The sequence below is a fragment of the Capsicum annuum genome, chromosome 6 (genome assembly GCF_002878395.1).
Source record: "Capsicum annuum cultivar UCD-10X-F1 chromosome 6, UCD10Xv1.1, whole genome shotgun sequence".
Taxonomy (NCBI): domain Eukaryota; kingdom Viridiplantae; phylum Streptophyta; class Magnoliopsida; order Solanales; family Solanaceae; genus Capsicum; species Capsicum annuum.
Genome location: NC_061116.1, coordinates 227,097,046 through 227,159,865, shown reverse-complemented (window position 1 = coordinate 227,159,865; position 62,820 = coordinate 227,097,046). Strand labels below are relative to the sequence as shown.

Genomic DNA, 62,820 nt, shown 5'->3' with positions numbered 1-62,820 from the left:
TCATCAAAAGAAATCAAGCCCATGATGCATGGTCATTTTTGTGAGGGTCGAACATGATGAAGTATAATTTATTTTGGTTTCTCACTCGGTGTCCCGCCCTCAGCAGGATTTTCTCCCTACCAAGGGTTCCAATATGAGACATTTAATTAAGGATTGAGTAGTCTCATCACTACATCACAACCCATGTTGATATATTAAAGTATAAATTAATTACATTAATAAAATTATAATCTTTATTAACGATTTTAACTTTTAAATGAGCTGATCAGTACATCTCTCAGCAAAATAATTAGAAAAGGGGGCAAGAAATAGAAAGAGTGATCTTAACTTTCTCTCATATCTTTACAACGTGCCATAGCCACAAGGTCAACAAGGAAGTGCTTGAAGATATTGCTTTCAAGTTGAAGGATGATGCTTTTCCCCAAAAAGCAAGACGTTGAAAGCCATTTGGGGGAGTAAAACTTTACTCCTTCTGTTACTTTTTAGTTATCATAATTTTATTTTTTTAAATCAAACAATACAAATTTCGAATAATATTTTAAAATGTAAATTTATATGATGTTAATATGATAAAAATTGTAATTTATACTTATCGTATAATTTTTATATATTTAAATTTTAATTTTTAAATATTAAATTAATCTAACTTTAAAAATTAGTTAAATTAACTCTGAAAACGGGTTAAAGAGGAGCATGCTAAAAAGAGAGAGTGGAAAAAGGGGAAACCAAATGCAGACTATCTGGACAATTGAGACCACATTAATATTGGCTTTTCCTCAAGTGATCTAATATTTATTCTTCATTAACATTATTTGAGACAAAAGAGTGGAAAATGATGTCAATAATATATACTTACTATTCAATTATTTACTAGGACCTTCCAAGACGACTTTAAAAATAAAAACTGAATCTCTTTACAAAACCCAAAAGGAAGAACGGCTAGAAATTTTGAAGTAATTAACTTAAATAGTTAGTTATTTAACAGATTTAATTAAATTAAAAATAGTTGATGGGTGTATATATACATATAATCTCTGTATATGATTGTAATCAATATACTGTATATCAACAAGAAAAAGCAATCAATAAATATGTAATGCTAATGAGGATCCTTGACCAAGCAAATTATGACGATGGCATTAATTAGAAGAGAGCATCCCCAGATATACCAAATTTGGGATGCATATTGAATAGGCCCAAATGGTGGGCTCACCCACATTTCTTTCTAAGAATAAGAAAGAACATTCATTCATTCTCTGTGTCAATTTGATCTCTTTAACTACTAATGGAGGTTGTTACTTGATGGCATCTTCTTAACCAACTTTCAGCCACGTAATGTGCCTTAATTGGACCACCATTTTTTCTGATCCACAAACTTTCTTCATCTTTCCCAGGAAATGCGATCTCTTCACCTTTTATAAAATAAATAGAAGAAATTATCTTTTGTGTAACAATAAAGATTTCTTAGGTATAAAATAAGAATCTCTCATGTAAAAGAAATATAAAACTTAAAAAAAATAAATTATACTCCCTCCCTCTCATTTTATATGTCATAGTTTGATTAGGTACCAAGTTTAATAAATAAGGAAAGACTTGATAATGTTTATCAAATTGTCTTTTATTTAAAAAAAAATGTACTACTATCATCTTTAATTAAGTTGGACCTTATAAATGAGACTAACAAGGGACAAAAGTGAAATTATGTCTTTAAATAATTATCAAATAAAGAAAGTTATAATTTTTTAAAAATAAAAAATAAAAAAAGAAATGACGACAAATAAAATGGGAGGAAAAAAACAAGTGGCTTAAGATGCTAATTTTCTCCGTCGTTTGTACTATAATATAGTGAATTCAAATAGACTCGATAGGTAATATGGATGAAGCTCATGAGTGGAGCTTGAAAATGAAGGCTTTGGTGTGAAATTGTGGTGAAAAGGACAAGAGATAGGAGATGTATATATATATATATATAGTGGAATATGACGATAGAGATATCCACTTTTCCCATTTTGTTCTCTCCCAATTATTCTTTTTGTCCTTTAGACCTCCCTCACCTCAAGTCTCATCCGGCTGCTCTTTTACATCTCCTAGCTAAGAGAAGGTACCCACGTGTTTGGGTGTGATTGGGTCAGTTTAATGTTAGTTAACTTTTTATTTTTTCACGTGACATATTAAAAAAAAAAAAAACTTTTTTGATACATTTAATAGTTACTTTTGTTTAAGTTTTAAGACTATAAAATTTCAAAATCTCTTTTAATTTCTTAAATTTTGTATCAAAGCAAATATTAAACAAATAAATTGAAATGAAGAAAGTATCTAGTAGCATACTCAAATTTTTTGCAAGTTATGTATCAGTCATTGTTACGGTTAGGCTTAAAAGTGGTTTTGGATTCTAAAATATGGGAGTAATTTATTGTTGGCTCTTCTTTTAATTTCAAGAAGAAAGCTTTGTTACTGTTAAGACTATTTCTTTCTTTTGTTTTCTTCTTAAAATTCTTTGTCATAACTTTCTCTAGCCACAATTTTTGCCTGTTGGAATAATATTTCTAGGAACAGCATAGGAAGAATCTCCCCAATTTTTTCTAAACCGGTCATTAACCACTATAAAGTTAACACACGATTAGAGTCATCCTCTTCATTGTATTCTCAGACTGGCCCGAGTTGGCATTTTGGGAAGCTCGTTAATTACCACCACACTCATGGCTTGACTGAAATGTCGTTAGTGGTGGTGGGAATTCTCTCTGTCCTATGGTCAGTGACTTGGTCGGACGCGAGATCTACTACTCCAAGAAAATCAGTACAAACATATAGTTAACATCATCATGATCTCTCTTTTTGTGTGTGGCTAGGAATGTGCTGTAGAAATCGAAATTTTATAGACTCTAAAGAATCTAAATTCTGAAACTACTTTACTCTAAATCTAACTTGGAGGCTACTCTATAAAGCGGCAAATATTCGATTAAGGAGGCATCTCCAAAAGTCCCAATAAATTCATTGGATATTCATAAAGAAATCTCCAATTTATAAAGAGATAAAAACTCTTTCTTCTTGATAATCAAATACGTCACCTTTCATGGAGATCAAATCCAAATATTCCACAACCCTCGAATTACGGAGAAAATTCGTATACAAATCAAGGAGGAACAGATTTATACCCATATCGTTTATCGATGAAAAATTCATGTTTCTTCATATTTATATTTTTATTTGTGATTGTAATTTATTTGTAAAAATTTATTGAAAATATGTTGAGACGCCAACACGCCAACTAGCGTTACCTGCGGTTTAAGCCTTTACTTCCCATTCCTAAACTGATATTTAATTTGTATAATATCAAATTCCTATTCATTCATTGTAAATATATATTATATACATATATATTGTGTATTTAAATATAAGATGAGAACTTTAATTTTGGGAAAACAGTAACCAGTGTGGACATTCCTCTTTCGTCATTGCATCCCATGCATGACACTCGTTACAAATGAATATTCTTCTCCACGTCTTAATATATGGGTCCTACTCCTACCTATATGTATTATGTATATTATTGCTAACTCCATTATACATCTAACAGTAGTAGTAAAGTCCTAACAACAGTAGTGTTTCGATCTCTCTACAATAATATGACTAAACAAACAACGAAGCGACAATATTTTCTTGTATATATATATATATATATATATTATTAGTACTGAGTTTCTGTAGCCATTCATAATATAATTGTCGTTTGAGAGAATTGGAGAGCTCATCACTAATTTTTCTCTTAAGAGTCTTATCAAAGTCAACCAAATAATTGAAGCAAAAGGAATCATTAGGTCAAAGAATATTCATGCCTTGTTGATTTGTAGGCTTATGTGGGGGTGGATGCAACTCCTTGTTGCTTTGTAACGATTTCATATGAATTCAGTAAGTTCTCACAAATTAAAAATTTATTCGTATATATTAACTAAAATTGTAGAGTAATAAAGAGTAGATATGAACTGATAACTTTATAAAGAATAGACTAGTTGTATTTAATGCAAATTAATTAAAGAATTTTAAAGTTAGAACGTATAGAGTTTAAATTCTAGATCTGGCTAATTAATGAGGATAATATTTGGTTGAAATGGAAAAAAAAAAAAAAAACACCAAAGTGGAAGTAGTTGAAAATGTATGATTGAGTAACATTATTTGAGTTGAAATGATTCTCAGGTAAGAATTTTGATACGTCAAATACTAAAGTTCAGCATGCATGTGGGGAAGTGGTATCAGCAAATACTGAATTATATAACGCTAGTTGATCATGTATAATTCTAAGTGATTTTATTTTAGTGTTTATCTATTTTAAAAAGAATAGTATCATTCTATATTTGAAAATAGTTAAGTAAATCAAACTTCTAGGAGTAATATTAACTTTCATGACACTGATGATTGATCAAGAATTTTATTTTGATGAGTTCAAACTTCAACCTTCACAATTATGGTTTCAAAATTTAATATTTACTGAAAATTTATTGTTTTTCCACGTGTATATATATATATATATCGATGTCTCTTATGCGTAAAAAAATATTGGATTTAGATTGTTCAATTAAACCCGTTACTCTAATTCTACATGTGTCTCTTGCATAATATATTTAAGATCACAAGTTAAAAGATTCCTTCTTCTCCGTAAATATAATTTCATTTGTTAGATATGGTCACGTAGCAATGATTTAATCGTCCATAAACTTACGAAAACTGTGTTTTCTCGCCGAGTAACATAAAAGTATATGGTAGGAGTATATATGAACTTTTTGATAATGTTCTTATGATTGATTGACATATAATTATTGTGTCATAAAAAACTACAGTGGGTTTTACTGCATGAAAAGATAGGCACTAAGGCACTTGAACTGTGAAATAGTAAAAAAGTTAGCATCACATGATTCCACTATGTGTGAAAGAAGATTTTGATAGATCTATAAATGGCTGTGAACTTATCTATTACTAGTAGATAAAATGATTAAAGATTTTGTGTTGGAATTTGGAAATCACCTTTCCAACATATTTCCAATAAGGATAATTACTTACTAGTGCCTGTAAACTTTGCCCAAGTTATATATAACTATAAGAAAAATTGGAAGTCATGAACTTTGTAGCTAATATAAATATTGTTTATGTTAGTTCATAGCTAATTTTTTTGTACTACTTTGTGTTAAACTGTTGCTAAATAACATTATTGATGAATGTTACTACTATTTAGCTATAAAATTTATTCAACGTTAATTCATATTTCTTAAAGTTGATACGTTGTATGTCTTGCCCTAGCAAAATCTTGCTTAATCCAACATGCATGATATATATATTATACAATATGCTTTACTAGATTGTATAGATATTGGAAAAGAAGAAAGATAATGTTTTTGTAATAACAAAAGACATTAAGTAGTCAATTTAACCAATAGTTCAAAGTATTCGTGATTCTCTTAATTCGATTATTTAAAAGTATAACCCATAAATAATTTAATCACTCACTCTTCCTCTTCCCCTTTAATTAAAACGCACTCTGCAGTTTAAGTGGAAATGAAGCAATTAAAGGAAAAACAATGACTAATATGAAGGGTAATTAATCGGATAATGGGATAGTCGATCACATTTGATAATATCTTTTTTTGTTTCTACTAATAAATTAAAATGTGATTTGTTGAAAAGTAAACATGTAAAGTTAAACCATATAGTGGCTTTATATACTCGTGCATAATGCAAATAAGCTTAGTGACTTTCATAAACAAGATTAATTTCTGCAATTTGTGGACGATTTTATTCTGGTAAAAGTGACCTTTGAGAATATTCAAAGGACATACAGTAGATTTTAAGTTCGGAAAAGATGAAGGAAAAAAGGATTTATTTTGTGCCTCATTAATTTACTATTATTAACATTTAAGTATCTAAAATTAAAAGAATATTTGGTTTATTGATAATTTCTCTATAAATTCGGACATTGATAGTTAAAACTAACTATTTATATCTTCACATATAATATAATACAAATTAAACCTGTTTGTTTGATGAAACACACTGTAGGATTTTTGGCGCAATGACAAAGGGCATTAGTGTTTTTACTTGCCTGACAATACATTGCCTAGTCGTTGTGGGGCGGCAAGCATGGTGTGGAGTTGGTCATTATTGGTATTTGCTGGTAGAGGGGTTCATCTGGTCAGTAGCGGAGACAAGATTTTTATTTAAGGGATTCAGAAGTGCACATATGAACTAGCTGAAGGAGATTTAATATTTACTATATATACATAAAAAATAATTTTAATTATGTATAAATAAAATAATTTTTCATCCAAGAAGATTCAGATGAACCCATTGAGTATATACTGGCTCCGCCCCAGCATGTGGCTGTGCCTTGTACGTACTATTATATAGATGGTAATAATTGTGGTGATTGTGCCATAGAAGAAGTACTACAAGGATGATGATGGTGATTGCAGATAGTGATTGGATTGGAGAATAATATTGGCATGGCAATGGTAATCCCACACCAAAGGTAGATAGTGTTGATTAATGTTTCATGTTATACTAATGAATTTAATTTATCTCATTTATTTGACACCTATAAACTTAAGTATATAAATACTACTTACTACATATGTTCATAAAATCCCATCCACATTCAGACTCGTTAACATTTAATCACATTTTCACTTCAAAAGTTAACTTTTCTAAATCAAATAATTATATTTTAATATTTAATTACTGTGGATTAATTTAAATTTCGAAACAAGAGCTGTATAGCGTTAAGAATTCATACAAAACATATTATTAAATGTAAAAGATATACTGAATTCCACTAGCCTTATGTCTAGTTGTCTAGTTGGATGTATCTCTTTTATGATTTAGCTACATTTCGAGAGAAAAAGGTTAAATATTCTGTTAACTGCTGCCAATTAGTGCCAAGTTAGCTACTTCAATTATTAATTAATCACGCACCAAGTTCCAAATTAAACAGAAGAATCGTTATCAGGAATATAGAGAAGATATTAAAAGAATATATGTCGGTTTTGTCATAATTTCTCACATAAATCCCAAAGTCAAAGTCTTTGATTCGTTTTCCTTTTGTATTTTAATTTTCTGAATCACGAGATGGAATGTATATGTAATTATATATCCTATTAATTGTAATTATTCACGCAGCATTTGCCATGTAATTAGCTAGCCCATTTTCTAAAAATTGTTCTAGGGATTGATACTTAGTTGAAAATAAGGTCCCGATAAGCATCTTCTCAGGACTTTTGCCTTACTAGGTTAATATTGAAGCGTTTGATGTGTGAGCTCGATTTTTGTAATAGGTCGGTGAAAATTCTTTTAATGATGGGCGGTGATTAAATTCGTTTTCAATACCATGTTAAAGTGTGTGATCATCCTATTTAAAAGCTTAATATATTAAAGTGAGCACACTTTTATATACTTAATTATATCATCAACAATTCCTTCACAATAATCCGCTCTTTATTGTTGTTTTATTAATTGAAGCACTTTGCTTGCAGCTTCCTCTGTGGATTATTGAATTTATCTTCTGATCTTCTATTCTTAATGAAATTTTCTGTCGTATGTATTGTTTTGGTTAGTAAACCAAACGTGATTTTTTTTTTTTCTTTTTCAGTAATTGCTTTAAGAAGGGTTAGACCAGATGGAAATATTTTTCAAGAAGTTATTAATTATCCAAAGCATGCATCCAAATGCCAACTTCATTATGTTATTTAATTTAATTCCAGTTGCCAAAAGCAAACACGCAACTTAATGGCTATATATATGTGTGTTTAGGTCACGGATCCCTCTTGAGTTAAGCATATATAAGACAATGAAAAAATACATGTGGTTTGCAGTAGGATTATTCGTCTTATTCTACTGATGAAAAATATAATTTTGTAATATTCGAGTATATATATATATCGACTCCTCAATTAGTAGAATATTTGATCTTGTTGAAATAATAATTAATTCATAGCTATTGTCTTAATATAGGAGCTTCCTTTCACGCCATTGTGATCGATTGATAGATGGTCAGATGAAGAAATCTAAACGTTAATTTTATGGAGGGTCACTTAACTTTTATACTATTACACCAAAATTACTAAATTAGCTTCTCTAATAATAATTAGAAAAAAAAGTCACTCATATAATAAATATTCCAAAAATTTAGTGGACAACTTTTTATAATAAAAATAACCATTCAATTTTGCCTAAGTATGATAAAAATAATATTATGTTTCCTCCAAGTGATATTTTTAGGCTAAACTAAATGAGTTTCCATTCAAAAAACAATTTATTGACTTTGATTCAATAAAGTGAACATTCATAAAACGAACTCCAAATCCCAATTACATCTATCAAAGTGCGATCTAGTAAGAGAATTTTGAATTGATTTTGATTTCTACGTTGCAACAAAATCTATTAGCTCCATTTTAGCTTGATCGTGTGCAACAATGGTGTGGTTTACAAACTTAATAAAGTAGGAGCTTCCATTTTACTTGTTGCTATTGGTTGTTACTAGATATATATTGTATTATTACCCACCTTAATTAGTTTGCCTTTTTTCTCACATAGATAGGTTTAGTGGTAGTTTGAATTGTCATGATTAATTACTAGCACTTGCAAAATATCAGGATTAGGTTTAAATGTTTAATTCATAAAGTTCAAAGATGATTAATTGATAGTGATGCATAATGAGTAGGAACAAAGATATTCAGGTTCAGGCTGTTGTTTAGATTTTTGCTCTGATTTTTTACCAAAATTAAGTTTTACTTTTTTTTTAGAAGGAAAATAAAAGTAATACCATAATTACTTTGACTTTTCTTGAACGAAAGATATAAAACTTTTCCATATTTGGCTAACCTCTTTCTTGGAGGAAAGCTATTGGAACTCTATAAATAGAAAACTCTCTTTTCACACAACAATAACACAATAGCATCTACAATGTAGATTTAAAGAGTCTTGTTTAGAGGTAGATTTTCTCTCAAATAGTTTTTTTATATTTTTTTATTTAGGTTATTAATAAGTTGGCCAATTGGCCGAATCATATCAATTGTATTATGTTTTAGTATGTTTTTCTTTGTCATCTGAATTATCATTCAATGGTTTGCAATTAGTAGCTTCCGCATGACGCCCTCTCGATTATGAACTCAGCAAGTTGTAACAGAGCCTATGGTTCAATGGTCCGAGCCTATGGTTCAAAGATCCGATGATTCGATTGAAGTTAGTTTAACATCAAAGTTGCAATCAACTTGGTGATGATGAAGTTTTTTGTCAAAAAAAAAAGGTTCAAAAAAATTACATGTGGAGAAAAAATTTCAAACAAATTTTCAACAATTCTGTTGTTAATCCCTCTTTAAAACCAAATCAATTTTCAATTCATGTTCATTTATGGCCAACTCCAACTTTCAAGCTCTGCTTACTTTCAACGCTTGAGCTCCTTTCAACTCATGTATTTCTTTTTAACTGATGAGCTCCACTCTTAATTTGTGCTCACTTTCAATGCACAAGGCTGTACTTTTAACCCCGTTTACTTATAACACAGGGCTCCAATAATATCAACTCTCGTGCTTTTATTTTTAATGCATAGGACTTCAATTTTAACCCATATCAATTTTTAATCATGGTAAACACCAATGATATATGAAGATTATGTGAAGAAGAAAATCAAAATTATTTGCCAGAAAACCAAGATGAAGATTATGTGAAGAAGAAGATCAAAATTATTTGTCAAAAAATCAAGCCAAAAGGGAGAGATTTGTTCGGGGTTTTGCCCTGATTTTTTTTACCAAAATTAAGTTTTACTTTTTGTTAGAAGGAAAATAAAAGTAATACCATAATTACTTTTACTTTTCTTTAAAGAAAAATACAAAGTTTTTCCATATTTGACTAACCTCTATAAATTGAAAACTCTCTTCTCATACAAGAATAACACAATAGTATCCACAATGTACCTTTAAAGAGTCTTGTTTAGAGGTAGATTTACTATCAAATAGTTTTTTTTATATTTTTTTTATTTAGGTTATTAATATGTAGGCCAATTGGCCGAATCATATCAATAGTATTATGTTTTAGTATATTTTTCTTTGTCATATGAATTACCGTTCAATGATTTGCAATTAATAGCTTCCGCATGACGTCCTCTCAATTTCAACCCCAACAGTTATAACTGTAATTTTATCCTACCAGTGTGATTTAACATGGAGGTGACAAAATTGGCCAAGCATAATTCGTTTAAGTTTGTACGAGTTATTGACTCATCTATTAAATAACTCAAGTTTCAACATATTTTGACCAAGCCAATTCAATTTATTTAAATCTTGTGCTAAATTGCTAATATGCAATCTAAATAAACCCAGAAAAATGTTGTCATAATATACAGTTTTTGATGTTGTGATATTTTATAATAAGTCATAATAAAGAAAAAAATGATCAGATAATTAAACAAATTAAGAGAAACAGACAAAGAAATGAAAATTTTGTATTATGACATGCTGAGCCATGACTCTTTGTTTAACCTATTTTTGATTCGTTTAAGTCTAAATTCGCTCATTTGTTAATCATCTGATTAAAGTATTACTATAAAAACATTTTTTTAGACAAATTATGCCATTACGAAGGTAGTAATTTATAATTTGGCGGGAGTCTCCGGCTGCCTTCTTCTCCAGAAATAGCATTCAGTGTGCTAGAAAGAAATAATGTTTTTGGGTCCAGAATTTTTAAATAAAAACTTTTTCAATTAATAGTCTAAATTAAATGTATCACCTGATTACTAATAATGTACAAAGATCCTCCCTGACACATATAACTAAACACGTAAATATACCATCATAACATTCAAAAGAATATCAACCAAAAAAAAAGAGAAAAAGAAAAAGAAAGCCCATCCAATGATGTAACAACCAGGTGTCAAAATGTAATTGAAGCCTATAGTAAAGCCTACATCATTAAGTAAATATTTGTTTTTTTTTTTTTTTTTTGTGTGTGTATGTGTTGATAAATACTACTCTAAAAATTTAAAATACGTCAGCTATCAGCACTTTGCTTCCTGGTGTTAGGGAGGGGGAGACAATGAAAAAAAAACGGTAGTAAAAGTTTGAAACATTGGCTTTAATTTGTGGCATCCCAGTTAATGATTGAATCAAAAAGAGTAATGTTCGAACTAGGAATCAATAAACTTTGGTTGAAAGTTTAACCTTCAGAAAAGAATTCTATAACGTGCAAATTAATCAAAATTTAATCAAACCATAATATAAATATCGGATACTAATGTAAAACCTAAAGAATTTTGAGATATATATGATCTTTTTTCTGTAAATTGAATTAGAATTATATTGAGCTTGAAAAGTAGGAGTTATTTACTGATTTGTGAAAATTTTATTTATAAATTATCTTTTAATTACAAACCCTATTTGAATATATATGGACTAAAGTAACTGTCCAATTTCCAAATCCTAATTAGAAATATTGATTTGCTACTCTAAAATAATATGACTAGTTTCCAACATATCATGCATATATATATATATATATATGGTTTGCGTAAACACACAAATTAAATTCATATAAGAATAAAAATATAGAAATTAGAACCATACAATTGGTCCCTATTACCTTCCACCCCACTCGAAAAAAGTGTCAACAGTTCTTGGTATAATACCTCTATATAAAGTACCCATCCTTTATTATTCAGTCCAAGCCACTCCAACCAAAATTCCTTCTTTCAAAGCTTTGCAGAAAGAAAGTCCTTATCCATTGGATATATATAATTTCATCAGTGTCAGATTATTTCTTTGAATACCCAAAAAAGAAAAAATAAATACTATATAGTAGTACATATATTATCAGAATGGGTAACGCAGATTATGAGTACCCATCAATTATGGGAGAGCAGACAGGCATAGGCATACACAAAGTTGAAATTCCACCACCACAACCATTTTTCAAGTCACTGAAAAATACAGTGAAGGAAACTTTATTTCCAGATGATCCACTTAGGCAATTCAAGAACCAAACACCCTTTAGAAAATTCATACTTGGGGTTCAATATTTTTTTCCAATTTTCGAATGGGGTTCTCGTTACAATTTTGGGTTCTTCAAATCAGATCTTATTGCTGGAATTACTATTGCTAGTCTTGCTATTCCTCAGGGAATAAGTTATGCTAAGCTGGGGAACTTGCCACCTATACTTGGCCTCTGTAAGTCATCATGTTTATTTTTAGTAAAAATGTTTGGTACGACCACAGTTATTTTTCACGAAAGTTTTACGTGAAGTTCATTTTATAATGTTCAGCTACCAGACAATATATTCCAAGAAAATGACTTTTGTCAAACCAAACACTCTTACTTGTGACTAGTCCTAGTGTAATAGTTATGGATTCAAATGAACCTGTAATGTTTAATTTAGCCTAGACAACAATTTTAATCGAGGAAAATATTGAACTGTGAACGCGAACTCATAAAATTATAGCAACTTAATTGCTACGTTTTCCTTTTTTTTGGTTGTGCAGATTCAAGCTTTATTCCGCCATTAGTGTACGCATTAATGGGAAGTTCAAGAGATTTAGCAGTGGGAACAGTTGCTGTTGGATCTCTTCTCATGGCTTCTATGTTGGGAAATGAAGTTAACGCAGCTGAAAATCCAACTCTTTATCTTCATCTTGCTTTCACTGCCACTTTCTTCACTGGATTATTTGAAGTTGCTCTTGGCTTTTTCAGGTATGCTCACAAATTAAAGTTCAATAATATTCAAAACCATATAGAGATCCTGAGTTTTAATAATCTCACCGTCACCCATTATACAAAAAGAATTTCTTCTACGTGCTTGTGAGGGGCATGGTGAAATTCAGTGTAATTCCACCAAGTGGAGTATGAGAAGTACTGGGAAGGGTGGAGTGTACGCGGGCCTTCTAGTTAATCCATTGAACTTAAACTCTACTTTCTAATATTGTTGCCAAATCACATCCATGTATGTTTATTTGGTAGAATGACATTATTATATAAGTTGATGATAATTAATGAATGTTTTGTTTAATGAAATTGAAGGCTGGGATTTATAGTGGATTTTTTATCACATGCAACAATAGTAGGATTTATGGGAGGAGCAGCAACAGTGGTGATACTGCAACAATTAAAAGGAATACTTGGTCTTCAACATTTCACTCATGCCACTGATGTTGTCTCTGTCTTACGTTCTGTCTTTTCCCAAACTCATCAGGTCCCTCTCTCTCTCTCTCTCTTACATGTCACATGTCCCGTGGTAGAAAGTTTAATCCGACGAGCTAAGATTTTGAGTTTACGAGGTTGCTGGATTCTAAAAAATGAGATTTTTTGAGTTACGCTCTGGAGATTTTGAACGCAAATACTGTCAAATTCTTAAGCAATATCATCCTTTGAAACAAATTTACATTATCAGATTACTTAAAAGTTTCTACAAATTTACATTATCAGATTACTTAAAAGTTTCTAAGTATATTTTGTAACAAGCACATGGTTTGCTAATTTGCAAAATATGTCTTGCAAGTATCCTTCAGTTAGATGTTGATTCTTTCTTCCCTTTTTTCTTAAAAGTTCAGAGAATTGCTTAAAGTATTTACTTTTAATAGAAAGAGACACGTCCTGGATTAGTTATATATTAATATAGAGTATTTGTTAGTAATTAATAGTACTTTCTTTGAATACAATACTAATGGTTAAATGATTGATATAAAATAATTGCAGTGGCGATGGGAAAGTGCAGTGCTGGGATTTTGTTTCCTTTTCTACTTGATGCTTGCCAAATTTTTAGTAAGCATACTCAAACTGACTTTGACATTTTGGAATGGGAACACTATAATTATATATCCACAAGCTAAAAGCAGTCTACTAAAAGTGGAAATCTTTTAGACTTGCAATGCCAAATAATATATATTTTTCTTTTTGGTAGACATTGCAAATCTTCCAAGAAAATATTGTCACTCTTTAAATTTTATATTGTTACTTAACCTACTCCCACTCCGAAAAGAACCAACTAATTGAAGGAAACTTTCCTTAATTTCGTCAAAGAAAAAAATGTTTAATTTTATATGTTATTATCATAAATATAGTAATATTGTAACTGATTTATAGTTATAATTTGATATTAATTTATTAATGGGCATTCCGTATTCATGTAGAGTCAAAAGAGACCGAAGTTGTTCTGGATATCGGCGATGGCGCCGTTGACGTCTGTCATATTGGGAACGATTCTTGTTTATATAACGCATGCTGAGAAACATGGTGTTGCTGTGGTAAGACTTTTAATTTGATTTAGATTATATACACTGTCAATTTAACATGTTCGAGTTCAAGTTACTTTAATTAGTTACTATCATATTAAACATGAATAAAACAACTTAATTCTAATTGGTTAGCCGTGATACTTCCACGACATGACTTGTTCGTATTCGTCATCAGCATATGATAGATATGAACAAGACACTTCTGATTGATAGCTGTAGTTGTTTGTCCTTATATAAATTGGAAACACTCAAAGACAAAAAAAGACAACAAATTTAGTGAATGAGAAGTTTTAATTTGTGTCTTATCACGGGTTTCAATCGTAGTACGGAGCTATATTTGGGCTAGGGATTCATTCGAATTTTTTTTGGCCAAAAATTATAGATGTATATAATTAAATTAATTTTATTTATAAATATAGTAATAGACGTTAAACTCATTTGATTAGTTTTTAAATTTACTTAGGAACCCCTTAATGAAGATCGTGACTCGAGGAAGACCATCACTTCAGTTTGGCCGCTTTTTGCCAAGAGATAAACTTTACTTACATACACCAACAGTACAAAAGAAATGACATACTCCTCCATCTCATTTCTGTTAGAATTTTTGCACTGATTTGCTTAATATATTTAAGTTTTATTTTTTTTAGAAGAAAAATAAAAGTTATCATAATTATTTTTATTTTTCTTGAAAGAAAAAAATATAATTCTTTTCCATATTTGGTTAACATCTTTCTTGAAGGAAAGGTTTTGGACATTTATAAATAGAAGACCCTGCTCATACCATAACACAATAATATCCCCAATGTAGTTTTTAAAGAGTTTTTGTTTAGGGGAGATTTCTCCCAATAAGTTTTAGGATTTTCATTTGTTTTGGGGGAGATTTTTCCCAATAAGTTTTAGGATTTTCAATTTTATTTTTAATTTGTAGGCCTTTTGGTCAAACCATATCCAATAATATATTTTTAATTTAATTTTTCATGTGTCCTATTATAATTTGCAAACTAAAAACTTCCGCAAGACGTCCTCTCGATTACGAACCCACCAACAATTTCAAGGTGTTACTAGTTTGAGAATCAAATAGTAATTTTTTTTTTAGAAAGCTAAGGATGTCGAATTATCAACTGTGTTGACTTGTAATACTTAAAAGTGTATATATATTTTTTTTTTAGATTTTTGAAGAATCTGTATCTGAATTCATCGTAGTAAAAAACTCGAAATTAAATGTTTCGACTTTCGAAGTTCAAACCTATTAAGCTAACTATATCTAAATATTCTTGTTTCTAGAAGGGATTGCAGTAACAATTGGATTCTTATGTGAATAGTAATATTTTTTAAAAAAAAAAAATGGAAACAGATTGGAGAGCTGAAGAAAGGGATAAATCCTCCATCAATAATGGATCTGTCATTTGGATCGAAATATTTGACAACTGCTATCAAAACTGGCATAGTCACGGGTGTCATTGCTCTTGCTGTAAGCTCCTTTCATTTCTCCATTCCTATATATTTGTTTTCATCTGCTACTTGCATTATTTTTCAGTACGAAGGGACAACAACGTAATATACAACAGATCCTTGCAATTCAAATCTGAATCTTGCATATAACGAAAGCTTGATACACCAAGCTTTCTTTTTAAAAGAGGCAGTGACTGTCTTTTATATATAAGTAAATGTTATTTAAAAACGTGTGATAATTTATTTATGTGTGACATATGGTTACGGGTAACTCTTCATAAGAAGTCTGTATAGTAACTTGAAATATAGAGTAATAATCTCCTGTAACTGGCTTTATCATACTGATCATAGTGCAAAAGTATTTATGATAATCTGTGAATATAACTTAAATATATTAATAATAATATACTCCTCTACAATTTATATGGCGTACTTTTACTGTTGTAGAATTAAGATTAAATTCTCCAAGAAAATCATATTATTATTATCTCATTGTCACATTTGAATTATTTACCGGTACACAAAATTACATGTCATATAGTCGCACAAAATACGTTGACACTGGTTGATAGTAAATATATGCAAAAGAAAATATCAATTTGAGACAGGAAGCAGTGTAGACCCACATGTCGAATTGTGACAATAATATATACCGACACCACTTAAATATTATCAAGGGAAAAAAAAAAAAAAGAGAGAGAGAGATAAACTTACCAAATGGTAACATGCATGCCTTGTTTTCAAAATTACTTATTCGATTTTATGTACAATTTACTTGTAGTTATCTTTTTAAATAATTCGATATATTATATATAAAAATACCTTTACAGGAAGGAATAGCAGTAGGGAGAAGTTTTGCAATGTTTAAGAATTACCATATAGATGGTAACAAAGAGATGATTGCTTTTGGGATGATGAACATTGTTGGCTCCTGCACCTCTTGCTACCTCACTACTGGTATGTATGTTTCTATATACAAACATATCAATATCATATTTTGAGTTTTTTGTTTGTTTGTTTCCCATCCGATGTCCGGTACCCGCATTGGAGCCCAATTAATCCGAATTCGCGCCACGTAGGGCCCATTTGAGGGAAGCCCGGTTAATCCGAATTCGCGCCACATAGAGCCCATTTAAGGGAAGCCCGATTAATCCGAATTCGCGCCACGTAAGGTCCATTTGAGGGAAGCACTTCCTACCAAAGATTTTTTCATATCCAGAGCTCAAACCCGAGATATCTTATTAAGGGAGGAGTAGTTTCCTCTGCTGCACCGCATCCTTTGGTGTATCATATTTTGAGTTTTGACCTGATCATGATCCTTCCTTTCACTTTTATTATCCTTTGGGCCGAAAGTTGATTTTGATTTGGACCACTATCACTTCTTGTCCCACTTGGGCCCATACCATGTGATTACTGATCATATGACCCGATCGAAACCCCCCAGGACCTATCACACGTCTGAATAATTTCATTTTGATACTTGTTACCTTCCACCGACAAACGTACCAGATAATTTTATCCACTTTTTTAATTGGTGGGTCATTTCATTCCACCTGAGTAATAAAGTGAAAACGAACATGCATCTTTTTTATCTGTCCCGCATTTTTATTTGTACAAATATTTCATATTTACGATTAAATTTGTGAAAACGACTCTTTGGGATAGATGTAGATAGAACAAATAACCCCCACCCCACCCCAAAACCTTAAAAACGGAAAGGTCGAAGGAAGTTTTTTCGATGCGTTAACAAAATGTGAATGGGTCCTCGTTTTCCATGTTGACCCGTTTTACAACCATAACATCAAGGCTAGCAGCGTATAAAAGTTAAACTCTTTTTTGCATATTAGGAATTAAGATAGCGCGCTGCTGATATGAAAAATGAACGTACGTGCAGGGCCATTCTCGCGATCAGCGGTGAACTTCAACGCAGGATGCAAAACTGCAGTATCAAATATTGTTATGGCGTTGGCCGTGATGGTGACGTTGATGCTGCTAACGCCATTATTCCACTTCACTCCCCTCGTTGTCTTGTCGTCCATTATAATCGCTGCCATGCTCGGCCTCATCGACTATAATGCTGCCATTCATCTCTGGCATGTCGACAAATTCGACTTCTTGGTGTGCATGAGTGCATACATTGGTGTTGTCTTTGGCAACATTGAAATTGGCTTGGTCATGGCTGTAAGTACTCCTTTCTAATGTATTTAATTAACTGAAAAAAGAGTTTGAAATTCAAATTGGCTTATAAATTGTTGTTTAATACAAATGCAGGTTGGTTTATCATTGCTAAGGGTGTTGCTTTTTGTAGCAAGGCCAAGGACTTTAGTACTTGGTAATATCCCCAATTCTATGATCTATAGAAATGTGGAGCAATATCCAAACACAAACAATGTTCCAGGAGTTCTCATACTTGACATTGGAGCACCTATTTACTTCACTAACTCAAGCTATTTAAGAGAGAGGTAAATTAATTGTCTACTAAGAATTTAACTTACATGCACTGACAACGTAATTTAATATTCAAGTTAGTGTTGAAGTTATTTTACATTGTTAGTATATAAAAGGTAGACTCGTATACAAATAACCACCATCTCTTTATACAAATACTAAGTATGGGTTGATTCAATTTATACAGGATCTCAAGGTGGATTGACGATGAGGAAGACAAGTTAAAATCTTCAGGAGAAACAACTTTGCAGTATGTTATACTTGATATGGGAGGTTAGTTAAATTATGTTGCATCTATTTATTCGAAAAACCGGTGAATACATATACAATTTTTTTGATAACCGTGATGTCCGGGCTAACTTTCGCGCACCTCGACTAAATTCACGGGATATCTACCACCTACCAACAACAACAGATAGGACAGATGAGAAGAATCATCTAATGTTTTTTGCCTCTGTTGGAATTTGAACCTGAAACTTCAGGTTCTCAACCCACTTCATTGACCACTAGGCCAAACCCTTGGGTGCCTAAATACATTTAGAGTTGACAAACTGACAGCTAAAATTCTTTGATGTGCAGCTGTAGGTAACATTGATACAAGCGGAATTAGCATGTTCGAAGAGGTCAAGAAAAATCTTGATAGAAGAGATCTCAAGGTTAGCGTCTTATTTTCATGTTTCTTACTACTTGTTATTTTTGAAGTCGCGTAACAGTGTAAAAGTTCCTTTACACTGTCGCGGGATAAAAATTGAACTCCTCTAACATAAGGTGTGATTTTTGTGGCTTTGCAGCTAGTTTTGGCGAATCCAGGAGCAGAGGTGATGAAGAAGTTGAACAAGTCGAAATTCACAGAGACATTAGGACAAGAATGGATGTTCCTAACAGTAGGGGAAGCAGTGGAAGCATGCAGCTACATGCTTCACTCCTGCAAACCTAAAACTTCAGAAGATGGTGAATCCCAGAAATGGAGCAACCATGTTTGACTTCAAATTAGTTATTAGTATTATCGAACAGTGTTTGTTTTAGTGGCTCATGCGTGCGTCTAATTTGTAAAGATTTTGGCTTAAAGGAGTCAAGATTTTTCTGCAGTACTCTTCCATAGAATAAACTGGAAGGGGTTTTATTTCTCTCCCACATTTTGTAAAATAATGTGCTCCTATTTAAAGAATGATTATCACCTGTATACCCATTTGTAGCTTTTATTTACCTGCAATATATGCGGAACTTAAGATTTCCTTTTCATTTTTCTTTTAATTATAGGATCAGTTTTATGTATTCAATATCTTTGGCCCATGCAAGAAGTTTTATAAATTTATGACTACCACTGTTTACACTGAAATAGAAGGGGAGCCTTGGAGTAACTGGTAAAGTTGTTGCCACGTGACCAGGAGGTCACTGGTTCAAGCCTTGGAAACAGCAGAAATGCAAGGTAAGGTTGCGTACAATACACCCTTGTGGTGGAGCCCTTCCCTGGACCCGGCGCATAGCGGGAGCTATAGTGCACCGGGCTGCCTTTTTACTGTTTACACTGAAATACTTTCGGTTTCACATCAATCACCATAGTGTTCTTTCCTGAGATCAAATAACCGATCTCTTCACTAAAAATCATCTGGTAAAATTTCGTTCTACACCATAGGCTTAAGAACTTCAGTAATGTGTTTCTACAGAGAGTGCATTATGTTGTTAACACCCATGCTGATTGTTCATTAATCAATCACAAGGTAACCACCAAGGGAGAACTAAAAAGTCCTCCATCTTGTAGCAATGATGAGCTGAAATTGGTTGTTGAGGCCAGAAGATGAATGGTAAAGCCTAACTACTGGTTATACATTTGACGAGAAGAACACTAAAATCTGGACTGCAGTTTTATTCCCTAATTGGGGCTCTAAATTAGAAAGGTTTCTGCCAAATCTCAAGTTTCGTGCAGATTGAAGTAGGTTCCCTCTGAAGAGAACCTTCGAGGAATTTTGATAAGTTGTTCTATTGGACGTATGCTAGAGAATGAGTCGGAAAAGATTCAATGATCACCTGAGTTGGATGAGCTGTGGCAGTTGAAGTCATAAACTAATACAACAACAACAACAACAAAACAAACCCAGTGTATTCCCACCTAGTGGGGTCTGGGGGGTAAGATGTACGCAGTCCATACCTCTACCTCTGATGAAGTGAAGTCATAAACTAATGATTTGCAAAATTAAATTCAAGGGAATAGTATTAACAAGGGGACTCTACTCCCTCGATATAGATTCCTAGGACCACTTCACAGAAGATTCCAGCAGTGAATATTCTTGATATTGCGTTAAGGCAAGTAAGGTTATAAATGCTTGGGATGTAAAGAGACGTAAATTTTAAGAAACTTATACAAGAATAGAAAGGAATTAAGTTTAACGGAAGGAGCTGAATATGTGCTTGTACTGCATGGATAATGCACAATTTACATACAAAAACTACTTATAACTAGGGATCTGGACCTAAACAACTTTCAGGCATGCTAGCTCCTAATTGTTCCCTCAAAATATAGCACCTGATTGTTACTGCTTAAGTGGTTGCTTGCTCGCTTGATAGTTCTCCCGTGTTCTCTTATCAACTAAGTGACTAGCCGCCTTCACTGGGTTATCACATAGTAAAAGATGTACATTCACTTGCTACAATTACTTAAGTTATTACGCGACAAAATCCTATATGACATAGGTTATTCAGATTAAGATTTCTTCCTTATCTAGTCCTTTTGGTCAAGAGATCCTACTAACCCGATCTCAACATGTTCTATGACTATTTCAACTAGCTTAAATAAATTAGCTTTGTATTAATCCATTATCTGGGAGCCATGTTTTAATTTTCCATATCTGTGACTTGTATATTTGATTGCTTTATCATATTGGAGTTATAAGAAATTAAAAGAACTATGTACTAGTCTCGTGGTTATGCCATGACTCATTGTCAGGCATTGAGCAGACACATCCTCTTCGGGGAGAGAGACGAAAACATAAAGATAGGCTAACAATAGACTGTGAGCTATGAAGGGGTGATTGCATTTGTAACTTATAAAGAGACAGCTATTACTAAAAAGTATTCTTAAACCAAAACTAATCACTATCAAAAGCACTTCTAAGAGACAGCTATACCTCTAAGCGGCCATATAAAGTGAAAAGTCACAGTAGGTATATAGAATCAAATTAGAGTCTTGTTGCACGTCAAACAATTAGATGCGATTTAACATATCACATATCCCTAGGGCTGTGCAAAAACCGAACCGACCGATAAACCGAACCAATAAAAATATTATTAGGTCATTGGTATTTGGTTATCGGGTTAATGGTTTTTTATTAGTTTTATAAAAAAATTTATTGGGTAAACGGTTCGGTATCGGTTTTAGCTTATTGGGTTATCGGTTTAACCGATAACCCAATAAGGATACACTAAGTTATTGTTTTATCCCTATTTATGTTATATATTTAAATCTCTCTCTCTCTCTTTATCTATCTATGTATCTATCTGTCTATATATATATAGAGAGAGAGAGAGAAAGAGAGAGATGTGTATGTATATAAATTATATGCACTACTAATTCATAATTCAGTGATTCACAAAGTATTAACCTATTCAGTGCAACAAAGGCATAATATAAAGTCGGCTATTATCGTAATAAAAAGTTTGAAGCATTTATAGCTTCCAACCATTAGGATTCAATTTTTTTTTCTAACTAATATTCAGTTCAAGTTTGAAGATTCTTGTAAACTAAAATGCAATGCGTAGGTTTTGACGGTAATTAAGATTTCATTTTTTATGTTAGTTGTTACTATTTCTATTTTATAAGTATTTTCTTATTGGTTAAACTGAAAACCGAACCGTTAAGGACCAAAAGCCGATAAACAGAAACCAATAAGAAAATATCTTATTGATTGGTTATTGGTTTTACATATTTAAAAACCGAAAACCGATAAACCGAACCAATAACACGTAAAACCGAACCAAACCGACCGATGCACACCCCTACATATCCCTACAGAAATCGGGCAAGTCTGGAAATGGGTCACTCAATTGCCTATATTTCAAGGCTTAGAATGTTGGATGAAATAAGGGTAATTCTTCACTTTACATAACTTCCTTTTCCTGTGACAGGAATTATTTCGGAAAGACCTTTTCTTTCCCTCTATCCTCTTTACCTTTTCATAAAGAGACATGCAGTACACCACTAAAGATTAAACATCTAAACCCTTCATCATCCTTAACTCATCATTATTGTCAGCTGATTCAAGTCTCAAGTTAAATGGAGATAATCTAGGAGAGGCTACATGTCACAATAGAAAAGGAAAACAGTGATGATTAGAATAATGTAGAAAGATTGTTACCTAAATGACATGTGAAACTGTTAGGTATGAAGTAAGTCTTTACATATATTCAAGGACCATGAAGCACCTTTTCTACATTCAGAAAGATCTTGTACGTGAACTCCATTTACATCTACAACATGGTCTGAACTCTGAAACAGAAGTCTTTGAAAAGGCCATCTATTTTTCACATGCAGTGTTAGACGATCAGCTACATCGAACCATCTCTTTTGGTAACCTGTATGTGTTTAGTTAAATTTTCCCTCATTAATCTCCCCGTTGATTCGATCTGCCTGCTGCTCTGTCCCTTATATCCCGGGTCATGATGACCAGATACGGCAATGTCAGGGTGTAATTTGTCTCCACAATCAATGATAATATTATGAAGTAAACAACACACAAGGATGATACTAGGGAGTTTCTGTTTATTGGGTCTCCACATAACCTTATTAAGGATTCTCCAACCTCCCTTCAATTGTGAGAAAGCTTTTACTGCGACTGAAGTTGCAGTTGCATGCACCGCATTAAAATCTTGCATGGGATCCGAGAGGTCATCACCTTCATAAGGTGTAATGAGCCATGGAAGAAGAGGGTAACTAAATCCTCCTAGAATGTACTCTCTAACTTCTACTCCTTCAAAAGCCATTTTGACATTTCCGTTTAAACGATCACCATTTTCACAGAGTTTGTAAAATCCAGAGCACTTGAACAGCCTTGAAGTGGTCATGCCCCCAGGCCATCCTGTCACAATGTCTAAAAAACGCATCTGACTGTCCACGATACCTTGCAAAAGCATGCTGTAATTGTTTTCCTGATCACACCAATCATCTGAGGTTTCAACAGCAGGAAGGGTCATTACGATGTGGGTTGCATCAATTGCTCCACAACAGTTAGGCAAACCAAATGATTGTTCAAACTCAGACTTGATTATCTCCATCTGACTAGGTTCTGGCCACTTAAGATGCTGTGTTGCACGTTCTTCCAACGCCTCAATGAATCTCCAGGTAACCTGAGACACAGTGGACTGCCCGACTCCAAATGATGCCCCAACTGAAACTTGGGATTCACCAGAAGCCAATCTTCTCATTGCAATCGCAACTTGCTTCTCAACACTAAGAAGTCTTCCCTCGATGTTTATCAGACCTGAAGGAGGTCTTGAGATAAGGTCCTCCCTTACAAGGGAACATATGTAATCAAAAGTCTTCTTGGAAACACGGAAATAATACTTGAAACCTTCCTCTTCATCAAAAGGTACACCAGAACCTGCAGTATATAATAGGTACAGGAGTTAGCTAATTGTACAGAAAGAAAAGAGAAAACGAATTCCAAAAAGATCTTATAGAAAAAAAGATGGAAAAAGAAAAAAGGAATAAGACGGGAACCGAGGACTGTTGTTACATAAAATGTCCTTGCAGCCAATTCCAGTCTACTTGCTTATTTGGGGGAACATTAGGGGTCAATCAAAGGGGAAAACTTTCATTGTGCAAAGAAGGACACGTGGACAACAACCGCATTACAAACCTAATAATGAATAATTATTATCCTAACTATAACAGTTCCCGCCACAAAATGTTTTAAATGTAAAAGTTCTGGCTTCAACTACATTTACAATGCCTTGGACTTCACTACTTTAGGTTTTAGAATAAATTAGACTTTTAAGCTCCAAGCAGGAAATTCCATTTCCAACATGAGTCTTAAATAAGTCACTGCTTTTCTTCCCAGTTTAGAGGGGTGGCTTCAAGTAGCATGCATACAGAAACCAGAGATAAATACAGTAAAGCAATCAATAATGTCTTACATCCAAACAAGTTGGAGTCGACAATATGAATTATCAAATTATTTTCACACAACCCTTCCACCTACAAAGAGTGGTGGAGCCACCTTGCCCAAAGGGATGTCAATTCACTGGAAAATTACACTGTTTAGATAGATACAGATAATCCTTCTATACTCCCTCTATTTCAATTTGTTTGTCTTACTTACCATTTCAGTCCATTTTAAGAAAGAACGTCTCTTTACTTTTTTGGCAACTCATTAATTTAAATTTCCACATTACAGATTTAAAACCACAAAATTCAAAAGTCTTTCTTTACTTTCTTAACCTCCGTGTCAAGTCAAAGCCATACAAACAAATTGAAACGGATATTGACCCCCCTTGAATTCCTCATGTGTTTTTTTTTTTTAAAATAAATAAAATTGATTCCAGTTAAAAATCTTAGCTCCAATCTTGACAATTAGGCTTAAAGCTCCAATCTTGACATTTACCAACATCCCAATTGACTTCTAACTAAAGTCTAACATAACTATAGTTAATTCTTGAACAGTGCTGGAACTCAAATGAACTAAAAACACAATTCAATTTGAAAAAAAAAAAAAAAAAAAAAAGCTAAAAAAATGCAGTAAAAGAATGGAGATTTGGGGAGAAAGAAGTAAAAGGGGACCCACCTGGGGTTGGTGAATTCTTGCTCCAGAAACATTCCCACCAATCGCATTCAGTGGCTTTGTTGTGAATGTTGATGAATTTGTGTTTGTTGTTTATGTCTTTGATTTTCTTCAACTTGTTGAATCTTTCTTCATCTTCTTTGATTTCCTTATTGGAGCCATCCACCGATTCTGTGAACAGTAATTTCTTCTTAAAGAGAAAAAGCTTGTCACAGCTGCAATAATGCAAACCTCCTCGTACTTGTCGATGGTTACGGTTTCTTGTTTGGTCTTACTAAATAAGTAGGCGCTTTGCCACAAAAGCTAAAAAAATTATTTTGGTGGTTGATACATAAGAGTTGTGTTTGATCATTAAAATACATTAAAGTTTTCTAAAATAATTTTTGAAAAGAAGTAAAAGAAGAACTATGACTAAATGGACTCTAAAATATAAGCTCCCGCTATGTTTGGGTTATGAAAAATGCTTGAATTACAAGAGTTTATTATAGTAAAAGCTGCATAAATAAATTTCAAATTTTGAAAAAAATTATTAAAAATCTATGGTTTAGTTCTCATGTTCTTCGATACATCACTTAAATTTATATGAATGTATCACTTAATTTTATGTAGATACATCACTTATTTTCAGGTATATCTCACATTCTTATGCAATGTCTTCGTCTTCTTAAAGTAAAACTAGTTGTGTATCAATTCTCACTTTCAAATCCGTATCGGGTGGACAAATCTTCGTGATTCCATCCATCGAAAACTTATATCAGTGTAACATATGAATCAATATGAAAAAATGTTGTCAAATATATCTAAACTTTGATGAAATTTATTGTAACACGTCTAAATTTTGCAGGGAGTCCTATGACCCTCTAGAACTTTGCGGGAATTCTATGACCCCTTATACTATTAGTGTATTTTATTGAAATTTATTTGCGCTAATTTTTTTTTAATTTTTTTTAGAACTTTTTATTTTTTTATTAACTTATAAATGTCACTAAAATACACCAATAAATAGTTTAAGAGGATCATAGAATCCCCACAAAATTCAGATGTATTACAACAAATTTTATTAAGATTTATTACCTGTTTGGTCATAAAAATTATAATTTTATGGAGTTAGGGTTGAAGTTGAAGTTATGAATATAAATTAAGTTATTTTTTTAAAGTTTGTGAGAGAAGTATGAGTGGAAAAAAAAATTCGACTACTTAAAATTCGTATGTGTATTGAACATTTTTCCCAATCAATATTCTAATGGTAAAATATGGTTATCGGTTAGATTTGTAATCATATGTTTTACTACATATCTGTCGCCAATATGTACAAACTTTCCAGTTGTATAGTGCCATATCGCAAAAATCATCTCCAACTTTACTACAATTTCTTCCATCGAATCCCCCCATTATAAATTGAGGCATCTACTTTCGTTACTTCCACTACTTTAATCAATTCTCTCAACAATAACTAATTAGGGACGTTCTTTTCTAGCTGTGATGTTGGTTATGGTCCTTGTTTGTAATGAAATAGGGGCTAGCAAGGCCCTCGCAACTGAGCCCATGCCCGGGGCCGCTCCGTGCAACATCACGGCCAGCAGTTTTGTCTATGCATGTGGATAACTCTCCTAATGCTGGGAAAGTTGTTGGCCAATCTCTCTCGAGAAACAGAATGCTTCTTAGGCCAGCATTTTTATTTATCTTTTTTGATATATTTTTATTATTTTTCAAGTAAAATAAATAGTAATTGCCTCCTTTATAAAAAGAACAATATATGTAACTGAAGGAATATAATGGAGCAAATATTTACACGGCTTCAGTTACAGAATTGATTGCTCTCTCTGTAACAGTTTATGACTTTATGCTTATTATGGACTCCTCCAAATTTCAAGTTATAACTTTATACATGCACCAATAATTAATTATAGAATTTGAAAAGAATTTTTCCTTTATATTTTTAGCACTATATAAAACAGGCATCATATTCAAAATTTAGGTGCTACAATTTAGCACAAACAAATATATCATTAAAATGGATGAGGTTAAAGATCAAGCTAGACATCGCTATTACCTATATATACTATTTTTGCATGATTGGCCTGCAGGTATATTATTTTTCCATTTTTTCTATGAACAAAATATTACACTCTCTAATTAAGTATAGTGGACATTGGAAAAAGGAAAAAAAGAAAGAAGGAGAGGAGGTTTATCCCTCTAAACATCATCAACGTACAATTTAAAATATCATTCCGTGGGTAAAATAGTTCTTCTTTGGCGCAATAACGAGGACATGAACATGATAATAAGAGTCAGGCTCCACTGGAAATTCAAAATTTTATGAGTATCATGTAGTGAAGTAAGAAGAAAGAAAACAAAGCCCAAAGCATTTTCTTTATGAACTTGTGTACATCTGCTTTTTACCTATGAAGTTATCATCAATTCGACATATTCTTATAATGGATTGCGTGAATGTTGTTTTTTCATCTTTTTTGGTTCTTTCTCCATTTTTTTTATTGAAGCACTTCGATTTATATATTAAAATTATTATTCAAATTTATAGGAGAAATTACAAGAGCATATCATAAAGATGCTAATTTTTAGGGATTTTTCATAATGGTAGAAAGAGAAAAATTGACATAAAAAAAAGAAACCAGAAGTTTAGGCAAAGAAATAAAAAAGAAGGAGAAAAGAATGGAACTGATTTTTGGGGATTTTACATAATGGTAGAAAGAGAAAATAATGCATAAGAAAAAGGAAAACAAAACCTTAGACAAAGAAATAAAACGGAAGGAGAAAGGAATGGAAAGGGAAGTTTCATATATAAAGTTTTTCGAGATTAACTTTTTAAAAGAATTGATTCCAATTTAATTTGTTCATATTCAGTAAAATATCTATATATGGTACTGTTTTTTCCAGAATTTCATGGCTGATACATTGGACATTCAGATATCATTTAGCTATCATAAAAGTATACAAATTTAAAAGCTGATGAATATAAAAAAGACAAATATTAATAATTTTAAATACAATTTTTTTCTTTAAATCAAATATTCGTACCATTAATATTTTGATATTTTATTTTTTATAAAATATATTCATTATAAAATATTACTACATATTATTTGAGTATATTGTTATAGAGAGATAATTTTATAAAGAGTGTATCATTATAATAAACGATGTTGTTGTTATATGTAGAATGCTATTATAGAGAACTAAAATACAACATGAAAAATCGATTTCGAAAAAAAATCATAATGAAATACCATTATAATGAGGTGACGCTACAAAAAGATTAGCTCGTATAAATTGGACGAAATGAAAGTTTTGAGCGACTTTTTTTGTCCTTTATGTTTTAGCACTTTTGTGTTTATATATTTTTTCTAAAATTAAACGGAATTATCAAAAGAAATTATGTTAAATAAACAAAATTAAATGTACAACTTTTCTTGATTTTTCACTCATTTTTTGCAATTTATTACTCCCTCCGTTCCGTTTTAATTGGTATAGTTTTCTTTTTGAAATCAAACAATATGAGTTTTAACCAACGTTTTAAAGATGTATTTTTTTTAATAATATTATAAAAATGCATTTTATAATACTTTTCATATAGTTTTTTAATATCTAAATTTTAATTTTAAATATTGAATTAATATAATCCGATTTAACTTTGAAAATTAATTAAATTGATTTTCAAAAAAATGAAATATGCCAAATAACAAGTAATTAAACATGTTAACTAACAAGTAACCAAATATTAATTACGTATATATTAAAAGCCAAAAGTCACTAAGAAATAATTGTCACGGAGAATCTAAAAGTTACAATTGTTACTCAGGCGTTCAAAAAATTACTCAAAGTTTAAAGTTTTATTAGGTTTAACACTGCTACATATAGGGGCGTGCATCGGTCAGTTCAGTTCGAACATATTATCGGTTCGGTTTATCGATTTTTTATTTTTAAATATGCTAAACTAATAAGATATTTTTTATCGGTTTTCGATTTATCGATTTTTAGTCCTTAACGGTTCGATTTTTTGTTTAACCGATAAGAAAATACTCATAAAATAAAAATAATAGTAACTAACATGAAAAAAAATCTAATCTTAGTTGCAAACAAAAATCCTACACAATGTGCTTTAACTTTCAAGAATCTTCAAGTTTGAACTGAATGTTGTTAGGAGAAACTAAGAGAAATATATATATATATTTTTTTTTATTGGGTTATCGATTTACCCAATAACTCAATAAGAAAAAATCGAAACTAACCAATAACCCAATAATTTTTTAATAAAACTATTAAAAAATCGTTAACTCAATAATAATAAATCAATAATATTTTTATCGGTTCGATTTATTGGTTGGTTTGATTTTTGTACACCCCTAGCTGCATATGTTTTCTTCAAAAGATTTGCTCTGACGAGTGAAGAAAATCCTAAGATCATCTCCATTTATCTTCATTATTAAAAGAGTTCTCATTGAGAAGAAAAAACTTCAACTTAGGCTCCGTGAATACATTACAATAAAAACTTTTTTTGTTGTCTCATTGTTAAATAATTTTTTTCTGACATTTTCATATGTCTATTTTGTGTTTTGCCATAAAAGGAGAATATTTGTATTTATTTTTTAGTATTTCATATTTATTATGTCATGGAAATATGGTTTAGTTGGATCTTCACCTCATCTTCCAATAAACATGTTGCCTTATCGAGAAAAGGAGGAACAACAAAAAAACATGTGACAGTGCTTTTTTATTCCTCTAATTTTCATATTTCTTTCTTATTTTTCAGTAAATTTAGGATTATTTTGTTTACTGTCATATTTTACTTTGTGCATGTATATTTATAAGAAATGATCTTTTTTGATCACGTGAAGCGCGAGATAGTACACTAGTGTGGAGTAAGCTTTCCCAATTATTAAAAGGTCTCATTATACATCTATATCTTCTGTATATATTATAAAGTAGAGCACGAAGCAACGAGAAAAGTTAAGTGACAAGATTTTAGAACATCACATGGTAATTTTTAGGACAAAACTTAAGTGTTGTAATAAAAAATTTAAATTAAAGTATATTAAATATTTGAAGATTTTTTGTCCAACTACGTGTGGAGAAGAAGTTTTAAGCATATTTCAATATTTTTGTTGCTGCATCTTTAAAAATAAAAATAAAATATTTATTTTTAACTCACTTTTAACCATAATATTTTAAATCTTATTTTTAACCATGACAAACAGTAGTGATAAAGATTATGTAAAGAATGAAGATCATGCACGCGAAAAAAATGGATCAAATTATATCAAGAAAATCAAGCCAAAAAGGGGAGATTTGTTAGGATTTTTACCCTGATTTTCTTACAAGTTTAAGTTTTACTTTTGTCAAAAGAAAAATAAAAGGAATACCTTAATTAATTTTATTTTTCCTGAAAGGAAAATATAAAACTTTTTCATATTTGGCTAACATCTTTCTAAGAGGAAAGATAAGACCCTTCCTTCATACATCAACACGATAGTATCCACAATGTAGTCGTTTAAGCGTCTTGTTTAGAAGAGATTTTCTCTCAAATAGTTTTTAGGTTTTTTTTATTTAGATTTTTCAATGTGTAGGCCAATTGGCTGAATAATATTATGTTTTAGTAATTTTTTGTCATCTTATTTATCGTCTCAAATAGTTTGCAAACTATTAGCTTCCGCATGGCGCTCTCTCGATTTCAAACCCAACAAACATGTATTTCATTAGTTTTATTTACAGCATTTTCTTATGCTCTTCCTTTTTTCTTTCCTTTTCTTTTCTTTTTTAAAAATTTTAATTTTAATTTTTATTTTTATTGTGTTTTAACATTTTTATTTTTTGTATGTGGATAAGTGATGGCCTTATTATAGGCTATTATTCCTAATATATCCATACATGAATTCAAGTAAGTAATATTTTTCATTTTGATATTGTTCGCTTAATACTATATCCACTACAAGAAAAGGCAGTTTTTGCGACAACATGTGGTCGTTTATATTTTAAAAGTATCAAATAACCATTTTATATTAATTGTTATGTTTTTAAAAATTTAAAGCGACCATTGTGGTCGCTTTTTTGATTAAAAAAAATTAAAATAATATTTTTGTAAAAGCGACCACAAGTGGTCGCTTTTAATTAAAAATAAATTAAAAAATTTAAACAAAAACCGACCACCTTTGATCGGTATTTTTAAAATATATATATATATATATAAAAAAAATGACCCCAAGTGGTCGGTTTTGGACTAAAAATAAAATACAAATATTTTGAAAAAGCGACCACAAGTGGTCACTTTAAAAAAAAAATAAAAAAATTTGCAAAGCGACCACTTGTGGTGGCTTTTTGATTTAAAAATCTAGAAAATAAAATTACTCACAAAAATCGACCACTTGTGGTTGCTTTTATTTAAAAAATTAAATTAAAAATAAAATAAAAACATCCATAAGTGTTCGCTTTTCTAAAAAAAAAATGAAAAAACGAGCACATGTTATCGCTTTTTTATTTTTTAAAAAATTGATAAAGAAAATTATTTACAAAAAACGATCATTTGTGGTCGCTTTTATTTAAAAATAAATTAAAAATAATATTTAAAAAGCGACCATTAAAATATTTTTAAAAAGCGACCACTTATGGTCGCTTTTGGATTTTAAAAAATAATAATACAAAAAATTATTTAAAAATCGACCGCTCGTGGTCGCTTTTCTTTAAAAATTAAATTAAAATACCTATATAAAAGTGACTACAAGTGATCGTTTTTGATTTAAAAAAAACATTTTAATTACTATATGTAAAATCAAATGTATTTTTAAAATATATAATTTTTTTTAATTACACAGATCATACGTAGTCGATAACCTATATAATAATAATAAAGTTAATTAAACTTAAATATTTTTAAAAAACTATACTAAAAAATAAACGAATAAATTACGTTAAACATAATCTTTATTTTTTACTTATGTTTCAGTATATAAAATAAATATAATTTCCGTTGTATATACGTTAAATTACGTTAAATAAATAAATTACGTTAAACATAATCTTTGTATAATAAATATGTTTATATCATGCAGTTAAGGTAATAATACTATGCTATTGGAGTTATAATAATGTAACGTACATATATATAACCGATAATTCATAGAATACAATAAAGGTGTTGTATTATGAGGTAATATGCTCGTGGATGTGATGTATATAGTACGTATTTAGAACCTGATAGTCGATAGTGTGTAGGTGTATATAGTGTTTATTATGTAACGATGTACATAGTTGAAATTAAAGCTAACTAAATGTATCCAGTTATAAATGCTAATATCATGCGATCGATCGATCAAGGTAATAGTATACCGTTGAAGGAATAATAACATAAGATAAACTAACCGACAATTCATCTGAGTATATGTAAATTGTATTATTATGGGATAATAAAATCGTGTATGTGATGTATATATGTCACGCCCCAAAATCTCATCGGGCCGGACTGGCACCCGAAGCCGAGAAGGCCCGGGAGAACCCGTTCAAATACCTGTACTTTCACTTACATGTCACCAAAAATTTAGACAGCACTTCGTTGCATATAGAAGGGTCTAATTACCTGTATCGGTATATATATATATATATATATATATATACACTTGGCCGTCGGGGCCACCACATATACAAATATAGCATCACTATATAAACTTTCATGACTTTACCCTTCCTTATGTCTACAAAAAGCCTCTAGGATATACATGACATAACTAGGGTCGGGACAAACCCCCGCCCACACATGACTCCTGTACAATAACAAAACATAAGGGACCGACTCGGAAAGCTCCGAAGCAAACTGGAGCTCACCAACAATAGCTGTATGACCTGGCTCCTATCTATGCTGTGAATGAGCTGAAGCACCTGTGCCTGCAGCATGAAATGCAGGTTCCCCATGAGGGATGTCAGTACGAAATATGTACTGAGTATGTAAAGTTGTAAATAATCATATGTGGTATGGGGGATCAAGAAAATCAGACGCAAGTGAATAAATCATAATAGAAGTGAACCACACTTCATAAACACTTTTAGGATCATGTACATTATCTTATCATTAATCTGAATTGGGTTCTTGAATTCAAACACATTTGTGGAACGGTATACATTCGTTCATTTCATTCTTTACAATTATCATTTGCCATTACCTCCTCCTCCCGAACCTCCAACCACCTAACAATAATCAATACTGTACCGTACTGTGACCATTAGGCTGCCCCCAGTACATATCAATTGTAATCATATCAAATATCGGGATCGGCCCATGCTAGGCTTAAGCCCCTGAGCTACCACCCACACGTATATCAAGTAACACACATAAGAGATCTTTCCAATAACTTAGTTCAAAAGCTTTTGAGATTATTACATTAGTGTTCATGCCAATATAGTACCTTTGGAATAATGATACATCAATAGGAACCAAGTAATAGACTTTCTATACAATAACGATGTAATAAAGACTCATTGGTACATCAACAATGTGTTTCGGAATCATCAATATCACAACAATGAAATAGGAGCCTTTCGGTATATCAATGAAACATTTTGACACTTTATAGAATGGAAACAACTTTGTTGGTAATGTAGAACAATACATGTTTTTGGACAACCTCGAAATCTTACTTGATGGAACATTGGTGTTTTCATGCCAAAGAACATCGTTAGAATATGCTTTACATACCTCGTTGTAGATTCGGATATCAATTCAACACAACTTCCCGCCTTTACAAATCACTTATCTACAATGAAATGTTTGGCATCTAGTATTAGCAACCCAACACCACAATTCTCTTCCATAATTCCATACAATCAATATTTGCAAAGCATTCCAAAAACCAACTTGAACAATCGGTTTATGTGTATATATATATATATATATATAATCATCATTTCAATACCACATCATCACACCAAATCCCTTCACAATTTAACATAATCCAACTATGCACAAGAATAATCCAACATCATTTCCAATCATCTTTCAACAACAATCAAATAACATACTTCTTATGCTCACATGCATATATATATATATATACATATCCATATAAATAACACCAACATAATTTACATCCTTACCATAAAATGGCCCTTTTGATTTCGAAGTCCTGTTGGCACAAATAAGGGATGCTTCTCGAAGCCCTCGAGACGGTGAACACAACTACAGAATCAATTTGGATTTTCTACGGTTGAATCACAAGATAATTGGAGTTGAACTTAGGCTAGGGTTTCTTATTCTTCAATAATTTGGATGATAAATGATGGATATGAGGCTAAGTATATGTATATAATGACCAATTTTCGTCCATGAGGTGATGAAAAATGACCATATTGCCCTTAAAATTTAAGTAAATCCGAATCTGTCCATGGTGGACTGTTTTGATAGGCTAAAGTAAATCGACCATAACTCTTTGCTCCGATATCGGATTTGGGTGAAATTGGTATCATTGAAAAGATAATTCAAAGGGCTTTCATTTAATATAAAGTAGGCCACCCAGTTCGTCCTGTACAAGGAGTTATGATCGTTTGAAGTTGACCCTAAAAATCTGTTTTGAGAGGCTGAAGTAAAACGAGTATAACTCATTACTTAGATGTCGGATTTGGATGAAACCAATTGCATTGGAAAGAAGACTCAAAGATCTTTCTTTTCATAGGTGGCAGCTCTCCCAGTTTATTATATTAAGGGAGTTATGATCGTTCAAAGTTGACCCAAAAAAATGGCTGGCCTCAGTAGTTCGTGTGCAGGAAATTTTCCTGCACATTTACTATTCCCAATATCCCGGCCACCGTTTTATAGTTTCGAACGTGCTCGATTATATCCGAAACCTATCCGTTTTTGGAAATCTTTATATCGTTGGAAAGCTTATTCAATAACCTTCGTATGGAACCATCGACGGGCAAATTCCCGTATAAATAAAATAAAATAAAATTAATTCCATATAAATAAGACCAATACACGTACTTGAATACGCTAATATATGTACTTGAATACGGGGTGTTACAATATAGTACGTATTTGAAAGTTGATAGCCAATCGAATATATGTATATATCTGTATATCTCATGTACTGACATATGCAGTAATCAAAAGTTAAAAAATTGAATCTATATATAAAAATATTCTGAATAATACGGTGATATCATACTATTGAGAAAATATATATACTACTTGTGTCAATGTAGACAAAGGTATATTGTTGAAATTGTAATAACGTAAACCAATTAACCGATAATTTATCTGATTAACACGCCGTATTACGAGGTATATATAAAATATCATATTTAAAAGTTAATTAACCAAAAATTCATCCTAATTTACAAAATGCATTGATATTGTTATACGATTGAGGAAGTATAATACGCGTATTAATGTGATGATAAAATAACTAATTATCTGATTTATATATACATTGCATTAAATTATTTGGTTGTTATTATAAATATTATATAATTTATTAAAATTTTAATCTTTTAATAAAAATCGACCACAGGTTATTGTATTTTGACAGTAACTTTTTTAAAAATAAATCAAACACTTATATTTGGATTTGTCAACAATTTTGTAATAATAGTAAATAGGGATGTTCAAGGGTCGGTTATTGGTCCAAACCATAACCAAACCAACTTAGTCATTTTTAAAATTTCTAAAACCAAACCAAACCAAACTAAAAAATAACCATCGGTTTGGTTCTTATCGGTTTGGTTCGATTTTTTCTGTTTATAACTTTAGCTAATGATAAAAGTTGAAGATTTAAAAAAAACAAATTCAATCTGACATATGAGATGTCAACCGAGTGTTGTATCTCAACCTTGAAACTAAGATGTCAACTTGGTGTTATACTTCGGCAAAGCCATGAACAACATTATATGAACGCTTCTAAAAAAATATTTAAAAATTACATTTAACAGAATGATATGATAAACCCCGCAAAAGACGTACACATGAACTCCTTGCTCGACAAGGTTAAAAAGGAAAGTTAAAATTAGTGATTGTCTATAGTTTAATGAATCCTAGCTGTAAATTTCAATATATAACAAGATATTATTTTCAAAATTAATATCATTTGTCATTTAAAGCGCGAAATTTATTTAGAATCTCATAAGGTACTATCAACTGGATGAAAACATATGACTGAATGTATTACGATTAAAGTTAAATCATGAATAAAATATAAAATATAATATATATATATATATATATATATATATATATATATATATATATATTGGTTCGATTTTGTTATTTTGTCGGTTATTTTAGAGTAAAACCAAACTGAATTAGTATCGATTTTTTAAAATTCAAAATCAAACCAAAACCTAACCAAATATCATATTTTTTAATCGGTTTAGTTTGGATCGTAGTTCGATTTGTTTTTTACCCAAACCATGAACACCCCTGGTAAATATTTGACCCGACCCAACCCAACCCAACCCATCAAAATACCCCTTTTCCTTGGTAATTACCCTAATCTCAATTTATCACAACAACCCTCACCCCAGCAACTCTACGACAGGAACTCACCCGACCCGACCTGACCTCTCCGACAACAATCTACCGGCGACGAAAGCAACTCAGTCACCGGCAACCACGTCTGGCGACCCGACCTCTCCTCGACAGTAACTTTTTTTTTTTTTTTTTTTTTGTGTTATTTGAATTTCGAAGTACAATTCTCTTCTGCTACATTGTCAATTTCTTTTTCTATGCAAAAATACAATTAGAGTTGCATACAGAAAAGAGCCATTTATTCAAGTTTTGGCCGTTCTGAGCTGTAGATATTACCAACAATTCATCTGTTGATGATGCTCAGAGTTGTGTATTACTACCATCTGTTTAGTTGAGAAGTATATGTTGTTTTCTCAGTTTTGTGTGGCAGCTGGTGATTTACTCTTTTTTTTGCGTCGAATTAATTAGCATAGAGTAAGTTGTACAACAATTGCATTCAATACAGACACAGCTTCTTTTACGCTAGCTGGTTTTAGTTTCCACTTTCTAAACTGTAGCAATACGTATTCTCATTAACTAATTAACCACTTGCTTGTATATTAACTGGCTTTAGTTATATCTCTTGATTGCTTCCAAAATTAGATGAGATTGCAATTGGAAAAGTATCCCTTTAACTTTTTCTCATCGGTGTTCGATTAGATTAGCTTGTGTGCATCTCAATTAATTTTATCAAATTCATGCCAACTCTTATTGAGTTATCGTTATACGAGTACTTAGTGACCCTGTTTATTAAAATTGGGACAAATGAATAAATCACTTGTTGTTTTGGACTTTATTGATCAACCTTGACCATAAAAATCTGGAAAAATAGGTTGTGGTCTTCCTCTCTGAGCTAATTTGATGTTGCTTTTCGACAGAATCTGAATTCCGGAAAAGGATTGCTTTGCTATTTTCGGGTGACCGCTTGTCTCTTTCTCTTCAATTTAGGCCAAGCAAAGGTAAGTTGATTTCTCTCTATTTTCTTATAATGAAGTCTTTAAATGTGGTGTTGTTGTTGTGATGATGAATGTCGTTTGATGTTGTTGTTGTGATGATGAATGTTGTCTGATTGATTTACTTGTAAATTCTGAAGGGAACAGCGCAAAGGTAAGTTCACCAAGGTTTGGTCAAATATGGACATGAAGGAAGAAAAGATGGATTTTAAGTCCATATTGAAGGAGATGGAATTTGTAGGTGAGTATTGTTTTTTTTTTCTGGTCTTCTCTTGATTAAGGGTTACTATTTTTTAAAATCCGATTTGACCAAAACATAATTTCATGTAGTTTCTATTCTATAGAGCATATTTCATGTTATTCGGGTTTCGGTTTTTGGATAAAGAAAAAGAAAGAACCCTTTGTCTAAGGAGTAAGGCTGTTCAAAATTTATGTGATTAATTTTAGTCAATGATATGTTCTGTAAGCTGTTTTGTTCATGAACCAGTCAGGACTCTGTTCCTATGACAATGCAATAATCTAGCATTATGATTCAGTTATCATCCTAAGCAATTTAACCAATATCTTATTATTGCCCGAATGTGGGGAAACATTGTATTTGTGATTCATATGTATATTTAAGAATTTGAAACCATAGTGAGAGTATAGTTTGTGGAGATTTTAATGTTATCAGATTCGATGAAAAAGTAGAGGGAGCACAAGAAACGCTAGAGCTATGAAGGATTTTTCCAGAATCATTGATGGTCTATCATTGCTGGATCCACCTCTTCATGATGGTTCCGATACATGGTTTTAGAGGAGAGAACAATCCAAGTGCTTCCAGGATAGATAAATTTCTATTTCCAGAAACATGGGTGAGTTCTTCAATATGATAAAAACAAAGGGTGCTGCCTAGGCTGGCTTTAAACCATTGCCTATCTTATTAGAATGCGGTGATTGGAATAATGGGCAGGGTAACTTAAAGTTTGAGGATATGCGGCTGGAACACAGGGACTTCAATGAACTGGTGGATAAATTGTGGAGCTCCTCATATGATGTACAAAGTAGAGCTGATGAGATCCTAGCCTAAAACTGAAGCTACTGTTAACTGGGAATGTTTCTTGGATATCACGAACAAATGAATTTTGGTCAAAAATGGCTGTACTGGATTGAATATGGTATATCCACAGTGAGATTCTCAGTTCTATTAATGGAAGTCCTCAAGGTTTTTTCGAATCTTTTGGAGGATTATGGCTGGGGGTCCTTTATCTCCATATCTATTTGTTTTGCCTATGGAGATACCTAACTGAATGCTAAAAAGGCTGGGAATTTGGGTTGGATAAGGGGATTACAGGCTGGAAGAAGAGCTGGTGTTAAGTGTGATATATCTCACGTTCTATATGCGGATGATACTCTGATAATCTGTGAAGCAGATTAAAGAACAATTTCTATACCTTGAAAAGCCTAATAGCAATTAACCGCATTGGAAACAACGAATCACACTCTGAAAGGAGGTTCCCTCCCAATAGATGTAAGGAGGGAGAAAGGCGTGATTGCTCTGTCATCCTCCGACCGCCCCCTTTCCACCTCTAAGTAGTGGTGTTGGTGTGTCTCATTGCAATCATTCCGGTCAATCCCTTTCCCGAACCATAGGTAAGGGATGGCAAGAGATGGCCCCTATAGCAGAATAAACCAGTCCCTCATTTGAGAGAGTAAATAGAATAGTGTCGGGCTTACGACAGTCTGACTTTTGAATGACTAAGCAACTGCTAAGCTCTCACCCACCCCCAACCAAGTAGGGTAAAGTGTTCATTCATACCTTTAACAACATCGAGATATAGACTCTCTTTACCAAGAGGAGAAGATAAGGTCTTTTGGCAATAAAAGGTATATTACTAATTGATTCTTTGGCCATTTTGTTTTCAAATTCTAAACCGGCGAGGTGCTGCTGGATGCTTCTGATCAATAGAACACGAATAAGAAGATAAAAAAAAGGTTATGATGAACTTGATTAGAGGAAACGTTATGATGAGCATCTATTTGAGTCAATTATTTCCAAAATCTAATTCCAGTTTTTTCTTATTGATGCACCAGGGATCTACTCTTAGCCCGTTTTTATTTACCTTGGTGATGGATGTTTTGACGCGACGTATTCAAGGAGAGGTGTCGTGGTGTATGCTATTTGCCGATGATGTAGTTTTGATTGATGAGACTCGGGGGGTGTTAATGATAAGTTGGAGGTTTGGAGAAAACGCTGGAATCTAAAGGGTTCAGGTTGAGTAGGACTAAGACGGAGTACTTGGAATGCAAGTTAAGTGATTTGGCGCTTGAGGATGAGATGGTAGTGAAGAAGGATTCTCAGGATGTTTGTAAGAGGGATAGTTTTAAGTATCTTGGGTCTACGATTCAGGGGAATTGAGAGATTGACGAGGATGTCACGAACCGTATTGGGCAGAATGGATTAAATGAAGGCTTGCCTTGGGAGTTTTATGTGACAAGAAGGTGTCCCCAAGCTTAAAGGTAAATTTTATAGAGTGGCAGTCCGTCCGGCCATGCTATATGGGTCGCAGTGTTGGCTAGTCAAGAACACTCATATCCAAAAGTTGAAGGTGGCGGAAATGAGGATTTGCGTTGGATGTGTGGGCTTACCAGGGGAGATAGGGTTAGAAATGAGACTATTTGGGAGAAGGTAGGTGTGGCTTCGGTGGAAGATAAGTTGCGAGAAGTGAGGTTGAGATGGTTTGGTCTTGTGATGAGGAGGGGCACTGATGTCCCAGTTCGTAGGTGTGAGAGATTGGCTTTGAATGGTTTTAAGAGGGGTAGAGGTAGGCTGAAGAAATACTGGAGGGAATACTAGAGGGAGGTGATTAGACATGATATGGATCAGCTACAACTTACTGAGGACTGACCCTAGATAGAAAGTTATGGAGGATGCGAATTAGGGTAGAGGGCTAGGGTGGGTGGGTGAGGCGTAGCTAATAGTTAGGAGTGCTTTGGTTGCAGTCGTGCTAGTAGTCATAGGAGAGTTGGGGGTGAGGTGTGTGCGCGCGTGATAGTGTAGAGAACTATGTAGTGGGTGTTTTCTTTTTGGTTATTTCATCCTGCGGCATATTTTATTATGACTGTGTTTATTGTCCTTTGTTCTGAGCCGGGGATTTATCGGATACAATCTCTCTACTTCTTTGGAGGTAGTGGTATGGACTGCGTACATTTTACCCTCCCAGACCCCACTATGTGGGAGTACACTGGGTATGTTGTTGTTGCAGAGGGATTCTACTAACTTTAACTTTTGAGGCTGTGACTGGTCTTAGGGTGATTCTGGCAAAAAGCAGCTTGTTTAGCATCAATGCTTACAATTGTGTTGACGAGCTAGCTGGGGTATTGGGATGCAAGGTTGAACAACTACCTACTAGTTATTTGGGTCTTCCTTTTGGTGCTAAAAAGAATGAAAAAAAGGATCTCACAAGGGTCCATAAATAAATGTACCAATAAATTGACCCATGGAAAAACACTATTTATCTTTTGGTGGCAGATTTAACTTGATAAGCAGTTTGTTGGATGGAGTTCCAACACATCTGACGTCCCTTTTAAGCTGTCCGTGAAAGAAAACACTGAACATCATAAGTAGTAATTTCTTGTGGGAAGCTAATGCAGATAAAAGGAAGCTAGACTTGGTCAATTGACAAAAAGTGATGATTAACAAGAAAGCAGATGGAATGGGGCTTAGAAATCTGAGGTTGCATAATAATAGTTTCTTGTGAAGGAGCTTAATACAAACATAACGGCAATATCCTTAAATATGGACATGAAGGAGCTTAATAAAAAACATCTCAAATTCCAGCGTTAGGACTGTACTCGATGCTTGGTGATTAAATGCCTTTACTTGCTGTGTTACCCTTCTTTTAAAAGAAGAGAAATGCTTTTCCTTAATCTGGTCCAGACATATGAAGGAAACTTTACATTCCTTTGCCTGAGATGACGGTTTCTACTTTATTATGGATAGAGTGCCATCCAGTTGACATAGAAGTAGTGCTGAAGCTACAGTTTCTTTATCTCAAATCATGTTAATTTGGAAGTGGAATCTTGAATGCACGTCAAAAGTATACAAGGAAAGGACAATGGTGCCACCCAGTTAGGGAGTTATAAACTACACGCCAACAATCGATATATTGAATCAATCATTAGAAAGCAACGATGTGGTAGAATTGGACAGAGTGATAGGCAATGGTGCTACCCAGTTACTTGTTCCTTTTCTTCCATAGGCTTGAACTCCATTACACAGGGTGATAGAATTGGACAGTGCAATATAAATAATCATTGTTACTGTAGAAAGCAACAATGTGGTTCTAGATTTGTGACTATTAATAAAACAGATTCACTGGCTGTGTATCACCTCTTTGTTACAACTCATGATCTTTTTCTCATCATAGACATAGACAACTATTCAAGTACTTAAAATCCAAACCATTCATTGAACATCATTGACTTAGTCATCAGGTTGATCACACAATGAAAGTAATGCGTAATAAACATCTCATACATAGTAACTAAGTATAAAGTTTATACTTCAAAGACTAAGCAACTGAAGTTGTACGCATTTTCGTTGTGCACATATCGGGAAAGAATGATATCCACAGTCTTGTATAGAAAAGGTAGCCCATGCAACTTATTTGGAAAAAGGTTCCAATGAACCAATAGTATTGAAGTTGGTAAACTTCCATTTTGTGTCAGTCTTCCTTGGTTTATATCATCCCGAAGGCATTCAAACACTCATCCATCAAAATTCCTTTTTCACTGCCAAAACATTTCTTCTTCTTGTGACTTTGGTAACTTTCCTGTCCAAGTTTCTGTCTTAGCCACCTTACCCTAATTAACTTCAACAGGTTCATCACATTTAGATTTCCAGTTGAACTGGGTGTACTTGACAAGTCTCATAGAATATAGAAGTTTTTCCTAGCGAAGAGCTTCTTAGCATGACCAAATTGAAACTCGACTATTTGATTCTTTTTCCCAATTATTCTGTTTCATTTTTATATAGTGCTATCAGGATTTTAACACAGTGCTGATGGGATGAGCCTTATGTAAAATATGGGTGCTTTGTAATTTATTTGATAGTCTAAGAAGGATGATAATCAAGCTCCCGCGGCTCTCACTTCTTTACATACCGGACCCTCTTCATGTATAGCATGGTGTTAATATGTACTTAATGTTGATGTTAGGTTGGATGCTGTCTTATGAAAACAGATTTAGTGCTTGATCATTTTCTTGGATAGATTAGCACCGACTAGGTTCTCTGTCCTATTTTCAGGCTCCGCGCACATGACATGGAAGGAAAAAAAGGAGTTGGAGAACAAGAAAGTAGTTGCACTTGGTGGGAAGGTGAGGAATGAACTTTATGAATAATACATTTGCAGTGTTAGTATTTTCTTCAATTTTTTTGATGAATACTGTAATATTTTCTGCATCTGTTAATACTGTTCCTTTTAATCGTGGCAGCCTCAGAAGAAACAGAGATTACCACTAAGTGTAGCACGAGTAATGATGAAGAAACAGAAGGAAAGGGAGGAGAAAATGCAAGAAGAGGTTCAAAAATCAGCTCTCTTTGGAGTTGTTTACTGGAATTTCCCCTTAACATAAGTTGCTAACTTATTTGTCTTGCAGAATTTGGTACTTGGACGATTCGGGGGAAGTAGTTCAAGAAAAGCATCAGGAAGGCGCAGACCTGAGGACAGGGTGCTGAAATCAACTGAAGGTCACTTCAGAAATGGGGTGCTTGATGTTAAAGAGTTGTTAAAACCTTCTGCACCTAAAGCTTCATTTGATAGGAAGCAGTCTTTTTCTTTTGGTGAAGGGAAGAAGAAGAGTAAGGGTGGTAATAAAAAGAACAAGGGCAAGAAGAATAAGTGTGGTGGTCGCGGCAGGAAGCGCCATTAAACATGGGGATAAATTGAAAAAAAGTTCTTCTTTATTGAGTTTTCATGCTTTAAATCCTAGTGGATTCTGGTTTCTGCTAAATTTGAGTATAGTTTCTAATGTTGGGAGGATGCAGTACTATGTTTTTTGTTCAGAGAGAAAATGGAATAGATCTTCCCATATGTATTAGTACTGACATGATTTTTGTTGCTATACTGTTGGCACTTGGCAGCAAAAGCTTGCAAAACATTTTGTATTAAGTTTTCATTGCCTGCTCAAAATTTTACTTAGATGTGCTAAATGTTTGTTTGTTTGTTCTCTTTTTTCCTTTTAATATCAACGATTTCAATTTATGTTGGGCTCATCCCGAAATGCAAGTATATATTGATCCCACTGTGCATCAAATGGCTCAATATCAGCTGAAGTGTATCATAGATAGGGACTCTTGATACGGCTTCTGCCTTGAAAGTGCATACCTTTTTGAAAATTTTTAAGGATGTCAAGTCTCTGCTTGGTGAAGTTACAGATGACTTATTGGTTTGTGGATTGATGGACTTGGGCATGTCATCCATGCTTGTCTATAATAGAATCACATCTTAGAGACTACATATTTATAAGGCCAAACCCCATTGATACCCCTCAATTAAGATCTGTACTTATTAGGCCCTCAAGTGCTAAAATTGATACCTATCAGACACAAAATTGGGGTCTCAAATGGTAATTTTTTTTTTTAAAAAAAAAATAAATCACATTTTAACTTATTTAATATATTTTTAAAAATAACAAGTTTTAGTTAAAAAAATAAAAATCAGCTCCCCTCCTTCGACCTCCACCCCACCACCCACCCCCACAAAGACTCCAGCCATCTTCTTCATCTCTATTTTTTTTCTTTTTAAATTCTTAACAATTAACAATTTTCAATTAAAAAGAAACAGTGAAAGTCATGAACTTTAGCATATTAATACATTTTTCTTTGCAAACTTGATATGTTTTTACGGAGTAAATTTGATTCCGGCGAAACTTTATTTTTTTCGGCTAACTTGATATGAATCTGAGATTACTTTATTGATATTATTAAAGAATTCAAATTCTAATGAACCCACAACATAAGAAGAAGAAAAATAACAATAAATATGAATTAGATTGTTAAAGAAATAAGATTTCTAAAAAAATATTGATTTCTTTTTTTTACAGAAATGGAGAAGAAGATGATAAGAGCGAGCGGGGGTCGCTTGCATGGGGGGAAGGTAGTGGAAGACATCCTTTTCTTTTGATTACTGATTAATCAGATATTAAAAAAAAAAAAATGAAAGATGGAGGAAAAGATGGCAAGAAATGGAGAAGAAGAACAAGCGGGTGGGGTGGGGGATGTTGAAGGGGATCCCATTTTATTTTTATTTTTTAAAAAAATTTAAAATTAATTTTTAATAAGTATTGGACCCGCAATTTCATGTGTCAACTTCCAATTAGCCTTTTTTGCCACGTCATCGCGTGTGAATTACACACACTTGAGCCTTTGCTGATTAGGAAAAAAAAATGCCCAATTGGATCAAAATTCGAGGGGTTTAGGGGTCTGATAGGTATATGTCTTAGTTGAGGGTTCTAAGTGAATTTTCGAAACAAATTTGAGGGCCTATCAATGGGTTTGACCTATTTATAAAAAGGTGAAAATCGTTTTCACCCCCCAACTTTGTTTTAAAAATCAAACTCCCTCCTCAACTTTGAAAAGTAATCATACTCCCCCCTTTATTTCATGTAATGTCCATTTTACCCTTGTAATTTTAATCCTATATTTATATAAATCTTTTTTATATTATATATAATATATTTTTTTTAACTTGGGTATTTATAACATTTTAGGAAAAAGTCATCGTTTACACCCTATAATATGCACGAAAAGTCGAAAACATACTTAAACTATTGATGTGACCTATTACACACCTATACTATATAAACATGAATTTATTTACTCTTCGCGATACCCATGTCTAGGCGCTTTTCTTACACTCGTAAAAAGCGCGTCCAACCTTTTAAAACTCAAAAATAAACGGTAAAAAATATTAAAAATTTAATAATTAATTGAAGCCCCCAATGGATATATTGACCCAAAAAACTCCATTTAAGTCAATTTGGGGTTCCCAAACTCAAGAACCCTAATTCTCGAATTGGTCATCGAAAATCAAAATTCAAGCTCATTTCTTTGAAGAATTAACAACTAAATCCTTTAATCGTTTCATTTTTTACTATATTGCAAGAAAATATAGTTCTTTTCTCTTAATTTTTTTCAAATTTTAATAATTATTTCTCCCCCCAAAGTGTTTCTTCATCTCTTCGATCATGTTCAAATTTGCTATACTCAACTTGGAATGAAAACTGAGAAATGATTTTGTATTTTGTCTTCGTCGATCCTTGATGCTCTTCAAATTGGTCTGTCGATTCATATTCTACCCGAATAGATCGAGTTAGGGTGTATTAATTTGGGTTGGGTCGGGTTATAGTGTAGTAGTATGGGTTGGGTCAGGTTAGAGTCTAATATTTTGGGTTGAATCGGATTAGGGTCAAATATTATGAGATTGGACGGGTTAGAGTTAAATTTGATAGGAATATATTGAATTAAAAACGTGACATCACCCCAGGGTGAGTGTACTCCACTCCACTCATTAAACTTGGGCCATTTATGTCGCGAGGAGTAAATAAATTCACTTTTATATAGTATAGGTGTGTAATAGTTCACATCAATAGTTTAAATGTGTCTTCGATTTTGGGGATAAAATTTAGGATTATTTTATCCAGCATTTGGTTAGAAGTATTAGTTAGTTTTAAAATTATTTATCCCACTATTTATATCACGGGGATGAGATAAGTTACCATATATACATGTTGGTACAATTTATTTTGGGATATCCAATCCTGAGATAACTTGTTCGCAACCAAGCCACCCCTAAGTGTGTGTATATGTATGTACATGCATGTGCATATATTTTTTTGTGTTTCACAACTTTCTTACTAAATTGTTTCATATTACTTGACTTTTATTGGCATGATAAAATCCTTAAGAAAGTTTTATTTGGATGTGTATTTTACTAAGTTAACCTTATTAATAATATTTTGAAACTTTAAATTTGTCTATACTACTACTTTATGTAGTTGTTTAATACTAAGAGGGTAAAAAGAAAAAAAATATAATAAAATTCTCTTGATTTTATATATTGGACAAGTAAATTAAAGAGAAAATGCACTATTTCCACCATGAATTATAAACAAAATTGCTGAGACACACTCCAACTTAAAGGGGGTCTTATTACCCTCTATATTAATTAAAATCGTATTTTTGGCAACCTTAAGACCTACATAACACATACGTGGCATACTGCGTGAATCAACATACTGAAGGTTCACTAGGCACACGTATGTGCTATGTAGGCACTTAAGGTTTCCAAAAATACGATTTTAATTAGTCTAGGGGGTTAATAGGACCCCATTTAAGTTGGGGTATGTCTCAGCAATTTCGTTTATAGTTAAGGGTGGAAACAGTGCATTTACTCTAAATTAAAATAACTATTTTGAGTATGAGCGTCAAGTGATAAGAGACAAGTATTATCTATTGACTATATAAATCATATATGTTGTGCTTGTCATTAATAGAATATTACATAAATTATAATTTAAAATATAAACAAATATAAACTTTAAAAATCTAGCCTTATTTTTAATCATTATTTTATATTGGAAAATGCTCTGTTTCCATCCTGAACTATACACGAAATTGTTGAGACACACTCCAACTTTAGGAGAGTCCTATTACCCCCTGGACTAATTAAAATCGTGTTTTTTGCAACCTTAGTGCCTACATGGACCTTCAGTGTGTTGATTCACTGATGTGCCATGTACGCACTAAGGTTGCCAAAAATATAATTTTAATTAATCCAGGAGGTAATAAGGACCCTTTTAAAGTTCGGGTGTATCTCAGCGATTTTGTGTATAGTTCAGGGTGGAAACTAAGGATTTTCTCTTTTATATTTTCTGCATTGAAACATATTTATAAAATTAATATTACTTATTATTTTCACTTGTAAAATAAATATTAGAGTTTTGATTACTATTAATAAAATTAATTTTCTTATATTAATTTACTTTATAATAGATCATCATTAGCTTATATAATTAATTAGTATTTCACTTTTTAGTATTTCACTTTTTACGCCCAGAAGATAATGTTCATGTTTTTATGAAAAAAATTGTTACATAAATTCTAAAAAAAATAAAAATATGATGATTTTAAAAAAGTTGAAAGAAAAATAAAATAGTTGATGACGAGAGGGTACAATAGGCATTTTGAAAATTCAATTAAGATAAACGGGGGAATATGATCATTGTTCAAAATTGAGGGGAGAGTTTGATTTTTAAGACAAAGTTGGGGAGGGAAAATGATTTTCACCCATTTATAAAATATGTTAAAATCATCACATGTGAAATCCCATCTAAGACATATCACCATATACCTGACAAAAATGTGATGACTTAATTATTAAATTTAGTATTATTCGTGTTTAGGCAACAAACTTAAAAAACACTTTTGAGCAACAATTAGTGTTTGGTTAAGCTTTAAAAGTACTTCTAAGTGTATTTTTCTCACAAGTGCTTTACAAACGTGTTTTTGGGGAGAACCTACATTTTTTCAGCTTAAGAAAAACTTCTTTTGCTACTACTCCCTAGAAGCACTTATTTTCTCCCAAAAATTTGAGTAAACACCTTAATTTTTTAAAATAAGCACTTTTGGGGGATGTCGAGCCCTATTTTTACCTGAGGTCAAAACGAGCATCACTTTATGGACTCTAAATGAATTAAAGTTTGCACAGAGTCGCCACCTAATTTTTAAGAAAAATAAGGAAACCTATTGAAGTATTAACATGCGATTAATGTTTTTAGTCTGCGAAAAAACAATTGAGATTCTAGGTAAGGGTTCAAGTTATTCCGAAGGGAAGAGGTTAGACATCCTTCAGAATCCACAAGTGTGGTACCCGGCTAGACTAAATTTTTCAAAGAGGGAGGAGGTATAAAAAATAATGTAGAAGTGTATGTATTAAATATAAAATAATATAAATGTTTAAAATTATGTAAAGATGTATGTATATTAAATATATAAATAAAACATGTTATTATAAAAAATGTAAGAGATATGTATAAAAATACATGTGAAAAGAAAAGTATTTTATGTCGTGTGAAAGAGAGTATATCTTGATATGCCATGAAGAGAAAGAGAAAAATAATGTTCTTTATTTGATTAAAGTTTATGAAAAAGTAAAAATTTACTTTGACAAAAAGATCACAATGTTTAAGATGTCAAAGTATGTAAACTAATTTGATTAATTTAATTTATTAATGAAAACATTAACGACCTAAGTTTGCATAAACGCTAGGTGAATTTGTATAAAGAAAATTCCGTCCAACACCCCAAAAATAAAGTTTTCACTATAATAATATTTGTACAAATATAAAAATACAATACAAAATTAAAAAGGCCCCTTTGAATGCAACTCTCGACGAGTAATCCAAATAACCTATATAAACACTTGTAAAAATGTTAGTAACGAATAAACAATAATCAAAATAAATTGAACAAGCATGTGTGTATATAAATATTTAAAAAGATATTTTTTTTGGTTAAAAAGTGGGCTCAGATAAAGTCATGACTGCGAAATGGTTGCTCAATTAATTGACCGTCCTAAATTGTTTTGCTACGAAGTGGTTGCTCAATTAATTGGTTGTCCTAAATCGTCTTGTCAAAATCTGAATTGTAAAATCTTGTATTGTTATAAAGTTTCATCATCGCCCAAAATATTTATTTTATTACGTATTTGTACAGGTAAAGTCCGTCTTTTGCTTACGGAGGCCTCAAATTAATAATAATTTTTTATCGGCCATGTATCGTGTAGTATCTTATTCTTTATCAGCCAAGTAAAAATGTGTAAATGACACAACAGTCCAAAATCAATGTCTGATTCAACACAACAGTCAATCAATGGAAAAAATAATCAAAAACGGAGCAAATATAGCAGCAACAACAAGAATAAGCCACAATATACAAATATATCAATAAAATGCAGTCTAAAAATAGCGAAATCCCACCAAAAAATGGAGTTCGTCGGAGAATGTACAACTCCAAACAGATCTGCGAAGCTAACAATCAACCAACCATATTTAATATATATTACAAAATAAATCAGTGACCGAAAAAGCGTTGCTTCAACGGCTTTTGCCGGAGCAATGCCGAAATCACACCAAATTTGGTCAAACTTGACCCTTTCTCGGTACTACAACAGCAAATAGAGGAGAGAGGAGAGATGAGAGAGTGAGCAGCAAGAAAAGAAGGAAGAAGTGGGGAGGAAAGGGCGACGTATGACTGTGGTGGTCGTCGGAGTGGTGGTTCGCCGGAGCAGCAGGTTTCGGCTGCTGGAGAGAAAGAGAATAGGGGCGGCAGCGGCTAGAGCAGATCTGGTGGCATGTTTTGTCGGCAGTAGTAAGGAGAGGACAGAGATGCGTGTGGTGATGGTGGTCGCCGACGGTAGTGGAGCTGTGGTTGTGTGGCTGTTTTTTTTTTTTTTTTTTAGAGAGAGAGTGCTGATGTTTGTGTGTGTTAGTGCGTGAGTTTGTGTCTCTGTGTGTTAGTGTGTATATTTATTTTTATATATATATGAATAAATAAAATATGCTTGTATATTTATGAATATGTGTGTGGGTTTGCAAAGGAAAAATGTTTATGAGTTGTAAAAAATAAATATGTGTATTTTGAAAGAGAGGAAAAAATGAACCAAAAAAAAATGTGTCTATAAAATGTGTCCTTCCACCACCTATTTATACAAAAAATTGAGCACCCCTTTTATCCAATGGATAAAAGAGTGTCCTCTCTTTTTATAATAGAACACCCTTAGGTCCTTAAGTTATTGGCCAAAGGATTTTCATTCTTTTGACCAACGGACAAAGTAATTATTCAAAGGGTAGTGTCATTGAGTGGTTGTTGTCAAATGCGATAAGACAACACTGAGTGGTCATTGTCGGACGTGACAAGACATTATTGTGTAGTCGTTGCCGGATGTGATAAGACATCGAATTATTATACTGCACAAAAATAATTGATCCGACTCAACGTTTGCGGACTGTAAAATATAAATGTTGAATGAAAAAATATAAAGAATATTAAAATTATTAAAATATAATTAATTTAAAAATACTATAATATATATATATATATATATATATATATATAACGTCATGTCGTGCATGTGTGCGGGTAATTGTAAAATGTTAAGAACGATATTGAATGGATAAAAATCCTAAAATTAGAAAAATTATTAATAAATTATAAAAAATAAAAATATGACAAAAAATTGATTAAAATCCTAAAGAAAGGATAATTATCAATAATTTATCGAACAATTGTAAAAAGATATAAAAATTATGTTGCGTGCCCTTTAACGAACAAAAAGCCTAAAGATATTAATTTTAGGCACGGAGAGCAAAAATTGAGTGTCAACAGGGGAAAATAAGCTTGGCCACACGCGCTATTTGTCTTCCTCGTTTAACTTACTGAAATCTTCTCTAAGCCATTTTGATCTTCATGATTCAGCTTCTTGAAACAAACTATTTTAGAATCCAAAATGTGATCTTTAATCAACTTTTCGTTCTCTGTTAACTCTCCTTCAATAACAATTTTATCAATACAACTATATCTTTTGTGTGCATTTGCCCGTCTATTGAAGAGTTTTGCATTTCTATCTCCTTGTTCAATCCATAAACTTTTTTATTTGTCTCCAAGAAATTTCTTCAGCTTTAGCAATATCTGCTAATTCTTCATGATAGCACCCCATTCATCCTCATTCTCATCAGGAAATAATTGTCTTCAGTAGTCATGGTGATGTTGGGCAAAATGACTTTGTTGTTGGTGAAAGTAGTAAGTCTGCAGGGCATAATAACTATCAAGATACTAGGATGACAAAAATGATTTATGATACTTTTGGAATGCAACAGGGGCTTGAATTTAGGAAAAATGTCGAAGATATTCTCAACAGAGAAGCACACTATTTTTATGAAGAATTTCATGCTGCTAGTTATGCTTTGTTTGACGGATGTTCGCACTCTTAATTGTCTGTTGCTGTTAGATTATTAAGTATTAAATCTGATTGGAATATTTCTGAAGGAGGAATGGACTCTATGATAAACCTTATTAAAGCGTTAGTTGACCCTACTTTAGAGGTTCCTGATTCTTTCTATAAGGCAAAAAAAATGGTATTAAAGTTAAGTCTCTCCCCGATTAGAATTGATTATCGTGAAAATGGTTGTATGTTATACTTTAATGAAGATGCTAAACTAGAGTCTTGTAAATTGTGTCAACACCCTCGCTATAAGTGTGGTTGTCGTGGAAATAAAATTGATATTAAGGCGAAGCATTGTTTACCCCTTATACCAAGGTTGAAGAGGTTGTATGTATCAAACGACTCAGTTCCTCATATGTGATGACACAGTGAAAACAGAAGGCCCTCTGGTGTTATGTGTCATTCGTTTGATGAATAGGTTTGGAAACATTTTGATGCAACTTATCCAAATTTTCAGCTGAGCCCCAAAATAATCGATTGGAATTGTGTCATTCATCAGTTGTTGATTATACATAATTAATATATAATATTTAAATTCATTAAGTAAAAAGCATAAAGAGAGACAAATGGATGACGATAATAAATATAAGAAGAGAGCATGAATTAAAATTAAAATCAATAAAATTCAAAATAAAAGGAAAAATACAGGTAGAGGTAATGTTGTATTTTTGTAGTAAAGTATTATCAAAATATTACTTAAATAGAATTCTAGAATTTTATTTTTATATAAAGTAAAATTCTATTTGATTTAGTAGTTTTAAATATGATGATTTTTTATTTAGATAAAATAAGAACTTTAACTAATTTGTTATTGTTAATGTATAATTAAAATTTTACTTGAAGAATATAGGAAAATCATTGAATTTGGAACTAAAAAAAGTTAAAGAAGTAAAAGTTAAAAAAATAAGGTTGGTTTTTGCCTTTTTGGATGTGCATGTTTTTACCTTTTTAGGTATTATTAGTTTTGTAATATATATTAGCGTTTATGTATAATTAAAATTTTATTTGAGGAATATAGAAAAAAATAATTTTAAATTTTCTTAAAATCAAATTTAGTTGATTTATAATTTCCAAACTAATGGAAGAAGTATTACTTGTCATCTATTTCGATGACTTCTAATAAGAAAAAGTTTTATCATAAATATATTTAATTAAGTTTTAACTTTTAAATATTAGAAAAAATAATGAAAAGACGATTTTATCTAAAACAAAGACTTTTAATGAAGGGCAAAAAGTTCAAACGACATTTCTAAGTCCTTTCACACTTTTAATATATTATTATATTATTATTATATATTATATTATAGATTACAGATATAAATTATAGATAAATTTACATAGATTATATATAGATATATAGATTATAGATATAGATAAATCAGGAATTTATGTAATTATTTGAAAGGGTTCGACTTTTACGTGATTATGGTAAGTTAAATTGTGGTATGATGTAACTTCTTCTTTATTTTATGCAATTTTTTCTTGGATTTTTGCGAACCTATGACCTCTAAGTCCTATTGCAACAACTTTATCGGTTATTCTCTTTTGAGGGAATTACAATGTCAGAAATTGAACCAACCGAGTTATTAAGATGTCACTAATTGGGTTGGCCCAAAAATTCAAAATTAAAAGGAAGCCCACCTAGTTCTATTGACCCGGCTCATATTAAACAAAACATATATCGTTCTTCTTCTTCTTCACTCATATTGTCGGAAGTTGTACGGTTTGCCGTGGCTGGCGGCGCTGTTAAAATTCGACGGAAAAAAGGTATCTTTATTCCTTATAACTTACAAATTGCTCTTTAGTTTTCATAACTCTTTTATGTGTTTTCATAATTCTTTAAAAGAGCAAAACAAGAACACAATTTCTTTCTTAATGTTGCTTTTGTTTCTTTCCCTTTTTCATGTTTTTATCTCCAAATTATGCAGCTACTGCTTCTTTGATGCGTAGAAATGCTACTAATTGGGTTGTATGCTTGTAAAAATTGAAGCTTTTTTTTTTTTTTAGCTACAATAAAGAACACTTCAAGAATAAAAATATTTTCCCCTCTATTTTAAGCTATAATGGTAGCTTAGTGTCTTTTCTTGATTAATTCCACTGGTATTGTCTACCCTCAGCAGTACAGGTACCGGGTAACTTTATCCACTAAGGCTTGAATATATTGGGAACAAATCAGCCAATGTTAGCTATAAGTTGAAACCTATTTAGGAGGTTGTTTATGAGTTTATTAGTAGCATATAAGTGACATGTTGTTTGATTTCAGGTAGTTTGAGTGCTGTCCATCGACTAGAATTGTTTGCAAGGATATTGGATGTAACAACAGTCCTGGTTCCCTCATCTTATTCTTTTTTTCTCTTGCATCTTTCTTCTATAAGATCTTTTTGGAATTTTTTTTTTCTTTTCTTTGTTTGGTATCTATAATTAACTCTCTTGCTTGGAGCTTAAAAGTGTAATTTACTCTAAGACCCAAAGTAGTAAAATCCAAGGTGTTGTAGATATAATCGAAGGCAGAACTTAACAAATCTTACTTTCTTCTTACGAGAAAGAGGAGGTGGGAAGCTGAGAGTTGAAGGGAACCATTAAAATGGTATAAAGGGTGTCCTCAGGCTTAGATGATGTCCATTTGATTTCTGTAGGGAAAAATAAAAAAAAAAATGAGTTGTGTCATTGTAAGCATGTAAGAAAAAGCTCTGGTTGCTGGTTGGAAGATCTTGAAGTTTGATGAATATGGGATGAAGATGATCATCTCAATCAAAAGTTTATGTAGCATGCGAGGCTTGTAACTAGTCACTATAGTTGTTAGGTTCTTATTTTTTAATTTCTCTTTTCCAACATTGGACTTTAGTTTTGTTAGTTTACAATTGAGCCTGAGACCTCACAGTTCTGAACGAAATTCATAGGCTGCTAAGCTATCCCCCTTGGATGCCAAAGAATTCCTTAACCATTCTTTTGTGTGCAAGCTTTGTGCTGTACTTGAATTGTGGAAGAGCTAAACAACTTCGTTCATGTATTCCTAAACTTTTGTTATTCTTTTTCTTTTTAGGTTTTACTTATTTGTTTATTTTATTTTTTGCGCCTGAAGTTAATTGGAGATCTGATATAGATGGAAACCAAGGCAGATGGAAGTGATGGATCCTTGGTTTTAATCAAGCAAGGAGCTGAGGCTGTGAGTTCATATTTACTTGTTCTCTATTGTGTTTCTATAAAACTTTCCTGTAGTATTTCTGATCTTTTTTCTCTAATTTTCTTTTGGAAAGATTTTGTGGGTGGGTGGGTGTCTTTTGTTTAGGTTAAAAGTCAGTAATAATATGTACTACTATTTCTACCAACGTTCATTTGATGGCAAGTAATTGTTGACACTTGACACTAGAGTTTATGTAAAATATATCTTTCTTCTCTGTTGATAACATCAGAGGGTGTTTGAGTCGACATTTGTGGGTAGCAGGAGGTGTATTATCAAGGAACGGTTTTCAAAGAAATACAGGCATCCGATTTTGGACTCAAAGCTACCCTTAAACGGTTGAAGGCGGTTGGTGTAAAGTGAGACCTACTCTTTTTTTAAATCCTTCTTAAAGCTCGTATTGCTAAAATAAATTGAATCGTGGTGCAGGAGGCAAGGTGCATGACAAAAGCTAGACGGCTCGGTGTTCTTACTCCAGTGCTTTATGCTGTTGACCCTGTTATGCATTCTCTCACCTTTGAATATATTGAAGGCCCTTCTGTGAAAGATATATTGCTTGTTTTTGGACTAGTTGGTGTCGACAAAGAACGGATGGCTGATATTGCAACACAGATTGGTAATGCTATCGGAAAACTACACGATGGTGGCCTAGTCCATGGTGATTTGACAACATCAAACATGTTACTAAGGAGTGCTTCCAATCAGCTGGTGAACTTTTTCCTCTCTCTCTTAGAATGTTCCTCTAATTCTCATGATTGACTATTTTTGTCAATTTCTTTCCTTATTTGCCTTCTCTCTTGGTTTTGGAGGATGAAGTTCTAAGGTCAACCTTAATGACATTATTTTTCTGTCAGTGATACTTTTTCTCCAGGTGCTAATTGACTTTGGTCTAAGCTTTACTTCAACACTTCCGGAAGATAAAGCAGTTGATTTATATGTACTAGAACGTGCTTTACTCTCTATGCACTCTTCTTGTGGAAATGTGGTAAGCTCGCTCTGTCATATCTACTGTGTTGTGGGTTAGAGGCATGTTTAAAGCCTTTTGAAGCTTTTTGCTCTTCTCTGTTCCCTCATTTTTAAATCATAATTTCTTCCAGGGGAAAGGATGTTAATTTCTTCTTTTAGATTAATCTTCCTTTTGCCTTTGCACATTATATCATTTGAACATATTATTGCATGAAACATACACTGCTTCACAGAAACAGTATTTTGATGGCATCATTGAACAGTTCTCCACTTCTCTGGTGTTCTTTCTCTAATACACTTGAGTGTCTCATTAATTGTTTAATTGATATAAAAGAAGCCTTTGAAGGACTAAGTGCCCCTAATTAGGATTATAGAACTATATATTTCTTGTAGTTTGGAAACACGAACCTTATTTTGGCCACACACGACACGTGGATTTGTTTAGTTTTTTCAAGATGCATGTGAATAGTGGATGTGGATAGTGGTGTTACTTTGACTTATAGTGAAGAGCACATTCATCTTCTATGGTTTATATTGCTATCACAGATGGACCATATACTTACTGCATATAGGAAGTCCTCTAAGCAGTGGTCATCAACTTTGAACAAGCTAGCCGAAGGTGCTGCCTACTCTTCTTCCACGTCCCTTCTATTTATTACCTTTTGTATTCCTAGAAAGAATAAATAACATGGGTCTAATTTCGGCGGGTTCTTTATGTTTTGATCTTCTGATTTTGTGACTTATTTCAGTGAGGCTAAGAGGAAGAAAGCGCACAATGGTTGGTTGACTTCCCCAAGTCTACAGACTCCACGGTGAGGTACTTGGTCTCCATGCTTGCAGTATGACTTTTTATATTGCATCCAGTATGTTATATTTCCAATATGATTTTTTATATTTTTCCAGATGTTATACTATCACATTCCCATGGTTTCATGCCAACAGCGCAGTGCTTTGCTTGCACCCCTTTTTTTAAATTGTTGCTATCCCGTATATAGTTCATTTCTCAGAGTAATCATTGACCAATTTCACTACGTCTTCTTGAAGGTGTTGGATATCATGGTTATCTGGCCTATTTGTTTTCTTAATACAACTGGATTCATTCACATATCCATACCTCTCTTTGACCTTTTCTCTTTCTTTTCTGACAGCCTGAACATTAGTAGAACGATGACGGGACATGAAAAACTTTAGATAAATAGAAAACATAAGGCTCATTGATCTACCAAACATAGCAGTTATAAGTAATAAAACAATGTGCTTATGTTGCACTCAGACTGCAAATAGTCTTTATAAGTTGTACGCCGGTGTTTTTAGCCCTTCATGAATAGTGTTATAATTTATTTTCATATAGCACTTGGGCACCACCGCGGTGAACAAAAGTACTGTTTGTGCATGTGCTTGAAAAACTGCACTATCTACTGTATCATGAACAAGTTGTCTATACGTTCCTGGCATACAGTTGCTGATTTAGGAGCTGTCTCTATTAGTTTGTAAATGATTTCTCTGATTGATTTTCAGTGAACAGATCAGATGCCATGGAGCAAGAGAAACCGAAAGACCTGCTCATTGCAAAGATCTATCTGTATTTGTTGCAGTCTTGATTATTGTCAGTGTGACTGATGGTACCTATTTGAATTTATGTGTGTACAATTCTCTGTATTCTTATTCAACTATATAGCCATCAGTTGAACCTACGATACATGTTCACAAGTACAGTTTCAAAGTTTTATTTTCACCAATAGCGAAACAGTGAAGCATGGAATATTGACAAACTTACACCATTCATAAGCTGGGAAACAAATTTATCTCCCACTGAAATCTTTAAACAGAATGTCTTATTCCACTGTTTCTACAACAACATACCCCCCCCCCCCCCCCCCCCCCCCCCACCCCCACAGTGAAGTTCCAATTTCCACTAGTGGGATCGGAGGAGGGTAAAGTTTTTACAAAAGGACCCTCCGCTCAAAAAAATGATATGTTTTTGAATTTTGAGAAACTCTTTGAAGAACTTGAAAGAGTGAGCTTTTCACAACATCTAACAAGGTGGCAAATGATGAAATTCATAGAGCATGTTAAGAACGAAACTCTGGGATTCAATTAATGGCGGAGTAATAAGCATCAATATGCATTTATTTTATTCAATAATAATAAATTTTCTTATAGGCTGGCCACCAATATTTTTCTGCAATCAGTAACTAAATAAGTTTTTGATTTCACTGTAATTTCTAAGGAAACTAAAATTATCAGTTGTACCCCACAATGCTAGCATATATATAACTTAAAAGCCAAGAATCAATATTTGCACGTACTTTTTGACCTCTAAAAAATGGATGTCCTACAAAATCACAACTGATCATTATCGTCGCCGTCGTGCACCACTTGCTGCTTTGCTGAGTTCATCACTATAGCTACAGGAGAGCATGTTAAGAATGAAACTCCGGCACCCACTAAACTCGATACGGAATAGGTATAATAATTACAATAAAAATATACTAAAATAAGTATAAATTATATAAAAGTACCCACTAAACAAAAAGTTGGTTAGGTGAACTGGCATGTTGAGGTGATTTTTTATTTTTTTTCTATGGTAAGCACCCACACTCCTTAAATCCTAGGTCCGCCACTGCTACAGCATAGTTCCCCGCTTGAAGGTTTGGTGGTGTTAAGATATCCCAGTGAGCTTTTTAATAGATTCCGAGGATAAATGTAACTATACATGATGGACTTTATTCAATATTCATTGATTAACCTCGAATAAATGATAAGTAGCTTGTGTTAAATTACATGACTATCAATATATACGACTTAAATCCTATATTGCGAGAAGTATATTCATATGTATGATCGAGCTGGGACTACATCTGCAAGAAGTATATACTAATATATATACTCTTTAATTTCTTTATATAAGAGCTTTAGGCTATGCATAATTATTATTAATATAAGTAATTGCAATAATTTTACATCTTTTAAGGTTAGTAATCGATCATTCCTTAATTAATTACACATTCTTCATCACGAGCTAGTAATTACTCATTCTTCATTAGTTCTTCATCAAAAGCTACTCCTTGCAGAATGAATGTGAACTGAGTTTAATCAAAGCATGAAATTTAACAAGTATATTACTTAATGTTATGTATCAAGTATGAAGAAATTAAAATAAAATTGAAAAACTAATGACAAGTCATGAGATGTGTACGAGTTTGACAAAATCTTAGGTTTCAATTATACGTCATGTCAGGTCCGTTTTTAATTTATGTGATGGTGTTATATATATAGTGGTGTTACATTAACAAAAATTCTAAATCCACTAATGCATATATAAAGAAATAGCTTAAAACAACATAAGTGATCAATATGTTAACTTGTTTGAATTAATTGTTGACGAAATCTTGTGAAGGTAATTAGGCTGATTATATCTATCACCATTATATAACTTAGGCCCTATTAATACAACATCTTAATTATTCAGATATTCATTCAGACAGCTTAATCTTAAAAAAACAAATGCACCCTTAAATCCTAATTACTATATGTGTATAGCTCATCCATTAATTCATATTAAGGATGTATATATGATCGAGCATGAATATATTTGCAAGAAAGTATATACTCGTTCTTTATATAAGAGCTTTATGATATGGATAATATAGTTGAGTATTAGAATTATTTTACATCTTTTAAGGTAATTAATCGGGCATTCTATTATTAAATATAAATATTACAAAGAAATATAAAAGTCTAGCAAAATATGGTAAGTAGTATTTACTACAACTTATTTTGACTGGGAAAGTTGCTCTTAGATGCTTGATACCATAAAATAAAGTTGACTAGTTTAGTAACCTTACTAAACTATGAACAAAGGGATTTTTTGGTTGAAACAAGTTATAACGGGATGAATTATTCTGGATTTAGTTATCTCACCTTGAGATGAGATAAAAATATGACACTGTAATTCTGTAATGTGTTATTCTATTCATTTTGTTTCAATTAAACATAGAATAAGCTCAGTCTAAAATTATTCTCGAAATTTTTCTTATCTCTTGTACAAGTAATTAGAGAGAATCTTTTTAAAAAATAATGTATCATCATATCTTATTCATTACTATGTTCAATTAATCTATACATATTAAATCTAAACAAATTTAATCGTACTTTTCACCTCCAAATATTTGGTGTCTGAAATCTACTGTACGTTCAGAATAATCTAGATTCGCAATGTAGAAAACTTACCATGCGGGTTTTTTACCCCTCTCCATAAAATATGACCCTTTTACCATATCAACACACCTTTGGTCATAAGCCATAACATATGATTATTACTAGTTTACTTTCTTGATTTTCATGTACTTGAACTTAATTAAAAGGAAGACGTGAATTTTACCAGCTACTCAATCGATCTTACAATATAGGAGTAGTAGTAGTAGTAAAAATTTAAAAGATATTAACACGAGAGATAAAAATAGATAAAATTATACCTAATTATAAAAAAAAAAAAAACAAGAAAATTCTTATATCACGATATTCAAATTTTATATGCATATAACTTATAAGTCATGGTACATAAAGTACACAATGAACTTATTACAAAAACTAATAGCCAATAATATAATATTGCATATATATAAATATCACTACTCCTTCATCATAAGCTAGTAATTAATCATTTCTCTCAATTTTTTTTGCCTGATATTTCTAATTTCTCCATCATCAAATTTTCATCAGAATCCATTTCTAGCTCTTCCATCATCATCAAATCTTCATCAAAATCCATTTGACTTTCACGGCATTCCTCTGTGCAGAATGGATGTGAACTGTTTTCAATCAAAGCATCAAAATTAATAAACATATTAAAAATCTATCAACTAAGTCTAAAAAAGGAAATTAAATTAAAAAAAATGAATAATGACAAGTGAGATGCATAAGGTTTTGACAGAATTTTAAATTTCGATTATATGTTACGTCCATTTTAATTTATGCCACGGTCTGATAGTATTCGTTGTGTTACATTAATCCACTTAGTTTTATATGTAATCCCGAAAAAGTCTAGATAGATCTTCAATTTTTTGAAATTATATCTAAATAGAAATCATATAACTCACAATCGTTAAGAATTTAAAATAGTACCACATAGGGGTACTTTATGTATGTATATATGTTGATTAAAATTTTGAATCCACCACCACATAAAACATGTAAGTTCAAGAAAGATGTGTGGATCAATCCAATTCGATCTATATAAAAAAAAATTCACAAAAAAACATAATAAAAGGAATTTTCAGAAAAAAAAAATAATACTTGTACATATAAATATCATTTTCCATTTTGAGAATGGACTTGCAATAGAAACACTCTTTGAGAAAATCACTAATATAACTAGTCACTCCAATAGAAGAAGAACTAGCCGCCGCTGCAGTAGCGGCAACAACAACATTATTATTATTATTATTAGAAGCAACAACAACATTATTATTATTATTATAATTATTAAAATGAGAAGAAGAAGAAGGCTTAAAAAACTTGTTTGAATTATCTGTAGAAGAATTTTTGCTAGGGTTTTTGGGTTGGTCAAAACTATCATTACGGTTAACTCGAGAACGTTTGGACATTATAGTATTGAGGTTTGTTCAAAAATAAAATTTAGAAGTACTGTTGGAAGTGAAGATTAAAGGTTGTAGACAGGCCAATATTTATAAGCTAATGTATGGTCTTGATCTTTTGCTTTCAGTCCAAAAAATGTTGACTGAAATCAAGTTTGGTTAATTTTCAAATATATATCTGATTACGCACATAAGATGATGTGAATTCTTTTCCTAAATTGAAAGATCATGGCAATTTAATCAATTACTAACCATCCTGGTATGTGGGTAAATGCAGTACCAGATTTAGCACCAAATGTACTTATTACGTACAGTACTATTACCTAACCATAGTTAAGTTATAACTATATGACTAAGAGGTCATGGGTTCAAGTCGTAGAAACAGTCTTTAGTAGAAGCGTATCGTAAGCCTGCAAACCATAGAATCTGGTAATCCGACCCTTTCATGAACTTTGCACATAGCAGGTGCTTTAGTGCACCGAGTTGCCTTTTTTATCAAATGATTTAAGGATAAAACATAGAAACGCACCAAAACTTATGTTGAAATTGTCAATTACATACCTAAACCATATGAGCTCAGGTCCCAATTTGTCGCGCCCCAACTTATAGGGACATAACTGACAGTAGGTGCCACAAGGACAACTACGTTATTGTAATACCAGCCACCAATCAAGAAAACAAACAAGTATATCTCGGCTTAAAAATAAGTTCTAGGCCGGCAAGGCCCCTGTCAATAGACAGGTCATGCACACAAATATCTCAGTTTTTGGGTGGTTTATTTTTGCCCCTCAAATCTATAGTCTTTAATTTTGCCCTTAACCACTTTAAGTAAAAAATAATAAATATCTTTTTGCGAGGCATAAGTTTGTATTTTTGTATCATAATATGTTGCGCTTTTGGAAAAAAATTGGAATTCAATTTAACACTTTAAACGAGCATAATTTTTAATCTATAAAGGGTTACAATGTGCACTATATGTCAAACTAATCTTTGATCCTTTCAATGGCTCAAGTAGCTAAAAGTACAATTATTTGATTTTAGCAATTAAAATCCTTCATGTTTTTGTATGTTATATATGGCATAATATTAATTGTTATTATAGTTTCATGAGTCTAAATGAACATCCTTAGTATACTCTATAATGAAAGTAATTCCTAATTTGTCTTGCTTCTACCCCTTCCCGAACAAATTATAGAACTATCGAGTACGCAAAGTCATTAATTATATATAGACTATAATTTATTGTGTTGAAATGTCACTTATAGCTTTCTGCAATCAACAATATTAAATTAACTTATAATGGATTATCAAATCTAATGATATTAATATAGCTTTTTTTTTTTTTTTTTTTAAATTTGTTGTAATATACATAAGAGAACTAAGTTGCATCTGCTTTCAATATGTATATTGCGGTAAGTACTAGCATAAATACATCTCAAAAGCCAAAAATCATTATTGAACTTGAACCATATTAATAATCGCCTAGTACCAACATGGGTAGTGGTGCAGTGGATGAGGCTGCTCCACCCTTAATTAGAGGTCAAGGGTTCGATCTTGGGTATGGAGAAAACTCTTTTGGGAGCGTTGCCACCTTAATGGGCCTTGCAACGCGCAATCCGAATTAGTCGGGGCTCCAAT

General features: G+C 32.2%; 2 protein-coding genes and 2 pseudogenes across 6 annotated transcripts; 3 read left to right on the top strand and 1 right to left on the bottom strand.

Annotated features, from left to right (window-relative positions):
• Positions 1–11,684: 11,684 nt before the first annotated feature.
• LOC107875280 (sulfate transporter 3.1) lies at positions 11,685–19,403 on the top strand. 2 transcript variants are annotated; one of them, XM_016721927.2, is made up of 12 exons: positions 11,685–12,200; positions 12,513–12,720; positions 13,048–13,219; positions 13,723–13,788; positions 14,157–14,270; positions 15,616–15,732; positions 16,544–16,670; positions 17,608–17,894; positions 17,985–18,175; positions 18,349–18,434; positions 18,741–18,817; positions 18,953–19,403. In XM_016721927.2, the coding sequence occupies exons 1-12, from the start codon at positions 11,852–11,854 to the stop codon at positions 19,142–19,144; spliced, it is 1,986 nt and encodes a 661-aa protein (XP_016577413.1). In that variant the 5' UTR covers positions 11,685–11,851; the 3' UTR covers positions 19,145–19,403. The 2 variants fall into 2 exon arrangements, with proteins under 2 accessions (XP_016577413.1, XP_047270218.1); XM_047414262.1 differs by lacking the exon at positions 13,723–13,788.
• Positions 19,404–22,465: 3,062 nt separating this feature from the next.
• On the bottom strand, positions 22,466–25,296 carry LOC107874562 (annotated as a pseudogene).
• Positions 25,297–36,393: 11,097 nt separating this feature from the next.
• Positions 36,394–43,583, top strand: LOC107875279. Of its 4 annotated transcripts, none has more exons than XM_016721926.2 (6): positions 36,394–36,571; positions 37,316–37,396; positions 37,531–37,631; positions 42,678–42,748; positions 42,866–42,952; positions 43,031–43,583. In XM_016721926.2, the coding sequence occupies exons 3-6, from the start codon at positions 37,571–37,573 to the stop codon at positions 43,301–43,303; spliced, it is 492 nt and encodes a 163-aa protein (XP_016577412.1). In that variant the 5' UTR covers positions 36,394–36,571; positions 37,316–37,396; positions 37,531–37,570; the 3' UTR covers positions 43,304–43,583. The 4 variants fall into 4 exon arrangements, with proteins under 4 accessions (XP_016577412.1, XP_047270217.1, XP_016577411.1 ...); XM_047414261.1 differs by having other exon boundaries at positions 36,406–36,544; positions 37,538–37,631; XM_016721925.2 differs by having other exon boundaries at positions 36,406–36,544.
• A 10,186-nt stretch (positions 43,584–53,769) lies between these two features.
• On the top strand, positions 53,770–57,321 carry LOC107875277 (annotated as a pseudogene).
• Positions 57,322–62,820: the final 5,499 nt, after the last annotated feature.

Excerpts from the sequence above, each read along its gene's own strand:
- LOC107875280 (XM_016721927.2), top strand. The coding sequence starts at position 11,852 with ATGGGTAACGCAGATTATGAGTACCCATCAATTATGGGAGAGCAGACA. Across the intron at positions 14,271-15,615 it reads AGAAACATGGTGTTGCTGTG|ATTGGAGAGCTGAAGAAAGG; the intron begins GTAAGACTTTTA and ends AAATGGAAACAG. Across the intron at positions 16,671-17,607 it reads CTCTTGCTACCTCACTACTG|GGCCATTCTCGCGATCAGCG; the intron begins GTATGTATGTTT and ends ACGTACGTGCAG.
- LOC107875279 (XM_016721926.2), top strand. The coding sequence starts at position 37,571 with ATGGACATGAAGGAAGAAAAGATGGATTTTAAGTCCATATTGAAGGAG. Across the intron at positions 37,632-42,677 it reads GAAGGAGATGGAATTTGTAG|GCTCCGCGCACATGACATGG; the intron begins GTGAGTATTGTT and ends TCCTATTTTCAG. Across the intron at positions 42,953-43,030 it reads AGGAGAAAATGCAAGAAGAG|AATTTGGTACTTGGACGATT; the intron begins GTTCAAAAATCA and ends TTTGTCTTGCAG.